The sequence below is a fragment of the Pelophylax lessonae genome, assembly GCF_965119305.1.
Source record: "Pelophylax lessonae genome assembly, chromosome: 2".
NCBI lineage: Eukaryota > Metazoa > Chordata > Amphibia > Anura > Ranidae > Pelophylax > Pelophylax lessonae.
The window spans coordinates 354,183,515-354,255,603 of record NC_138769.1 but is presented as its reverse complement, the minus strand read 5'-3'; the positions used below and the strand labels follow the sequence as shown (position 1 = coordinate 354,255,603).

Sequence of the window (72,089 nt, the reverse complement as noted above, 5' to 3'; positions counted from 1 at the left end):
TCCCTCCTGATTGGCTGAGACACAGCCACGGTGTCATTGGCTCCCGCGGCTGTCAATCAAAGTCAGTTAGCCAGTCAGTAGAGAGAGGGGCAGGGCCAAGCAGCAGCTCCGTGTCTGAATGGACACACTGAGCTGCACCTCGGCTCCGGAGCCTCGATAGCAAGCTGCTTGCTGTGGGGGCACTCAATAGGAGGGAGGGAACAGGAACAAGGGACCCGAGAAGAGGAGGATCCGGGCTGCTCTGTGCAAAACCAACTGCACAGAGGAGGTAAGTATAACATGTTTGTTATTTTTTTTTTTTTTAAGAATGAGACTTTACAATCTTTTAATAGGTGTCTCTCATTCCTATCTCAGAAAGTTGGGAGGTATGCATGGTGTCATGTATTTTAAAAATGTGTGACTGTCACTGAGAACCATCTCTGCGTATGATGGGCCCCCAAGGTCTAAATCTGGCCCTAGGTTGCGATGAGTCATGGCACTTTTCCACTGCAAGTACTGGCTCGGCTCTACTCGGCCCTGCTTGGCCCTGTTTGCTTTTCCACTGCTGGTACCGCATGGTACGGTGTTGGAACGGTTCGGTACGGTATGGTTTGCTTTTCCACTGCTGGTACCGCATGGTATGGTGTTGGAACGGTTCGGTACGGTACGGTATGGTTTGCTTTTCCACTAAAGTAGTACTAAAGTTAAGTGGGCGGGATAACAACGGGGTGGGTGGGATTCTCTGACCAATCAGTGGCTAGTAGTGACTGCATGCAAAGGATTGTGGGATATGGTACCGGTTATGGTACCTCTTGGAACCACAATCGAGTAGGTACTGTTTTTGAGAGTCGTACCGTTCGGTTCCATGCAGTGGAAAAGCGCCGCTGTACTGTACCGTACCGAACTGTTCCTACACTATACCATGCGGTACCAGCAGTGGAAAAGAACAAAAGCGAGCCGAACCGTTCGGTTCCATGCAGTGGAAAAGCGCCACTAGTGTCCTTTCACACAGGCTTTTTGCCTGATGGACTCCTTGATCTCGCTGAGCAGGCAGATGACAGATCTGTCTCCGCTTACTGTGCTGAGATGGACCTGTCAGAACCTCACTCTCCTCTGTTGGAGATCAGATGAAAACGGACCGCCTGTCCATTTTCATCCGATCCTATCCAATTCGATCCTCCAGATAGATGTAAAAATAGGGTTGACATCTGTCTGAATTTCATAGACAGGATTGGATCGGATAGCAGCGGGTGTCAGCGGACATGTCACTGCTGACATCCATGGCTCCATAGGAGTGCATGGAGGTCCGCCTGAAAAACAGACAGGCGGACCTGATCGCAAGTGAAAAGGAAAAAAAAAACAAACATGAAGAAAACATGTGCAGAAAGGCCGTGTGAAAGGACCCTATAGATTGATGTTGATTCAGCGGAGCGTTGTTACATGCTATTTGACCGCTAGTATTTGGTAAGCGGCCATTACTTACTAATCAGCACTGAGGTGGTTCACAGAGCACTTGGAGGAGTTTTTTCAACAGCACACTTGCAGTTCTTCACATGTTTGGGACTGTTTTTTCTGTTCACTATTTACACATGGGACTCTTCCTTAAGTGCCGGTTCACACTAGTACGACTTGTCAGGCGACTTGGTCAGCCTGACAAGTCGTGCACCGTAGTGGTCCATAGTGTAGTACAGGAATGGTTCTAATAGGAGCGACACAAGTCGCTCCGACTTAGAAAAAGATTCCTGTACTACTTCGTGGGCGACCTCGGAGCGACTTGCATAGACATTAATTTTATGAAGTCCGTGCAAGTTGCGCCGAAGTCGCAATGCACGCGACTTCACAGGTCGCCCCCTAAGTCGGATCGCCATAGTGTGAACCGACACTAAGGTTTTTATCATGGTTATATGAAATTGTTTAATTTTTTTGGTTACACAGTATCACTTTGTTTTATTGTTCCAATTTATTAATGTTTTTTTTTTCACAAAATACATTAATTACAGATATTTATCTGACTTTTTTAATTTCAAGATAGCGCACTAGTATTTTTTCAACACATATTTTTTCCCGTCATTCAGGAAGTTCTAAGTGCAGCAATCTATCTAATTGGCTAGCGCATCCTATCACCTTTTTTTTTTTTTTTTTTTTTAAAGGACCTGATCGCAAAGCCTTTACCACATCTAAATATTCTGATTTCTGTCTATTTCTCAATTTTCACGAAAAAAAAAAGGGTCTCTCTGTGTCAGGGTTGTTGCAGTTTTGATCACAAAATGCATGATATGACTGACTTTTCCACAAATAATCAACACCTGTACGTAATCAATGTGCAGGTTTCTAAACTTGCTCAACAAGTATCCATATATCAGGTTCAAAAATAGGGGTTCCTTCAGAAACGACAAGGCATCTTTGTGTGTATATATATATATATATATATATATATATATATATCTTCAAATAATAAACGCACACCCATTCATGAAAGCCTACAGAGCATTGCAACTGCAATCAGTGCATTGCAGGTACATTGCACAAGCTCCTGCAGACTATTTCCCCAGCTCCATGTCACATAGTTATATAGTAGTTGAGGTTGAATAAAGACAACAGTCCATCCAGTTCAACCTGTGTAGGTGTGTGTGTGTGTGTGTGTCAGTGGCCTGATCATTTCCCATAACCCTGAATGTTGTGATCTGTGAGAGGCAAGAGTCTTTTAAATGTAGCCATACTCCCGCAGCTACCATCGATTGTGGAAGAGAGTTCCACATTCTCACCGCCCTTACAGTGAAGAACACCTTAGGTCCTTATAGCAGCACTGCAAAAAGGGTCTATCTTTTGCCCCCCCCAGCCCAAAAAAAAAAAGGTTTTGCTTAGGGCTGGTTCACACCAGGAATGCTGTGTGTGTTTCTTTGTGATTTCTGTGTGTTCCCCTGCAGTGTGATTTTTTCAGCCTATTTCTTTAACCACATCTGGACCAGAGGGTTTTATCCCCTTAATGACCAAAAATCTAAATAAGCGTATATTTATTGGTTTGCGCAAAAGTTATAGCATCTACAAACTATGGTGTATATACTGGAATTTACACAGCTTTTACTTTCTGACTCTGAAAATACAAAGCAAAAGAAGGGCGCACCAGCCTAGCGCATTATCCTCAGCAAGTTTATTTGGATAAAATTGTTTAAAATCAAATACTCACAAACAAACAAGAAGTTTCAGGCACATCAATTCCATACACCTGCCTCCTACCAGAGGATCAACGTCTTTACTGGAAGCAGAGGGCTAACGCGTTTCGAGGCTGTGAGCCTCTTGAGGCTCTGAGGAAGAGGCACAGCCTCGAAACGCGTTAGCCCTCTGCTTCCAGTAAAGACGTTGATCCTCTGGTAGGAGGCAGGTGTATGGAATTGATGTGCCTGAAACTTCTTGTTTGTTTGTGAGTATTTGATTTTAAACAATTTTATCCAAATAAACTTGCTGAGAATAATGCGCTAGGCTGGTGCGCCCTTCTTTTGCTTTGTATTTTCAGTGTCTGGTCGACCACCCTGGTCGTAAGGGGCAGCAAAGCCTAGCCATCATGGATGCCTAATACCAGTACGAGTTCCAGGATTGAAACAGCCTGAGGACCAGGTTCCGAGCGCAGGAAAGGGGGTGCTGTCCAGCACCTATCTTTTTTGGAATATTTACTTTCTGACTGCCTATCTCATTTCTTGAAGTGCTAAAATTGCAGGGCAGTACAAAACCGTCCAAATTACCCCTTTTTGTAAAGTAGACACCCCAAGGAAGTTGAGCCCATTGAATATTTAATTTTATATGTCATAGGTGTTTGAAAAATGACAAAAAAAAAAAAAGTTACACAAAGTTGTAATTGAAATGATATATTGCTCACGCATGCCATGGGTCTATGTGGACACCCCAAAATACATTCTGCTGCTACTCCTGAGAATGGGGGATACCCCATATGTGAGACTTTTTGGCAGTCTACAGGTCTGCGTACAGGACCCTGAAAACCAATCACCGCCTTCAAGCTTTCTAAGAGCGTAAATTGTTGATTTCACTCCTCACTACCCATCACAGTTTCAGAGGCCATGAAATACCAAGACCGCACGAAACCCCCCCCCCCCCCATATTACCCCTTTTCGGAAAGTAAACACCCTAAGCTATTTGCTGTGAGGTACTTTGCAGATCTCGCTTTTTGTCACAAAGTTTTGAAAATTAAAAAAAAAAAATACATTTTCCTTTTCTTTCTTCCTTTTCCAAAACAAATGAGAGCTGCAAAATACTCACCATGCCTCTTAGCAAATACATTGGGGTGTCTACTTTCTGAAAAGGGGTCATTTGGGGGGTTTTGTGCTATCGGAATTTCATGGCCTCCGAAACTGTGATAGGTAGTGAGGAGTGAAATCAACAATTTACGCCCTTAGAAAGCCTAAAGGCAGTGATTGGTTTTCGGGGTCCTGTACGTGGCTAAGCTCCCAAAAAGTCTCACACACGTGGTATCCCCATACTCAGGAGAAGCAGCAGAATGTATTTTGGGGTGTCATTCCACATAGACCCATGGCATGTGTGAGCAATATAGCATGTAATTGACAACTTTGTGTAAAAAAAAAAAAAAATTAATTTTCCCAAAACTTGTGGCAAAACCTAAAATATTCCATGGACTCAATATGCCTCTCAGCAAATAGCTTTGGGTGTCTGCTTCTCAAAAAGAAATAATTTGGAGGGTGTTTGAACTGTCCTGACATTGTATGCCCAATATTAGAAGCTTATGCCACACATCATCCACTCTTCTAACCACTTAAATACCAAGCCTTTTCTGACACTTTTTGTTAACATGAAATTTTTTTTTATTTTTTTACTAGAAAATTACTTTGAACCCCCAAACATTATATATTTTGTTAAAGCAGAGGCCCTACAGAACAAAATGGTGGGTGTTGCAAATTTTTTTTTTGTCATAGGGTATTTGCGCAGAGATTTTCCAAACTCAATTTTATGGGAAAAAAACACTTTTTTTAAAATTAATGCCCAAATACACTATATATAGCCCAATTTTTTGGTAACATATAAAAGATGATCTTATGCCGAGTACATAGATACTAAACATGACATTCTTTAAAATTGCTCACGTCCATGCAGCGGCAACAAACTATGAACATTTATAAAAGCCTTTACAGGTTACCATTTTAGATGTACAGAGGAGGTCAATTGCAAGAATTAGTGCCCTCAATCTGAAAAAGAAAAAGAGAAGGTGAATAGGGTAGAAGGACCGGATGAAAAATAAAAAATATAAAATATTATAAAAATGAAGTGCTAGAAAAGATGAACAAGTGAGGTAAAGTGAAATGAATCCACAGGGTGGGCAAAGAGAAGAAAGGATAAAAATAGCACAGTTAAAACAAATAAGTAATGGTGCAAGGGGAAGTGATAAGGTGTATACTGACCACATAATGTTGTGGAGAGGAAAATGCATCTGTGTTGTCCGTGTGAATAGAGTGATGTTGGGTGAAGAGATCCGGAGGAATGTCCGCCCAAATGAACCCCATATGGGGCGCAGTCAAACCAACACCTGCACTCCATGTCCAGTGGCTGAAGGGCAGACAAACACCTGTCGGCGTCTGAAGCCTCGTGGTGGATACCAGCGCTGATAGCGCCGACACCCACTGGCCACTCAAGCTGGACGTGCTGCATGAATGACACCGCATCCGTCCGCTTGCGCAGACGTCACGTGTCAAATGCAGAGGCATGGCGCCGATATACAGGTGGCCCCGCCCTGGGAAGGGGAGGGGGCAGCAGAGGAGGAGGATCCTCCCCTAATAGCATATCGCAGCTCCCGGAGTATACAAGTAATCACCACCAGAGGGAGCATCAGATGGAACACCAAGGCTACAATAATTGAATAAATTAAACAATATATAGAAAATTGCCAAACATGATGTATAGAAAAAATACATACAAAGTCATTCTAAATGGGAATAACCAATCAGGCCAGGGCAGTATCGGACCATGGAGGGGATATGGGTGTCTTCCACCCTGGTTCAAGATACAAAAAACGTAGATAAAAAGGTCCGGTACTGCCGGTGTCACACCTCCATCCCTAATCACAATGTGCAAAAAACATCCAAAAGGAAAAGAAGGCTGCCCTGGGACTTTAAATGAAGTGGACACACAGGGGCCAAGCAGATGTATAATGTAAAACAGTTTATTAAAGGTAGAACAAATCGTCAAGTGTGGCCATATGTACATCAAGAAGTAACACATGAATACATATATATATATATATATATATATATATATATATATATATGCATGTAGGTACAATCGAAAAACGGTGCATGAGAAAACAGGCATCTTAAGCTCAACGCGTTTCGTGAGAATTTTTCACTTCTTCAGGAATGGATGCTATGGACGGGTCTAGAGATTACATAAATTAAAAAATTTGAGCGGCACTAGTACCGACGCTGCATACAAGAACCCTGCGATTGTTGCACCTCAGTAACAGAAGAACGGGGTCAGGTACGCCTGACCTTAGCAGGGACCACTACTCTGTCGTCAGAGCTATCTGTCAGGGTGTCGCTGCTCTCTACAGGTTCGAATACTGAGCCTGATTCTGACAGTGAGGCTTCCTCATCGTTCTCATCTGTCATGCTCAGCATCGTGTAGGCCTCTTCACTAGTGTACCTCTGTTTGGACATTTTGGCCACTAAATATATAGGTACCTAGTGTGACTCACAGGTAAAAAAAAGCAACTGGTTGTCATGGACTGTTTGAATGCACAATACCTGATTGACTCTTTGTGTTGCAAAAATGTAACTGCTTGTGCTAGCAGAGACCAGGCCTGACTCTGCTAACGCTGCGGTGATTTCACCTGTGACACTATTACAGTGATCAGAAAAATTATCTGTATACTATAATAGTGACACTGTGGTAGGGCAATGAAGGGGTTAACTGCGGGTGATCAGGGGGTTAAATTTGGTCTTTATTAGGGGATATATGGTGGCGGGTACCATTTTTGGGACTCCCTCTAACTACCACTAACTGTCTCTCGCACTATCTGAAATCACAAGTGACACCAATACAGTGATCAGTAAATTATCTGTATACTGTATATAGTGTACACTGTGATAGGGAGTGAAAGGTTTAACTGGTAACTGAGAGGTGATCAGGGGTTAAATGTGTGCCTATGTGTACTGGTGTCAGTGTAGTGCTTGTGTACTCACGGTTGATGTTCTCTCTTCTCACGCTGGAACCGAAAAGGGTTCCAGGAGAGAAGATTGCATCATTTCCTGTGCCTGTGTTTACATTACACAGGAACAGGATGTTCTGCAATTGGCCAGAACCGATCACCAGATCCAGGCCAAAAATCATTGGTCTGGACCTGATGGCTGATTGGTTCTGAACCAAAATCAGAACATTGCGCGCCCCCTAGCCCCGCGTGTGTCCGACGTACAGTTACGTCGGTTCGCACAGCCGAGCCACCTTGTCGCAGGCGGTTGGCAACAGGTTAAATGAGATGGCGCAAAAAGTAGCGCATGCACTTCTTTGGAAAAACATGCTGCACCAAATCATATGTGATCTGGTGCTTGCAAACGCTTTGCCATCTGTGTTTGGATTGTCATTAACACTGTATTGACACCCACAGCAAATCTCAAAGGCAGTGTGTTTTGAATGTGGTGCAGGAAATGCACACAGAATGCGCCTTTCCCGCACCACTTTCCATTTTAGGTTCTTTTCACATTACTGCATTGCCAAAGGGTGTTACTTGCATTGGTGTAATGCCATGCCATTACCTTTGAATAGTACCTCAATGCACCTTGCCAACAGTTGTGCGTTGCAGCAATGCACTGATAATATTTAGCATGGTACATTTTTTTCTGAGTGAACTGAAAGCAGTACTGTGGGGTTCACAGAGCTATTGGACATCAGCTTATGAAACTGTAATATTTAAAGCAGCTCTGTTATCATTAATACATCACGTAATATGTATTGTTATACTGTGTACAGAACAGCTCCAGGTAGCCATATTGCATTGAATTTTCAGAAAATTACAACAGCTGTAGATTGAAAAGGAAAGGTCATTTTTATTAACATTCAATTACAATATAACTTGTGTTGCAACTGTAGACGTTATATTATTATTTTTTTTTATTTGCTATTTTTTCCCCACGAAAGTGAAGATACCCTTTAAGATTAAAGAATTTGCTCAGGTGAGGACATCGCTGACTCACTGGACAGGTAAGTGTCCTTATGTTAGAATCAGCAGCTACAATAGTTGTAGCTGCTGACTTTTATTTTTCTGGGGGAGACTTGAGGGCAAAACCTTTTTTTTGTTTTGAATGGAGTGGAGAGGGATTTAGAACCCCTGTCCGTTTTTATTGCTGTCTGTGCCTCCTATAAGGAGATTCCCCTCTCTATTTTTCTTGTTTACTATTACCATTGAAAGGGGAAGGAAAATAAAATCTCACATTTTGGGTTGTCCCCAGTAAAGTAATATAGGGGGAAATCTTCCAGTGGAGACACTGGTTCTGGTGACCTGGGGGTCCCCAAGGAATTTCCTTAATTTGCAGAGATTTCCTCTCACTTCCTGTTTGGCAATGGGACAGGAAGTGAAGGGAAATCTCCGCAATGGGACACAGATGGTGAAAAAAAATAAATAAAATTCTGACAGGGTTTATAACCTTCTCTTTCTCTAAATAAAAAATTATATTTTAAGTATCTGATTCTGACTTGTTATCAGACTCTTTCAATCCCTGTAAAGTAGAGCTTGAAGTATAAAAATTAAAAATGCAGCACAAGGAGTCAATCAGGTATTGTGCTAACAAGGAGTATGCTGATAGTAGGAGAGAGCAGAGAAATAGAGAGATGAGCTCATTACTGTGTTGCTTCTGCTTCACTGTCCAGTAACAGACTGGGTCGGGTCCATGATGACCTAGGCTCAGAGGCAGTGATGCTGGCTGTCAGACTGAGGACATTTAGTAATGGAAAAGATTAAATAGTCTATTCATTTTTATCTTGTAACTTTTAACTGCAGTCCTGTGTAAATTCTCATTCTGTGGAATGTTTTATGCAAAGCACCATGACCAAATGTCACAATCTTAGTAAATAATCAGTAACCAAATTCAACCATTTGCTGACTGCCCTATAAGAGTTTTACTGCTACAGGGCAGCAGCTGGGCATCGGATCACGTATATATATATATATATATATATATTGTGACAGGAAGTCAGGTAAATCTGTGGGTGTTGTCACAGACGGGAGATTACTATCAGGTGTCGGCTGCGGAGGTAGCCAGAAAGGTTTAAGGACGTTGGAAACCTTCAGCTATTCAGAATGAGGCAATTAAGGCCTCTATAAGTTATCCAGAGGATGACTACTGATTGCTGCATCCTGAGGCTTTGTGCGTTAAGGAGAGCAGTGAGCTGAGAGACGTCTGAAGGTGAGGTGGTTTTGACTTTTTCTGTGTGAAAAGAAAACAAATAGACTATTGGTTTTCTGCTGTATGACCAGCAGTGTCTGCCCAGCAGTAGGTTGGGACAGACACCATAGGTAGGTTCCTGTGCTGTGAAGGTAGACGCCCCAAGTGGCCAGGGTTTATTTTATGTTTGTTTGATTTATATTGTTTGGATGCTTGCACTTGTTTCCAGCAAATTGGAAGAATAAACCATAGACCGTTGTTTTCAACCACTCCTTGGCTGTCTCTCTGTGTAACGAACCCACCCAAGGGGTCACCCACACCCGCTACCGAGCCAACCCCTTACAATATATATAGTTACTATATATATGTGTGTGTGTGATCAGGCTCTTCTGGGTAGCAGGTGCAAATAATGCTGGCTCGCTCCCACTGTGATTATACACAGTGGGTACCGCGGACTTGATGACCGCCGGAACCCACCGATCATCAGAGCTGTATAGTAACTAAGTAGAACTACTTCACTACTGTACTTAAGTACCGAAAGGCGGTATCTGTACTTTCCTGGAGTAGAATTTTTTTCTCCTACTTCCACTTTTACTTCACTACATTTTTTCAATGATTTCAATACTTCTACTCCAATATTTTTTTTTTGTGCTGCATAGTTACTCGTTACAATTATAAAAATGACCAATGCCAGAACAGTAGATGGCAGGTTTCATGAAGCTCAAAACATGTGTATTATCAGCGCATACGAAAATAAAAGCTATTGTATGTATAAATAAAAGCTGCATTTGAAATAATAAAAAACAATATGATGTTCAAACTTTTGACTTCTTTCTTTAATAACTACATAACACAGTACTTGTACTTTTACTTTCAGTACTTGAGTAGCAATTTAAAAAAAAAAACTACTTGCAATACTTAAGTACAAAAAATGTTGATTACTTTAGTACTTCTACTCAAGTCACTTTTTGATCGAGCACTTCCACTTCTACTCAAGTCACTTTTTGATCGAGCACTTGTACTTTTACTCACGAATGGGTTTCGAGTACTTTATACAACTCTGCCGATCATCCTGCGGAGACAGAGAATGTCCCTTTGCCTATGTAAACACGATAGAGTGCTGTCCTGACAGGAAAGAAGACATAGATCCTGTGTCTCTGCAAAACAGGGGCATGGATCCATGTCTTCCCCTGGTAAAAGCACATCCCACCGCCCCTGATGTTAACCCCTTCCCAGCCAGTGCCATCTAGTACAGTGACAGTGCAAATTTTTAGCACTGATCACTGCTGTAGGGTCACTGGTCCCCAAAAAGTGTCAAAAGTGTCAGGGTCCAAATGTCCACCGCAATATCGCATTCCTGCTATAAATCGCTGATTGCTGCCATTAGAAGAAAAAAATAATATTTCATAGTTTGTAGATGCTATAACTTTTGCACAATCAATATATGCTTAGTGGAATTTTTTTTTTTTACCAAACATATCTAGCAGAATACACTTTGGCCTAAATTTATAAAGAAATATGATTTTTTTATTGGATATGTTTTGTTGCAGAACGTAGAATATATATATATATACAGGCATACCCCACTTTTAAGTACACAATGGGACCAGAGCATGTATGTAAAACGAAAATGTACTTAAAGTGAAGCAATACCTTTTTTCATTTCTCAATGCATGTAAATCCATAGGAAATCTTGGTCAGCTTGATATGGCATTGCTTCCAAACCATGTGACAAGGACACCAAGCTTGGGGAGCATGTTAAGGGGATCCAGAACTATGACATTGTAGATTACCTAGGCAAGCTGGCCGGCCACAAACAGGATATGTTGTAGTCCTGGGTCCCCTCTCGGTGCTCCCTAAGTTTGGTATCCCTGTCACTTATGGTTTGGGAGCAGTGCCATGTCAAGCTGACCAAGATTTCCTATAGACGCCAATGTTAAAAACCGGGAGTAGTGTCATGCCAAGCTATACAAGCTGTGTCCTTACTCGCGAGTGTACTTAAAGTGAGTGTACTTAACCTTCCTAGCGGTATTCCCGAGCGTGACTCGGGGTTAGATTTTAGAGCCAAAAGCGGTAAACCCGTGTCACATTTGGGGTAGTGCTAGGAAGATCGCTGGATGCTGGAAGAGGTTTTACTTACCTTTTCCCCCGGGGATCCAGCGAAGAATGCGGGCGGTGTGCGGCGGCGGAGCTTCCTCCCGATCGTCTGCGAGCCCCGGCTTCCGTCTCCGGCGACGTGACGTCCGCCGGGGGGTGGAACCGGCGGCAAATTCGAATGTAAAACACACCAAACACACTGATACCGTTCAAAATATAAAAAAAATCACATTACATTGCCCCCCAGTGCCCTTTCCTGCAGTTTTACTGTACTTTTTTATGTAAATATATGTATATATATATATATATATACACATATATATATATAATATATATATATATATACATAATTCTTGTGAATGAGCAGCCCAAACCAACTGTATACATATTATATATATATATATATATATATATATATATATATATACAGTGGGTACGGAAAGTATTCAGACCCCCTTACATTTTTCACTCTTTGTTATATTGCAGCCATTTGCTAAAATCATTTAAGTTCATTCTTCTTCCTCATGAATGTACACATAGCACCCCATACTGACAGAAAAACACAGAATTGTTGACATTGTTGCAGATTTATTAAAAAAGAAAAACTGAAATATCACATGGTCCTAAGTATTCAGACCCTTTGCTGTGACACTCATATATTTAACTCGGGTGCTTTCCATTTCTTCTGATCATCCTTGAGATGGTTCTACACATTCATTTGAGTCCAGTTGTGTTTGATTATACTGATTGGACTTGATTAGGAAAGCCACACACCTGTCTATATAAGACCTTCCAGATCACAATGCATGTCAGAGCAAATGAGAATCATGAGGTCAAAGGAACTGCCTGAAGAGCTCAGAGACAGAATTGTGGCAAGGCACAGATCTGGCCAAGGTTACAAAAAGATTTCTGCTGCACTTAAGGTTCCTAAGAGCACAGTGGACTCCATAATCCTCAAATGGAAGACATTTGGGACGACCAGAACCCTTCCTAGAGCTGGCCGTCCGGCCAAACTGAGCTATCGGGGGAGAAGAGCCTTGGTGAGAGAGGTAAAGAAGAACCCAAAGATCACTGTGGCTGAGCTCCAGAGATGCAGTCAGGAGATGGGAGAAAGTTGTAGAAAGTCAACCATCACTGCAGCCCTCCATCAGTCGGGGCTTTATGGCAGAGTGGCATGACGGAAGCCTCTCCTCAGGGTAAGACACATGAAAGCCCGCATGGAGTTTGCTAAAAAACACCTGAAGGACTCCAAGATGGTGAGAAATAAGATTCTCTGGTCTGATGAGACCAAAAGAGAACTTTTTGGCATTAATTCTAAGCGGTATGTGTGGAGAAAACCAGGCACTGCTCATCACCTGTCCAATACAGTCCCAACAGTGAAGCATGGTGGTGGCAGCATCATGCTGTTGGGGTGTTTTTCAGCTGCAGGGACAGGACGACTGGTTGCAATTGAGGGAAAGATGAATGCGGCCAAGTACAGGGATATCCTGGACAAAAACCTTCTCCAGAGTGCTCTGGACCTCAGACTGGGCCGAAGGTTTACCTTCCAACAAGACAATGACCCTAAGCACACAGCTAAAATAACGAAGGAGTGGCTTCACAACAACTCCGTGACTGTTCTTGAATGGCCCAGCCAGAGCCCTGACTTAAACCCAATTGAGCATCTCTGGAGAGACCTAAAAATGGCTGTCCACCAACGTTTACCATCCAACCTGACAGAACTGGAGAGGATCTGCAAGGAGGAATGGCAGAGGATCCCCAAATCCAGGTGTGAAAGACTTGTTGCATCTTTCCCAAAAAGACTCTTGGCTGTATTAGATCAAAAGGGGGCTTCTACTAAATACTGAGCAAAGGGTCTGAATACTTAGGACCATGTGATATTTCAGTTTTTCTTTTTTAATAAATCTGCAACAATGTCAACAATTCTGTGTTTTTCTGTCAGTATGGGGTGCTATGTGTACATTCATGAGGAAGAAGAATGAACTTAAATGATTTTAGCAAATGGCTGCAATATAACAAAGAGTGAAAAATTTAAGGGGGTCTGAATACTTTCCGTACCCACTGTATATATATATATATATATATATATATATATATACATACATAATATATGTATACATACATATATATATATATATATATATATAATATATATATATAATGTATACAGTTGGTTTGGGCTGCTCATTCACAAGAATTACATGCAAAATAATTGTACCGCTTTCAGCACCTAAAATCCAAAAGAATCATACCGCCAGGGAGGTTAAAGTGGGGTATGCCTGTATTTATTTTTTTTTTTTTAGATCATAGCGCAAAAAATAAAAAAAACACAGAGGTGATAAAAAAAGCTCTATTTGTGGGGAAAAAAAGGGCATTGATTTTATTAAGAGTACAGCGTCGCACGACCAAGCAATTGTCAGCTAAAGTAACAGCGTGCCGTATCACAAGAAATGGGCTGTCGTGAAGGGGGGGTAAAACTTCCGTAGCTGAAGTGGTTTATTTTGTTGATGACAACTATGTCATACTTATTCCTTGGATGGATATACAGTAGATGGTTGTTTGTAGCCAGTTTCCTTAAGAAATGTTATAAATAAACTCTGAAACACATTTCCTGTTCTCGCACTAGCAGGAAATTCCTCTGCTACCAAACTAAACTTCGTATGAATCGAGTTTCTGTTGCAGTGACCAAGGCAGCTAACCTATGCAAATAAAGTATGTTATATACTAAGTCCAACGTGAGTCACATTTCCCAGGTGGAGTCGCCCGTATAGAAATCAGGTTTTTCTTCTAGGGGAAGACAATTAAGTTCATATTACTTTTTTTACAGCTCTTGTGTCACAGTGAGAAGGGAGATGCCGTTCATTGGAATACAAATCCTGAAAGCTGGTAAGTTAGTTTTAAAGATTAAAATTCTATGAATTACATGGCTAATTATATAATTGTAATTGACTCACTTACTGTATAATGTCCTTCATAATCCAGACGGCTGTAAGACTAGAATGGCTGCATGGTTAATGTATATGTGAGCCAACGGGGCCACTAGAGTTGCCTACATTTGGGCAAGGGTTCAGTTACAATGATTTGTTCTCTTCTTTCTTTCATTCTAGTCCCTTCCTCCAGGCCTGGACTGGGATTTTAGTGTAGTCTTGTATATTTAACAAACCAATCCATATGTGTATGTAAGCTTTCTGGAACGGTAATTTTTATGCAATACCATTATCATTGCTGATCTGCCAAGAGGAGCTCACATCAGCCAACAATACATCAGACACCCCAGCCCTCCGGCAGATGTCATAATTGCCAGACTGACAACCTAGATTACGATCCTTCTTAGAAACAGTACAACAAACTATTATTTATGTATGTCTGTAACATTACATAAATAGTTATATAAATGCTGTGTATAATGAAAGATCATTAGTGATGGGGGAATCTGTCCAGGTTTGATTCACAAGGGATTCATTAAATTCTGTTTGAGGTTTGTGAAACCTACACACACCATTGAAATCTTCGGGGTGAATCCTGTTAGTAAATACTGGCCATTTCTTAATTTCATTTACCTACTTGAGTTTCCGAAGACTTTATCTTCTTCATAATCAGGCAATTTTTTTGCTATTCGGCACTGCGCTACTTTAACCACTTGCCGCCCTATAGCGGATTGACGGCGGCAAAGTGGTTGTATTATCCTGACCCGCTGTCATGAGATGTCCAGCAGGATAAAGCGATCTGCCCGCCAGCGACGAACGGTGCTGCGGTGTGTCACTCTGACGTAGGCTCTTTACCATGTGACCAGCTGTGTCCAATTACAGCTGGTCACATAGTAAATAGGAAGAGCCGTTGATCGGCTTTCCTCAGTTCGTGCCTGACAGGCAGGAGTAGACGAGAGCCGATCTGCGGTTCTCCTGGCGGGGGGGTCTGTGCTGGTAATCAGAACATTGATTAGCAGTGCAGACCCTTGGGGGGGGGGGGTGCCACTAAAGTAACCTGGGATGCCCACTCATGGCCACCAGGGATGCCCACCCATGACCACCAGGGATGCCTACCCATGGCCACCAGGGATGGCAATCAGGGCTCAAGGACCCTTTCAGTGCCCTTCCCATCAGAGCTGCCCATGATTGCCATCTATCAGTGCCACCCACCCAGTTTCCATCATTGCAATCTATCAGTGCCACCCACCAGTGCCCATTATTGCCCACCAATGCCGCCTATCAGTGCCCATCAGTGCTGCCTATCAGTGCCCATCAGTGCCACCTATCTGTGCCACCTATCAGTGCCCACCAATGCTGCATATCAGTGCCACATATCAGTGCCCATCAGTGCTGCATATCAGTGCCCATCAGTGCTGCATATTAGTGCCACCCCATCAGTGCCTGTCAGTGCAGCCTCATCAGTGCTCATCAGTGCAGGAAAAAAAACTTATCTATTTACAAACTTTTATAACATAAACAAACTTTTTTTTTCAAACTTTTCGTTTTTTTTTATTTGTTTGGCAAAAAAGAAAAAACCTTGCTGTGATCAAATATCACCAAAAGAAAGCTCTATTTGTGGGAAAAAATTTCATAAATTTGGTTTAGGTACAGTGTTGCATGACCGTGCATTTGTCATTCAAAATGCAACAGCGCTAAAAGCTGAAAATTGGCCTGGGCAGGAAGGGGGTGAAAGTGCCCTGTATTGAATTGGTTAACTGGCGATTATGCGGTCATGCAATGCTGTACACAAACAAAATTTATATTAATTTAACCCTTGTATGAGGTTTGTGAAACCCACGCACCCCATTGAAGTCTTTGGGGTGAATCCTGTTAGTAATTACTGGCTGTTTTTTATTTTCTTTTCGGCACTGCGCTACTTTAACTGGCCATGCAATTCTGTACTCAAACCAAATTTATATTATTTTTTTTTCACACAAATAGAGCTTTATTTTGGTGGTATTTGATCACCACGGGTTTCTTATTTTTTGCGCTATAAATGAAAAAACCCAAAATGTTGAAAAAAAAAAAAAAACCCAATACTTTATTTTCTACTTCCTGCTATAAAAACATATCCTAAACATTTTTAAAACAAAATCTAATTTCTTCATACATTTTGGCCAAAATATATTCTGCTACATGTCTTTGGTAAGCAAAATCCCAATAAGTGTATATTGATGGGTTTGCGTGAAAGTTATAGCATCTACAAACTATGGTATATATACTGGAATTTTTTGTACTACTAGTGGCAGGGTTCAGCGACTTATAGTGGGACTGCAATTGGGCAATCTGACACTAACTGACACTGGGGGGGACGACTGACTAACTTCCACTGCAGTCTCCAGTGACACTATAACAGTGTTCATTGTTAAATATATACACTTTCACTGTACTAATAACACTGGTTGGGAAGGGGTTAACATCTTTGGTGATCAAGGGGTTAAATGTGTGCCTAACAATGTTTAGTGTGTTTAATGTGATGTGTTTTACTAAGCAATAAAAACATACACAAAGAAAGGCGTGATTGTGCCTGTACGAGCTGTCCTTCTGCGCAGTAAAAGTACTGCAGCGGGTCGGCAAGAGGTTAAAGCGGAATTTCCCCCTGAAAAACATTTTTTAGCTAAAAATACTCCCGGGATAGTCAGGGCTAGTGCATTTCAGCAATATAGCCTCTGAACTGTCCCCGGATTCACTTACCTTTTAGAAGAAATACTTACTTTGAAAATGTCTTGTCCAGCGCTGCGATTTCAGGTGTGGGCAGCTGAAGCCGGAGTGTCCTCTTCGGTGACGGAGTCCCAGAATGCCCTGCACCGGCCCTGCTCGTCACTTCCGATGCAGGTGCGTCATCCCTGCACAGCTTCTGGGCATGCCCAAAAGCTGTTTAGCAGGGAATGACGCGCCCGCATTGGAACTGACGAGCGGGGCCGGTGCAGGGCATTGATTCCTGGGAGCGATGACGCTCAGCTCCCAGGAGTCAATGCAAGCAGGAAGTGATGGCGCGGGCCGCGGCCGCAGAGGGAGAAAGAGGAATGAAGGTAAGTATATTTTCTTTAAAAACAAGGTAAGTAAATCAAAAAAAAAAATTTTAAATTTTCCAATTCTTTTTTAGGTAAAAAAAAGCAAGCGGATGGTGCAAAGTTTTTTTTGAGGGTGGAACTACGCTTTAAAATGGTCTTTTGCAAAGTGGTAAACTGTTCTGTGGTCAGAATCTGCACTTTAGTTTCGTTTTAAGTGTTAATGAAAGCTTAGTGCCTGTGCACACATATGCGATGTGAGACATCGCATGTAATTCGCACCGCACTGTTATGCAAATCACATGCGATGCAAATTCAGCTATACAGATTGCACAGGACCCTTTTTTCCGGTCCGCACATGGGTGTTCACACCTATGCAATCTGATTCCTGCCTGAATTGACAGTTCCCACTGCGATATGCAAACTAATCTGGGGGTGTCATTAACATTGTATTGACAATCCCAGCAGTTTGCATATGGCAGTGTGAACTGCCTGCGAGTCGGGGGTGATGTGGGAACCCGCAGTGGATTGGCAGGGCTCCTGCATCACACCAATGTGAACTGGCACTTATACCTCAAAATATATTCAGTTGGCTACAAAAAAAGAAAAGTATTGCCTACATTTTTACTTTCCTACTACTATCTATTGGTAACCTGGTACAACTCTTCGCTGCTAAACCTCTTATCTTACACTTTTATTTATTGTTATCACATATAACACTACTGTAAGTGCCGGTTCACACTAGTACGGCTTGTCAGGCGACTTGGTCAGCCTGACAAGTCGTGCACCATTGTGTGGTACAGGAACGGTTCTAATAGGAGCGACACAAGTCGCTCCGACTTAGAAAAAGGGTCCTGTACTACTTCGGGGCGACCTGGAGCGACTTGCATAGACATTCATTTTATGAAGTCCGTGCAAGTCGCGCCGAAGTCGGATCGCCCCCTAAGTCGGATCGCCATAGTGTCAACCGACACTAAGGCCCCTTGCACACTGCAGCTTAAAAATGCTCAGTACAGCTTTTTTTTTTTATTGGCTAAAATACAGCCCATTCATTCTAATGTGCCTATGCACACAGGCGCGTAAATGAGTGCCGCTTCAGTAAGAACAAAAAAGAAAAATCTGCATTTTTGGACCGTAATTTACGCCTAATGCTCCCATTTGCACGCAAATACTCGCAAATGCGATCAAATGAACGCACACGATCATACTGTTGATTTGAAAAAAAAAATTGCATATTCAGAGGCACCAATTTACGCAAATTTGCGCGTACGCATATGCGCAAAAATGCACGCAAATTTGCGCTTTTTAATAAGACAAAAATTACGGCTGAAAAAGGAGATGCTCAAACAGGAGTATCGTGTGCAATAGGCTTAAGAATGGTAGAACAACTTAAGCTATGCTAACACACTTTTTTTACCTGTGTGTTGATACTAGGATAAACTCCTCCTTCTGCATTAGAATGATAATAGAGAGTTTAACATACAGCTCATTTTATTTCCCAGTATGAGAACAGCTTGGAGGCGTCAGGTTACCCAACCAGCTCTGCATTCTCCAAATTCAGCGTGGCCTGGAGGTGGATAACACACTGTGGGTGGAATTCTGTAGTAACACACCCGTGTTCTCCCAGTAAATCTGAGTATTCAGCATAAAGCGTGTGGACACAAGCCGGTAAGCATTTTATTTTATTTTTTGTGCTGGCAAAGACTTAACCATCAAGCGTACCAAGATCTGGTAAATGAAAAACCCCTTGATTAGCTACATTCTTCATTTTCTAGAATAGTTTGTTTTATCCAATCACTAGTGCTTAGCACCACCTCTTTGTATGGTTGTGATGCAAGTTTCCGTACTAATATTTACAATCGTTCCAGGTATGCCTTGCTTTTCCAAAAATGCTGAACTTGTAAAACAGTGGCAAGGGACTTCTATCATGTATAATGCTTTAATGTAATATTTCATTTAAAGTGTGTTTAAAGATCAAGCTTTTATTTTTCGTTTTGGATATAGTTGTGAAAGGGTTAAAATCCATGTCAGCTTTTTGTTTTTTTGCTCTGATAAAGGAGATTTGTCCTGGAAACGCGATAGCCAACAATGTACACTGTATGAGAGATGAAGCAGTGGCATGGTACTTCGGTTTGGAGTGCAATGTGATGCGATTGTGAATGTTTTTTAAAGCCGTGTTAACCACTTGCCTACTGGGCACTGTTACCCCCTTCCTGCCCAGACCAATTTTCAGATTTCATCACTGTCGCACTTTGAATGACAATTTGTCATGCAACACTGTACCCATATTATATTTTTATCTTTTTTTTCCCGCACAAATAGAGCTTTCTTTCTTTTCGTATTTAACCACTTAAGCCCCGGAAGATTTTACCCCCTTCCTGACCAGGGGGTATTTTGCGATTCGGCACTGCGTGATTTTAACGGACAATTGCGTGGTCGTGCGACGCTGTATCTAAACGAATTTGGCGTCCTTTTTTTCCCACAAACAGAGCTTTCTTTTGGTGGTATTTGATCACCTGTGCGATTTTTTGATCATGCGCTATAAACAAAAAAATTGCATAAATTTTGCAAAAATAGCAATATTTTTCACATTTTTTTTATATGAAATTCCCCCCAAAAAATCTAAATTTTTTAACATTTTCGGCCAATTTGTTTGATGCTTCCTATGTTTGGTAAAAAAAATCGCAAAAAGCGTATTTCGATTGGTTTGCGCAAAAGTTATCGCGTTTACTAACAAAGGGAAAGATTTTTGTTGTTTTTTTTTTTAACGCGTAATGGCGGCGATCTGCGATTTTTTGCGGTACTGCGACATTGCGGCGGACAGATTGGACCCTTGACTGACATTTTTGACACTTTTGGGGTTACTAGTGACATTTCTACAGTAATCAGTGTTATACATATGCACTGTTACTGTAAAAATACACCGGCAGTGAAGGGGTTAACTTTTTTGAGAGGGAGGGGGCTATGTGTGTCCCTAGGGGCGTGATTCTAACTGTGATTGGCTGTGGCTTGAGATGTATGAACAGTGATCAACGGTTCTACATAGTAGAACCGTATGATCATCATTCATACACCGGGGAGAATTACAGGTGGCTAGTTTACACTAGCCGCCTGACTTTCTCCCTCTCCCCCGACGATCGCAGAGTGACCGGCGGACATCGGGTCCGCCGGTCACACGCGCGGGGGGGTCCGTGACCACGCGGGAGCGGGAGCGCGCCTCCGGCAGCGCGCGCTCGCTCCCTAGACCCTCACAGGCTAGCGACGTAGACCTACGTCCCTTTGCCTGTGAGGGGCTGACCGCCGACGTAGATAGTCGTGCGGCGGTCGGCAAGTGGTTAATCACCACTGGGTTTTTTATTTTTTGCTGAACAAATGAAAAAAGACAAAAGAAAATTTTGAAAAACAAAACAAAACATTTTTTATAGTTTGTTATAAAATTTTGCAAACAGGTAATTTTTCTCCTTCACTGATGTGCGCTGATGAGGCTGCACTGATGGGCACTGATAGGATGCACTGATGGACACTGATGAAGTGGCAATGATGGGAACTGATAGGATGCACTGATGGGAACTGGTGAGGTGGCCCTGGTGGGCACTGATAAGGCTGCACTGATAGGCAGCACTGATAGTTGGAACTGATGGGCACTGATAGTCGGCACTGATTGGCAGCACTGACAAGCACTGATTAGCAGCACTGGTGGGCACTGTTGGGATTGCACTGATAATCAGGACATGGATAATCAGTGCCCTGATTATCGGTGTAGATGTTCCTTTTAACACAAGCCAGTTATTGGCTTTCTTGTCCTCTCCTCATGCTTTCAGCATGTGGAAAGGAAAGCGGATAACCACCTTGTGTTTACATCTTGATCAACTGCTATTGGACACATCTTATTATGCGGTAAAGGGTCCCTGTGATTGGTCTGTGATCAGTTGTGTCTGAACAATTCAGCAATTATAGAGCTCGCCGCCCGTGTGCCGAATTGGGGTGCATGGGCAGCACGATCACGGGAGGACATTCATGTAAGCCTGCTCTGTAGATGTCTTTTGGCTATAGCCTGGGTGGGAAGGGGGTTAAAGGAGAAGTATGGGCAAAGCTTTTTTGGCCATACTTCTCCTATGGATCACAGGAGTGTAGTTTGTTCTGCAGTCCTGGGACATGTCACCAAGCTGGTCCAGGCTCGGGAAAGATCTCAACCATCTAGCCTGGACCAGATCCTGGCTCAGCCTCTCAGTGATCTGCCGAGAGCCTGAGCTAGCCCCTCCCACCCCCTCCACAGCCCAGCACTTCAGTAAACGCTGGAGGAGAGAGCAGAGAGCCACTGACTGACATTTACTGTCTCTCTGCTCAGAGCAGAGGGGAGAACTGATCGCTCAGTTACCACTGCAGAGCCATCGGGGGACAGATGCTGCATCTACCTAGGTGAGTATAAATGTTTGCTCTTTTTTAAATCTCAAGCTTCTTTTTTAAACCCAAAAACAAAGATGTATTATATTGCAGCTTACCAATTCTTAGATTTGGTGGCTACATTAGATTTCATTTTTTTTAGAATTCTTTCCTTTATTTTCACCTGGTGATCCAGCCAGTAGGTCTGCTAATTTTCATCTTAGTTTACCAGATCAAACTGTCCAAAGTAGCAGTCAGAGGGTTGAGACAAACCATTTAAAACTGACAGAGGTTTTTACAATGATCAGCTTTTATTCACCTATGTAAATATATCCCAAAAGGAAAAAAATGTTGCTGTAACTGCTTAGAAAGTGTGAGCTGGAGAGTTGGAGCTCAGCTTGAATTTGTTAGTCAAGTCTATTTAATTTGCTAGAGCATCTAAACCTGGCAAAACATGGCTAGAAGCTCCCTGCTTAACTGGCTGAATTTCGATCCATGTGTGGTCACTGTGGTTGGACAGAAGTCCATCTACCGATTTATCGACTTCTGATCAACCGCCCTTTTTTGAATATTTCCACTCGATCAGGATTGCAGGCAATAGGTTACAGTGCTGATTTGTGTATTCTGATGAAAGGGAGTCTCCCTGCTGCAAGAATCATCCATTTTGTGTCACTGTATTCTGATAGCAGATGAATCAGCTGAACCTGAATACACTTATTGGCTGCGGCACTAATCGAACTAAAGTTTTCCACCAAGCTCGCTCGTGACCAGTCGCAGGGGAGGACTGGGACAGGGGGCAGGGGGCAATTGCCCCCTGGGCCACTCTGATGCCCTGTAAAAAGACTGCATAGCTTCTGCCACAGACATGTCTAAAGGATTCCTGGTGAAGAGAAGCAAAAAGTCCCTGCCACTGACCTATTGAGTGCGGGTTGAAGACAAGGACAGAGTGCAGGCCTCCCTCCCCAGCATGGATGGTGTAAACTGTCTGAGCAGAGGCCGGTCCCATGCCCCACTGGAGACTCTCCTCCCCGGCCAGCCCCAACCAAGCTTTCCCAGCTATCCCAAACCGCCCTGTGCTGGACAGGTCAGGAACCCTGATTCAGCCAATGAGTAGAGAGTACCTGAAGCAGGGCTTCAGCCTGGCATCTGGGTCAGGAGGAGGATGGAAAGAGGGAGAGTGGGAGGGGGGCTGAGGTGCTGCACCATGGGCCTCTGGTTTGTATTTGCTCCCTGGGTTGAAAGTTGCCAGTCTGCCCCTGACCAGTCGATCATTAGATTGACTGCTCTCAAACAGCATCTGCCATAGATGGTTACATTTTGGCCTGTCCCTTCTGAACCGGTTGAATTTTGATCCATGTATGGCCAGCTTTACTGAATAACATAGTACATGTTTGTAAAAGGGCTTTAGCTTTGTATCTATTCGATAGCTATTACAGGAAGGTTGTGGGAATGCATGGGTTACATCAGCATCCACCAGCTATACTTATCCTTTGGTTATGCTGGCAGATGTTTCCAAACCACTAAAATATAAATAGAGTGAAAAAGCCAAACTTTTTAACCATTCAGGATAATTTAAAGGTTCAGTATGTAGCACTCTTTCATGAATGTCCCTTAGATGTCTTATTTGGTATTGCAGTAAAAAAAAAAAAAAAAAAAACATCTTTCTTTTTACTTTATTTCAAAATCCTAAATTGTAAAATTGCTTTTCATATAAATTGTGGGTGAGGTATTCTCACGGTTAATTACTTTACATTTATATCCCCCCTCCTTAACTGTTAAATAAATGTTTTATTGTTGTCAAGCATGTTTTCATGTCAAAAGGCAGAACAGGGCAATCCTATTAAAAAAAATTATATTTCCTGACAGACTCCATGGCAGCACACGTATGGGTAGGCTCCGCCTCCTCTCCTACCCTATAGGACCCCACTCCCATAAATTTTTCCTCCAAGCCAGGAGCCGTGTTCCTTTTTTGTCCTCCTTCCGCAAGAGAAGTCTTACCTTATAGGATGCGTTTTCTTACATACCTGGTGGCGTGTGGCTTTCCTTGATGGTGCCTTTTCTACCTTAGTCCAGCAATCTCAGTACTACTGGGTGGACCCGGGCAATTTGAAATGATGCCGGAAGATGCCATAAATCCTGAATGAGAGGTGGGCTGCATCGCTTGGCCAAACGTCCTTGCTACTAGCGGGAGGCCCTTATGCCCTGACACACACGCTAGTCTCCGGTTGAGGAGCGTTCCAGGTCCTTCTGTCGGTATTGGTGGTAATGTATTGCTTACTTTATATTTTATATCGTTTTGCTTCCTGGTTAGTATGGCGGCTGGAGCGCTCCTGCGTTCCAGGCCGTCGCTCTCGGCTCCTCCATCCGCCTCCTGATTCCCAGTTGGGTGTTCATTGTGAGGCTTGGTTCCTAAGTGGTCTGCGCATGAGCGCACATTACTTCCAGTCCTCCATGACGCGGTGGCGTCGGGGGGGGCGTGGCTTTACGGCTCCCGGGAAATTTAAACAGCTGATGGAGCTGTCATTCTTGGGATGTCTGTGGGCTTTTGCGGCGGCCTCCCCACGCTGTGTCTCTGCCTGTGTTTGGTAAGTCCTGTGCTGGGTCAGTCCTGCTTGAATGGGGGAGGGGAAAGGCGGCTATGGGAAGGTAAGATTGAGTTCTTACATCCTTCCTATTGCAGGTTATCTCGCTGTGATTTGCAATGGATGCCTCACCGCCCCCCGGTGGCCAGTCCCTGCGCAACAGGTGAGCTTTAGCTTTTAACTCTCGCTTGTCTGCCAGCTGGCTTACTGTAGCCTGAGCTTTTCTTTCCTTTGTTTTCAGCCCTTTTAGGTCTGACCAACGTCCTTCATCGGGATCAAAGGATAGATCACCTTCAGGCCATCACCATGCATCATCCAAATCCAGGCACCATAGATCCAGGTCTAGGTCTAGACGCCATGATGATTGTCCAAGCCGGTCTTCCCGCCATGCTGACTGCCCCGCACACAAATCTTGCTGGGGTTGTAGGGCTGTAGTCCCTGAGAATAGATCCTTGTGTGATGCCTGCTATTCTCGGGCAATCAAGGAAAAACAAGTCCCAGATCCACCAGTGGAAACCCTGGTCAGGCGGATCGTGCAAGAATCCTTAAGGCATTGGGATCCCAGCCGGCTGTCTGGTCATACAGCTGATACTCCAGTTCTCCCTCAGAGGGAAGACGTAGAGCCAGGCACTTCCCAGCCGAGTCGCTTCTCGGATTCCTCTGAAAGTGAGGATGACCTAGAAGACCAAAGTTCAGGCTTTGATTTTGCCATGATTTCTCCGCTAGTGAGAGCGGTAAAAGAGGGGTTAAAATGGGAAGAGCCAGCAGATTCCCCGGCAAAACAGAAAAAATACTTTAAACACCTCAAGAAAGAACGGAATCATTTCCCTTTTCTGAGTGAGCTGGGGGAAATCATTACAGACGAATGGCATGGAGTTGAAAGGAAGAATTCCTTATCGTCTAAATTTTCCAGGTTATATCCTTTTAAGACCGACAAAGTGAAGCATCTTGATTCTGCACCTACAATAGACGCAGCCTTGATGAGGCTAGTCAAACACGTTACCCTACCTTTGGAAGATTCCGTCTCATTTAAAGATGGTCTGGATAGACGAATTGATACGGATCTCAAAAAGATCTATCTGTTAGCTGGTATGACCTGCAAGCCAGCCCTAGCCCTAGCAGTCACATCCAAAGCTATGGAGGCTTGGGTAGATAACGTGGAGACCACACTGCAAGGTGTCTCAGAGGAAGCAGCCAGAAGCTCGGCTGTGTATGAACTAAGGTTGGCAACGGCCTTTTTGGGAGAGGCTTCCATTGATATCATTCGCCTGGTGGCGCGGGTCATGCTCTCTTCTGTCACGGCCAAACGTGCTTTATGGTTACGTCCCTGGCTGGCCGATCCTGCTTCCAAACAGGCCTGGTGCAGGATTCCGTTTGAGGGTGCGTCCCTTTTTGGCAACAAACTGGACAGTGCCATTACCCGTGCCACTGGTGGTAAATCAGGTTTCCTCCCTCAGGATCGCCGTTTGCTTGACCGCAGAAGATTTCAGCACAAACCAAGTTCGGATCGATCCAGAGAAGCTCGCTCTTACAGGCCTGGACGTGAGTTCAGAAAGAATTGGAAAAGATCTCAACCTACAGGTCAGAAGTTCAACAAGGGAACACCTTCTAGTGGTCGGGAGACCACAAAGTCTTTTTGATATCAGGCCTGCTCAAGCGTTGCGAGTAGGCGCTCATCTATGTCAGTTTGCGCACGTTTGGGCAGCCTCGATTACGGACCAGTGGACCGTCAAGACCGTGTCTCATGGTCACGTTTGGTCTTTCGAAGAAACTCCAATTCTGCGGTTCATCCCTACGGCTCTACCTCGCGTGGAAGAAAAGAAGTCAATTCTTCTGTCATACGTAGATTCCCTGATCTCTCAAGGTGCTGTCATCCCAGTTCCGGCCGAAGAAAGGTTTCAAGGCCTTTATTCACCTCTATTCATGGTGCTAAAGAAAAACGGTTCTTGGAGGCCGGTCATAGACCTGACTCATCTGAACTCTTTCATAATGAAAGAGAGGTTCAGGATGGAGACACTCTTCACTATCCGCCAAGTGGTGCAACCAGAAGATTGGATGATCTCCATAGATCTAAAAGATGCCTTTTTCCATGTCCCAGTGGCAGCAGAACTACAAAAATTTCTTCGCTTTGCCGTGGGTCAAGTGCATCTCCAGTTTACCTGTCTCCCTTTCGGGCTTACCACCTCACCTCGAGTCTTTTCAAAGATCTTACTGGCTATTGTAGCTCTGATCAGATCTCAGGTAATCTCCACCCTTCAAGAATTCGGGTGGCTCTTGAATCTGGAGAAAAGCCATCTGGATCCGACAAAATCCTTGATCTTCCTGGGGGCACTCTTCAACACCTCCAGAGGCACCATCTCTCTTCCAGTGGAGAAGATTCCGGTGATCCGCAGCAGAATACAACCGGCAATGTCAACCCCTTATCTTCGGGCATCACAGTGTCTGAAAATAATAGGGACCATGGTCTCCACGGCCCCCATGGTCAAGTGGGCACAGTGGAGGATGAGGCCCTTTCAAATCGGTTTCCTCCGCCAATGGAGCTCCGGGAATCCAGACACTCCTGTACGGATAACATCCTCTATGAGGGCGAGTCTGTCTTGGTGGCTACAACGGGAAAATCTCCTGAATTGTCATTCGATCGTTCCCGTTCCTTGGATCGTTGTGACATCGGATGCCAGCCAGACGGGCTGGGGTGCGCACTGCCTGTCAGAGGTGGCCCAGGGCAGGTGGGACTTTCCCACCCTCGGGTTGGTCTCAAATGTCCTGGAGCTTCGGGCAGCTTTTCGTGCCATCATGGCTTTCCGTCACTTGGTGAAAGGGTCCTCGGTCCTCCTACGGCTAGACAATACGACGGCGGTCGCATATATCAAGAGGCAAGGGGGCACCCGCAGTTCCTCCCTTCTGGAAGAAGTGAAACCGATCATGGCATGGGCCCAACGGAATCTTTCCAATCTATCAGCTGCTTATCTTCCAGGAGTCCAGAACGTTCAGGCAGATTTTCTGTCAAGAACCAATCTAGACAACAACGAATGGTCTCTTCATCCAGAAACCTTCAAGTGGGTCATCTCTCTGGGGATTCTTCCGGAGGTAGACCTGTTTGCCTCTCCAAACAATGCCAAACTGACGAAATTCTACTCGAGATGGCGTTACCCCCAAGCCTACGGGGTAGATGCTCTGACGGACCACTGGAAGTTCCACAAAGCATATGCTTTTCCTCCGGTCCCAGTGATATTCAAGTTCCTGCAGAGACTCAGGAGAGAGAGGGTAGAAGTCATAGCAATTCTTCCGTTTTGGCCAAGGAGGCCCTGGTTTCCTCTGCTGCTCCAACTGAGCTTTCGGGATCCTGTTCCCCTGCCATTCAGGCCGGACCTTCTATCTCAGGGTCCAGTGCTGCATCCATGCCCAGCGCAGTTACATCTCATGGCATGGTCCTTGAGAGGGAAAGACTAAAAGCTCTTGGCTGTCCAAGTGCGGCAATGTCCACAATGATGAGTGCCAGGAGACCGGGCACCAACAAAGTCTACGAGAGGATCTGGTCTAAGTTTGAGGATTACATGTCTAATGAGTCCGATTCCATCACTAATCCTAAGATCCATCACATTCTGGGGTTCCTCCAGACAGGCTTAGACCTATCTCTGGCTGTTGGCTCTCTCAGAGTACAGATCTCAGCAATCTCTGCCTTCACGGGGACCTCATGGGCAAAACATCCTCTGGTCCGGCAGTTTTTCAGAGGTGCGTCAAGAATGAGACCTCCCAGGAAACCCAGGTTCCCCAAATGGGACCTTCCACTAGTCCTTGAGTTTCTCTCAGCAACAGTTTTGGAACATGGAGATTCCTTCTTCCTTAAGAATCTGTCTATGAAGACGGCCTTTTTAGTAGCCATCACATCGGCTAAACGTGTCTCTGAAATTAGTGACCTGGGTTGCAAAGAACCTTTTCTGACATTTTTTCCTGATCGAGTCGTCCTGGTCCCTATGCTAGGGTCCAATCCGAAGGTAAATTCAGTTTTTCATGTCAACCAAGAGATTGTTTTACCTACATTCAAGTCTCAAGATGACCAGAGTACCCATCCGTTGGATGTGGGCGAAGTCCTTCAAACATACTTGAAGTTCACAGCTTCCTTTCGCAAGTCAGACTATCTATTTGTTTTCTTTTATGGAAAGAACAGAGGCAAGAGGGCTTCTTCCATAGCAATTTCTAGCTGGATAGTTCAGACCATCCAGTGGGCATATAGAGCCAAGGGACTGGCTCCTCCGGAAGTGGTGACGGCTCATTCCACCAGAGGGATTTCTACGTCTTGGGCGGCTTCCCTTCATGTTGCACCAGATGTCATTTGCAGAGCGGCCTCATGGTCCTCAATTAACACTTTCATGTCACACTATTGTGTTGAACCTGCTTCTTTATCCTCAGTTGATTTTGGTTTAAAAATTTTGTCTGTTGACGGTGCAAATCAAACCTATTTCTGTTTGACCAGCAGTTGCCCACCCGGGTGTGTATGGCTAGTTATTTCCCATACGTGTGCTGCCATGGAGTCTGTCAGGAAAACGGAAAATTTATATCAATACTTACCGTAATTTTCCTTTCCTGATAGAACTCCATGGCAGCAGGAGTTCCCTCCCATCTGCTGGAGTAGTCTATATATGGAACACGGCTCCTGGCTTGGAGCAAAAATTTATGGGAGTGGGGTCCTATAGGGTAGGAGAGGAGGCGGAGCCTACCCATACGTGTGCTGCCATGGAGTTCTATCAGGAAAGGAAAATTACGGTAAGTATTGATATAAATTTTCCGTTTTTTTTATTAAAAAAAGTTCGACAAGGCATTCAATAAGCCCGATTGCCCATTAGTGGGGGCATTTAGATTCTCAAAACACAAGGTTTTATGCCAAAAGAAAGATTTGTCATGTGGGAATTTTGTTGCGTAATCAAATGTTTTACTAAACACTAATAGGGAGATTGATCATAAATAGTTAAAAAAAAAAAAGTATAGCGCATGTGCATTGATCGAGAAAAAATTTGACTATTTATATCTTAAACGTTCGAGAATATGTGGAAAACAATTTGATACAATAATGGCGTTAACACAGTCGTTCGACAGACCTTTATCAAAAAACAAAAGTTTTTTCGAACAATTTTCTATTCATGTATGGCCAGCTTAATATAGCAAGGAAGGCTGAAGGGCTGCTGATGAGGGAGAAAGAAGAGAATATCCAAGAGATAAAATAAGACGACATCTTAATAGGTTTACTTCTTTTGTGTCTCCCTGGCAGCAGAGTTTGTCCTGTCACCTCTCCTGCTTTTTTTTTTTCTCCCTTACTAATCTGTGTCCCTCCTCACTGTCTGGGATTGATTTACTATAATTGGAGAGTGCAAAATCCGGCACAGCTCTCTATAGAAATCAGATTTAAGTTTTTTTTTTCTTTTGTCAAAGCCTAACTGAACAAGCCAAAGTTAGAAGCTGACTGACTACCATGCACAGCTGCGCCAGATTTTACACTGTCTGGTTTTAGTAAATCAACCCCTTTGTGTCATCCCTGTTGCTTTCTTCCTCCTTTAGCAGCAGTAAATCTGTAGGCTGTCAGCTAATTAGCCCATAGTGGCTCTGATTTTAGGCACAGTGCAGAGAATAGAGAGTAACTGAACATGTCCAGAGCAGGGTCAGACAATACATTACCGTATTTTAAACAGTATAGACCTATTTTTATTGTTTTACATAGCTATACCTGCAAAAGGGGCCAGCCTGAAGTGATCTACCAGGACTTAATTTTCTGACTAAAGTTCCACTTTAAGGGAATGTTGTCATTCCTGTTTGTGTCCCCTTGGAGATTCCTCCTTACTTCCAGTCCTAGTGAAAATGTTGTCACCAGCACAAAGGGGAAGTGGGGTCACAGAAGATAACAACAGCTAATAGAGGGTTCTAACTCTTTCATATTATATCTAAGGCTAAAAAAAGGGGGTCCGTACACTAATGAGTAGTAGTGATGACTGCTAGGGCCTGCCATCTTGCTGTATGCTATAATGTAATTTTGTGCCATATGTGTAACACTTAACCCCAAAGAAGTTGAGGATGCGTTGGGTCCTCTGTTCTTGTGCCCATTGCTGTGCTAACAGTTCTGAAGTTTCTGACACACCTGGTTAGGCTGAGGATATAGTTCAAAATCTGGTGCAGCTCTGCATAGAAGCCAATCAGCTTCCAGGTTTTATTGCCAAAGCCTAATTGAACAAGTTGAAGTTACATACTGATTGGCTACCATGCACAGCTACACCAGATACTGAGTGCTCCAGTTTTAGTAAATCTCTCCCACAGTATCCACCAGAAAATTACACAGACCTGTTTAATTACTGGTCAAATATATTGTGATTGGTGTAAATAAGAAGAGATTATACTGGAATATATCAGGAAGGAAAGATTATAGTGAAATGGATCAACTACCAAAGATTATATCACTGCAGTAAACGATCAAACCTTAGCGAATGGTAATATCTTAGTAATGAACTGAGACAATTTGGAAGCTGCAAACAATGAACACATAAAAATTCACCTCTTTCCTTGACCTATACAGGGCGGTCTAGCTAAGGGGGGTGGAGTGGACCTATAGGTGGTTACCACAGCAACAGTCAGCAGTTAGTAGTCCACATGTCCTAAACCTTCTTCTTGCCAGCTTGTTGGGCCCCAAAATCTTGCATTGGAGCACACTGGGTAGTGTCCCTTTTAGGAGTTGGTGTGGGCAAAAATAAAGTGTTTCTAGCCAGCAAGTCTGTCCCTGTGTTAGGTTGCAGTGTATGGTTGGCCTGCAGCCACTCACCAGTCCTGTATAAACAGAGGCTTTGTATCCCAGAGTCAGATACAAAGGGCTTCTCTCTTTCTGTCTGTCAGTCTTTCCTGTAAACTATACTTCCCACAAACTTCCATGATTTTCCTCAGAGTCTCTCTTGTAATTCATGTTCCCTGGGCCCTCTCGTGGATGGAGGTAGAAATAAAACTAGCTACAATGGATATAAAACGTCTACACACCCATGTTAAAATGTCAGGTTTCTCTGATGAAAATAAATGAGACAAAGATATGTTTACTAAGGCCCCTGTTCCAGCTGAAGAAAAACAAAGCATGATGCTACCACCACCATGCTTCACTCTGGGTATGGTGATCTTTTAGTGATGTGCAGTGTTGTTTTTGTGCCAAACATATCTTTTGGAATTATAGCCACAAAGTTCAACCTTGGTTTCATCAGACCATAACGCATTTTCCCACATGCTTTTGGGAGACTTCAGATGTGTTTTTACTCTTCATAAGAAAAGGCTTCTTTCTTGCCACTCTACCCCATAGCCCAGACATATGAAGAACACAGGAGATTGTTGTCACATGTCCAACACATCCAGTACTTGCCAGATATTCCTGCAGCTCCTTTAATGTTGCTGTAGGCCTCTTGGCAGCCTCCCTGACTGGTTTTCATAAATTTTGGAGGGGCGTCCAGTTCTTGGTAATGTCACTCACTGTTGTGCCATATTTTCTCCACTTGATGATGACTGTCTTCATTGTTTTCCATGGTATATCTAATGCTTTGGAAATTCTTTTGAACCCTTCTCCTGACTGATACCTTTAAACAATGAGATGCCTTTGATGCTTTGGAAGCTTTCTGCAGACCATGGCATTTGCTGTAGGATGTGGTTGGAAAAGGCCTACTAGAACAGCTGAACTTTATTTGGGGTTAATCAGAGGCACTTTAAATGATGTCAGGTATGTACTGACTCCTATTTATCATGAGTTTGAATGTGATTGCTTAATTCTGAATACAGCTAAACCCCCAGTTATGAGAGGGTGTACACACTTATGCAACCACATTTTCAATTTTAATTTTTACACCCCCCCCCCCCCCTAAAAGATTTCAGTTTATTTTTCAATTGAGTTGTACAGTTTTTAGGTCATAATTAAAAGTGGAAAAAGTTCTGAAATGTATTTATCTTTGTCTCACTTTTTTACATCACAGAAACCTGACATTTTATCAGTGGTGTGTAGACTTTTTATATCCACTGTATATCTGCATACAAGTTTTTTGCGGAAACACGCACAGGCAGCAACAGCACAGTGAGAATACAGCTGCCCCTCTCCTGCCAGTTTAATACCAGGCTACATATGTGAAAGAATACATTCTAAAGATGATTGTACAAATAAGTGATGTTTGGATCAGGCATAAAAAAAATATATATATATATTTTGAAGATTGTTTTCTCTGATTTGTCTAGACTAGCACCATCACCATTAACATGACTAGTGCAGAGCTTGAGAGGATGGGAGGCTGGGAAGAGGAGAATGAGGAACCAGCTGAACATACTCCACCTAAACCTAAACCTAAAACTTGCTGGGATAAATTCCACACAACTGTTTCCAACTGGATGCTGCCGTCAGGCCTCAGGGACAAGTATCTAGAAAGGACAAACTGTTTACCTCCTCCAATTTTTATCATCTCTATCAGTATTGCTGAGGTATGTTGTAAACTTACACAAACTGTAAACTTTGCAGAAGTTAATCAGAACTGAAGACACTAGAGCTAAAGCTGTTATCTTGGAGGATGGTGTCTGATAATGGGCGACTATTTCCAAATGCCATCCTTTGAAAGTAAAGTTAGACTACGCATTGGCTTCATACAATAAGGAATAAATGAAGAAATATTAAAATAGCATTGCTCTTAAGGCATAACTTCTATTCTTCTATTCATTACAATTACCATTTCTGACATTTGTATTTCATTTTTAAGTATGTTTTGTACGTTAGGACAGAATAACTGATGACCGTGGATTTGTGTAGGATTTACTTTTAGTATTTTGTTGTAAAGCATCCTTGTAACATGTGGCTTTCCTTTTTTTTTCTATTACCTTTACCCAGCTGGCAGTATTCATATATTATGCAGTCTGGAAGCCACAGAAACAATGGATCACGCTGGATACTGGAATTACTAGAAGCCCCTTTACCTACGTACCAGATAAAAGGGAGGAAGCCTGGAGATTTATATCTTATATGTTGGTTCATGCTGGGTGAGTATGGAAGAGTAAGTACCTCTTTTCCTCCTATTGTTATTAACAATATGGATCCCTAAGGCAGGCCATAGATGGTGCGATTTTCTTTCCTGCAACCATTTGAATCCCCCATCAACACAGACTGAATGCCTCCCGCAGAGCAATTGGGTTCTGCTGGGAGGGGGCAGGGAGCCATTCTTGCCAAGAGAACAGTGATTATTTCTAGCTGCTATAACGGTTGGCAATATTTGAATGTTGAAAATACGATATGCTAGTTGTACCCAAACTGATCGATGGATCGACTTGGGTACATTCAGCCTGTCCATAGATAGTTTGAATCTTGGCTGGTCTCTGCCTAACTGGACGAAATTTGAACCATCTATGGCTGGCTTAATACAAAATAATACAGTGAAGCTGTTAGTAGTTAAATGGATGTTTGGTATATGGTTAATGTCAACCATTGACATCTACGCTATTTTAACACGTACATAGACATCCATGATTTTATCTGACAGGGTTTCTTGTCCATGCACTCAGCAGACCAAATGGCATAATCCTTTCTGAAATGACCAACTGTTATTGGGCAGAAAGTTTTCCACAATGACAATGTAAACAACACAGAAGTGTTTCATTTGTTGTCTTTCTTTTCCTAAAATCAATATTTTCAGGCTTCTTTAGTTTCATTGTTATGACATTACTGTTTTTTTATCCACAGCGTACAGCACATCATTGGTAACCTGTTTCTTCAGCTTCTTCTTGGCATCCCATTGGAGCTAGTTCATAAAGGTCATCGTATTGCATTGGTGTACCTTGCAGGAGTCCTTGGAGGTCAGTACCACTGAAAGTAGAACTTTGTTAATATTTAAGCTACCTAAAGTGGAAGTAGTCTTTTTTTTTAACTTGTACCTACAGGTAAGCCAATAATAAGGCTTACCTGCAGGTACAGTGAATATCTCCTAAACTTTCACTGTTTAGGAGATATTCCCACTGCATGCAGCCGGTGACGTCACTGGCACATGCGCTCTGAAATAACGGCATACCCATGCCATCCTTTCAGAGCTCTGTGCCGGGGCCGTGACTCCCACATGCACGCACGGGAGTGACGTCATAGTGGCTCAGCCACTCAAATGGCCGGAGCACGTGAACCTGAAAGGAAGACCGGGTGAAGATGAAGGCCCTGTCAATGGTGACAGCGCACCACTGGAGGGCTTCATTCTAAGGTAAGCATTTCATAATGTGTAGGATGCGATGCATCCTAGCACATTACACACACAATATAACCTGCGCCCCCTATGAGACACCAGCTGCTAGCTCAAACACTGGAAATTTTTGAAAAGATGATACACACACGAGCAGTGTTAGTACATGAATAATAATGAAAAAGTAAAGTCCATCAAGAGTTCCAGAGTATGGTGGTTGTGCAAATAAATGTTGAATTATGTACTCTTCACCCAAGTGCTTGACACGGCAGAGAAGTGACGCAGAACATCCACCACACACTGACTCTTACCGACAGGTGAAGATGTAATCAGCAGTAAGTGGTTATGGGACCACTAAACCCTGCTCTCATGGGATAAAAGACTGGGGATATCCACAATTTGGATCACCACACACCACCAATCCTTAGATAACAGTATTCCACATGGGATAATACACAGGAAAAGGGTCTGTCTTAAATGTCCAGGTTAGCAGCCAACCTCATGCATGGGGAAACTACCAAGAAGAATGCGCCCATAGTGTAGTATGTTAAAACCTTTTATTTATTAAAATCAAAGGCCTGCACTCACCATATACAAAGGCACAATATGCGGAAAAACGTATAAAACCATGAAATAGGCAACGCTCCTCGGTTTCCACCAAAAAAGATGGCAGACCTCCAACTTCCGGGTGTGACGTGGTGACGCTGGTAAGCTCCATATTACGCTTATGAGTTTGTAGATAATGAAACTGGAGGTAATTAGCCAACTCCCCTCCCCACTTTTCACTGGTTGTTAAGGATGATGTCAGATTCACAGCCCTCAGTCCCTTAGCAACCAGTGACACGGACAGTGGGTGGAGCCTGATGGTAATTCAGAGTCACTAGCTCTCCATCAGGTCTGCTCTCTCCTTGTGATTGACAGCAGGTGGTAGGTAGATTCTATAGCCAATTGCAGGCTGTTTATTCGCTATGGATCCCTTCACTGCCTGCTGTCAATTACAGAGGGAGCGGGTCTGATGGAGAACTATAAATCCCCATCAGGCTCCGCCCACCCAGCTTCAAAACTCTTCAGCTACTGTTGCATCTCTGTGACTGCTGCAGTGGCAGGATGGTGCTCAGCTACATGGAGGACAGAGTGTCTTTAGGGACACTCCAACCCCAGTGAGCAACCGCAAACCGCCGCATGCCCGGCACAACTGATTCATAAATCTGTCACCCACACCAGCATTTGTCATGCACAGGCACATCCAGATTCTAAAGAGTTTTGTAAACCCTCTTTATGAATTCCCCTGTATGTATCTACTGTGTTTAATGGAAATCCCTCACAATATTTTCCAAAAACACAGGAAAACAGTGTGTGTAAGAAACATGCTTATTAAAGCCACAGTTGATACATCTACAATGCTTCCATAATATGGCTCTGCAAAGCAGGTATGCAGGTGATTTATTATCATAATCGATGACCTTTATACACTGAACAGTGCAAGAAAAATGTAAACAAATTAAATCTACTGTTCCACCCAACCCATTTTGTCCAGAGTACATTGATATAAATACGTTGTTTTCTTGTCATTTTCAGGATCATTAGCCAGCTCTATCTTTGATCCATACCTAGCTCTGGTTGGTGCCTCTGGAGGAGTCTATGCCTTAATTGGTGGCTATTTCATGAATGTCATAGTTGTGAGTGTCTTGACATGTTTCATTTAATGGTACTTTAGTATGAAGTTCACCTAATTTCATTAAGGGTGTTGCTATTTAGAGTTAAAATGTGCAGCAAAGTGAATGGTGTCTCGTTTTTTTAAAAAAATGAGATATACAGTATGATTAGTTATCTACCAAAGTAGATCATAATAGCCAATAGTGTAGCTACCATTAATGCTAGCAATGGTAGAGCTGATAATAGTACTAAAGCGGAACTAAAACCATCAATTTAAGTTTCAAAAAAACAGTTACAATTAAAGCAGAGCTCCACCCAAAAGGGGAAGCTCTACCTGATTGCTTCCTCCCCCCCCCCCCCCACATTGCCACATTTGACAGGTACCCGCTCCAACTTCCAGGTGACTTCCTAGCAGCGAAGTCACTTGGAAGTTCGGCCCCCCTCCTCCTTCCCCCATCGCCAGGCCTTAAACAAAGTGCAGCGTGTTTCACGCATGTGCAGTAGGGAACCGGCTTTGAAGGTTTCATTGCCGGCTTCCTTTACAAGAGATGGCGGCATCACCTGAGAGCCAATTGAAAATTGGCTTTGGTGCTGACATCGCTTGACAGGTAAGTGTCCTAATATTAAAAGTCAGCAGCTACGGTATTTATTTTAGCTGCTGACTTTAAATTTTTTGGTGTGGGGGTTGGAGCTCCGCTTTAAGGTATGCTGTGAATGCTAACTGTCACTTTCGTTTCTTAACCAAAGTGTCAAACCTTTAACTGGTTGGTGTCATGACTGATCACATGTACATCACCATAGCAGTTGAAGATCAAACAGAGGCTAAGATGGCTGAAAAGGATAGGAGGGTTTAGTTCTTGTTTACATAGTCTATGTCTTGTCTACATAGCCTGTGTCTACATAGTAACACAAATTTTGTATCTTCTTAGTTTTATTCATCTGTAGATCAAAGGGGTAAAGCTTATGCATGTGATATCAGTTAAAGCAATCCTAATAGGAAATAAAAGTATTTTTCCTAAATAACATTTGTCCCTTTTTAACTCCAATAACTCTTAGTTTACCCTAATCTGTCCTAATTAACGTCTTCCACTTCTTCCATAAAATATTATTTTCCTGATGATTTTTATTTTATAACCATTAACATTTCAACTTTTTTTTGTTTTTATGCATACATTTGTTTAGTGCTTATTTAGAGTAAAATAAAAAAGAGAGTTGAAAGTTGCTGTGTTAAAGGAGATGTAGAGCAAAACCTCTTTTGGCCCTACTTTTCCTGTGGGTCACAGGAGTTCACTTAGTTCTGCACTCCTGTGACCCATATTCAGCCAAAAGCGGGCTAAAGTGCTGTCGGCTGATTTCACTCAGCCAATCCAGACTCTGGAGGGATCCTGATTTTAATGTTGAGTTCCACCCAGATACCAGGACTTTTTTTGTTTTTATGCATACATTTGTTTAGTGCTTGTTTAGAGTAAAATAAAAAAAAAGTATTTGCAGTGCTTTGTACCAGAATCATAATTTTACTGTCATTTTAAACAGGGCAAAACTATTTTTACTTTTCATCTGCTATAACATTATTACTAACACTAATCAAATCAGAAAATAATGGGTTTTTTTGGTTTTATTTTTTGTTTTTTTCAGCTTTCTTTTATATTTTTTCTATTGATAGCATTTAAAAAAAAAAACATTTTTTTCAAGACAGTATCACCAAAAGAAAGCCTTGTTTGTCCTAAAAACATATAGGCATCACCTTGCTGTCTTAAGATATGAAATAGTTAGTGCTGAATAAAGAGGTCCATAGCAAAAAGGTACAAATTGCTTCAGTGCAGTGGAAGTGTATAGGTGTGAGAGCTGAACTGGTTTAAGAAATGTAAACATATGCAATATGACAGTTCAAACAGCAACAAGCCTGTGTAGTAATCAATCAGATTTTAGTTTAGCAATATTTGTTAAATTCTAAATTTGCATCTATAGGTTGATTGTACTTTGCTGTTTGTCCTTGCTTCATTGAATAAATCTGGTGTGAGAACGATCTGGCATGATCACAGCTCTGGTTTGGGAAAGGGCTGGGAGGCATTCTGCAGCTATTCCTACATCTCATGTGATTTGTGTATCTGGGTTTCCCCTGTCTCTATCCTCAATATGTATAAATGAAGATTTAATAGATGGAAAGATGAAAAAATGACTGAAGGCCTGCTTTAAAATCATGTTACACTCTAAATATGGATGTATTGTGCTCCTAAAAATGAAGTTATCCTTTTTAAGTTAAGCGTTAAAGCTGAATTCCAAGCAAAGAGCTAAATACACTGAAATACTTACTGTATATGCAAGCTGTTTAATCTGCCAAAAGATTCATATTTCTGTTCATCTAGTCCTGAGATTTACAAAGTTCCACCCTACTGCACTTAAAAGTCTGCTCCCTACTCCCTACCTGTGACTGGACAATGAAAAGAGAAGCAGCACACTAATGACTAATGAGCTAATTTCTCCACTCTCCTACTATCATCCTATCAGCATGTTTCTTGCACTGCAGAACACCTGGTTAACTCCTTTTGCTGCTTCCCCTTCCCCCTTTCTGAGCTTTTCTGTTCAGGCTACACAGTAGATAGACTAATACCAAGGCAAATTCAGATACTTACACTGCTTGAATTTAAAAATACATTTAATGATGTATTAATGATTGCAGAAAATTGTGCTGTTTATTTATACCTTTAGTTCAGTTTTAAGATGCAGTTTGAGTTTAAGCACTAAGCAAACCTAATAGTGAGAAAGTTATGGAGAGTGCTATTACTAACCTGACATTTCTGAAAATGCTAGTTACCTGGCTGTTTTGCTGATCCAATGGCTCTAATACACTCTGCGTGACTGACAAGTATGCAGATCAGAGGTTGTAATGGCAGTTTTACTTTCTAATCTGCTGGCTTATTTCAGGTCAGCGTCTCAGGAAATATTGAGGCCAGAGACAGCCAGACTACTAGAATTTTAGATAGAGGTCAGTGTGTTAGGGTGAATGTAACTGGAGGATTAAGGGCTCGTTCACACTAGCTTTGCTTTCTAAAGAGCGATGCGCATTCAGATTACTCTCAGAGAGCATTTGAAAGGCAATAAGGAGACGTTACATTGCCTCCTCACTGCCCGCTTTAACCCCTTAAACCACATGAGTGCAATGCCTGCGGTTGTGGCACACTTGAAGAGTAGGCGGTAAAATTATTGCCATGGCTACACAGCAAAGCATTGAGGGCACTGCATTTGTACTCCCCCAGCCGATGTCTCTGCAACTAAAAGGAGTAGCAGTTTGGGACAGTAGAAGTGCAGCTCAACTATGGTATTATACTGACCCCCCCCCCCCCCCAACCACTAGTGTGAGCAAGCCTTTTGTTTTAAGGGAAGTTTTTTTTCTCTTCGTAGGGGAGAAGGTTGCATAAATACCAGTTTATGAGTTTAATTTAAAAATTAACTTTTAATGCATGCATTATTAGGGTTGTGAGCAGTGTGTACATTTGCTATAATCCACTTTACCTCTCTCTGCAGAATTTCAAAGACATGGTACCGTTGTTTGGAATTTTTAGAATTCTCATTATTGTAGTAATAGGTAAGAATTACAATCTTATAACATTTTTTAAATCTTTTCTATCTTCAGCATTTTAATTTGCGTCCTTTTTGCCCAATAATCATATGTTGTCTAAGCATGTGGCATATGATATTACTATTTACTATTATTAGTGTTGTCTCATGTACATTAAAATTCACAGGTTGATGGCTACTTAAAAATATTAAACGATAAAATAATGAAACCTGATTATGGAAATTGCCATTGGATGCAGATCCATACATACTGTGTGTGTATGTGTATGTGTATGTGTATGTGTAGATAGATAGATAGATAGATAGATAGATAGATAGATAGATAGATAGATAGATAGATAGATAGATAGATAGATAGATAGATAGATAGATAGATAGATAGATAGATAGATAGATAGATAGATAGATAGATAGATAGATAGATAGATAGATAGATAGATAGATAGATAGATAGATAGATAGATAGATAGATAGATAGATAGATAGATAGATAGATAGATAGATAGATAGATAGATAGATAGATAGATAGATAGATAGATAGATAGATAGATAGAATAGCTTTAAAAAAAAAATCTTCTTACTTGGACTTTTAATGAGCAAGTGTTTTTGTAAACATTTCAGGTACCGTATGTTTGCACTTTTCTTTTCTGTTATTATCCTCATTAAATAAATAAAATTATATGTATTAACATTTTAACATTAAATAAGGAATCTGCGATTCCTATAGATGTAGGGGCTTGCTAGGCAGGCTTATGGTTGGCTGGCAGGGCTCAGTAAGAGATCATACATACCTAAATTACTGCCAGGGTAAGTTTTCTGTCATATACAAGTAGAAAATCATGTGGTCTTGGGGGCCCTTTCACATGGGCTTTGCCTGCTCCATTTTGCAGGGGATTCATGAGCATCCCCTGCTGAATTGGAGCTGAACATGACAGATTTTTACATCTGTACCCGTTCAATTTGTGTCTGCATTTTGACAGTGGATAGGGGTGGACCCATGATGACTCTATGGGTGTCTGGATGTAAATAGACTTATGTCCATTTACTTCAGATTACATCTGATGCATCACATTTAGGTCCATAAAAACAAAAAAAATGCAGCCTTTTCCATCTTTTTTCCCGGACCTGGACGAACTCGGCCTGTTTTATATCCGCCTGCCCATAAACCAGCTTTCGATCAAAATTTGCTGAAATTTTGTTGAATCCATTTTTCTTTCTACTCGTGAGATGTTCCCTGTGCCACTGGCTGGAATACAACCCCAAAGCATGATTGATTCACCCCCATGCTTAACAGTTGGACAGAGGTTCTTTTCATTAAATTCTGTGCCCCTTCCTCTCCAAACGTACCTTTGCTCATTCCGGCCAAAAAGTTCAATTTTAACCTCATCGGTCCACAGAACTTGTTTCCAAAATGCATCAGGCTTGTCTATATGTTCATTTGCAAAGTCCAAACGCTGATTTTTGTGGTGAGGAAGTAGAAGAGGTTTTCTTCTGATGACTCTTCCATGAAGACCATATTTGTACAAGTATCTCTTTATAGTGGAATAGTGTACCACAACTCCAGTGTCTGCCAGATCTTTCTGGAGGGATCGTGCAGTCAAACGTGGGTTTTTAATTGTTTTTCTCACAATCCTGCAAGCTGTTCTGTCTGATATTTTTCTTGGTCTTCCAGATCTTGCTTTAACTTCCACTGTTCCTGATAACTGCCATTTCTTAATTACATTTCGAACAGAGGATATTGACATCTGAAAACGCTTTGCTATCTTCTTATAGCCTTCTCCAGCTTTGTGAGCGTCAACTATTTTCAGTTTCAGTTTTCTAGACAACTGCTTAGAAGATCCCATGGTGCTGATTGTTGGGGCAAGGTCAGATGAGTCTGGGCATTTAAAACCTTTGAGATTGACATCACCTGGTCTTCCCAGACAATGATTGAGAACAATCCATGACACTGGCAGGTCTCAGCCTTGCAAAGGGGGCAGTGAATGCTATAAATTCTGCAGGGTGCCCAAACTTTTGCAGATGCCATTTTTTTGTTTTCTGTAATTTTGAAAGTGTCAATGATGGAAATAAAATCTAACTTTTGTTGGCATATTATAAGAATGTCTAATCTGTAATTTGATGCCTTTTGGAGATTTTTCCATCTTTCCCTGGCTTCTTTATGCACATTAATACAAATTTTTACCTGGGGTGCCCAAACTCTATGCAGTATAGAGGTTGTGATTTTTATATTTTTTATCTGCTAGAAATAAAAAAAAATCTATCATTATAATCTTTTTTTACAATTCTGTCCCTCATGGGACAAAGTATATGTAGTATTTTGTACCATGGCTCTAAGTGCTTTTTTAATCTACCTGAACGTCCTTCAGAAGGAGGATGATCGCATAGCTGCGTGCCAATGCAGCTGTGCGATCCCGGTGTGCCTGTGTCCCCCGGACACAGCGCAACACCGCTTGGCAGGAGGGCTCTGTGATTGGCCCTCCTGATCACATGACGGCTGTGTCCAATCACAGCCATCATGTAATGTCAACACAACTGTTGTAATGGTGATAGGCTCTGCTTCTCCTCACACAGAGCCTGTCAGTAAGGAGAAGGAGAGCAGGTGTGTGTTACTAGCCAGGGATCAGTGAGTTTTGAGCTGTTTTACTGCTTTTTGCACACTGATTACCAAGCTAGTGTCCCCAAAACAGTGTCCTTAACACAGTGTCCCACGGCAGATGTTCCTTTCTCTTTCTGACCCTATCTGGTGGATGTTGATTTGAGTATTCTCATGGAAGCTGTTCTGGAGATGCAGTGACTTTCTTACAGCAATGATCATAACATGAGGCCATTTGGACCATCCATTATAGGTGGTCTTAATATCTGGTAAGGTAAACTTTTACTCACAAGTCGCGTTCAGGTGTGGGTTGACTCTTTCATTGTTAACCCCTTTCTGCACTTTAACCACTTAAGCCCCAGCCCTATTTCGGACACTTTTTGTTTACAAGTTAAAACCAGTATTTTTTCCTAGAAAACTACTTAGAACCCCCAAACATTATATATATTATTTTAGCAAAGACTCTGGAGAATAAAATGTCGGTCATTGCAAAATTTTTTGTCACGCGGTATTTGTGCAGCGGTCTTTAAAACGCCATTTTTTTGGAAAAAATTTGAAAAATCACATTTCACTGCATTTAAAAAATACTAAACAGTAAAGTTAGCCCATTTTTTTTTTTATATTGTGAAAGATGATGTCACGCCGAGTAAATAGATACCCAACATGTTACGATTTAAAATTGCGCCCCCCCGTGGGATGGCGACAAACTACGGTCAATAGAGATCTCAATCTGCGACGCTTTAAATTTATTTAACGGTTACCAGTTTAGAGTTAGAGTGTAGCTATTTTTTTTAAATTATTGCCCACACTCTGGCGATCGCGGCGATACCTCACATGTGTGGTTTAAACAGCGATTTCATTCGTGGCTCGACTTACGTATACGTTTTTTTGTGCGGTTTTTTTTTGTGCGCGAGCTAACGGTGACGGGGGCGACTACATTTTTTTTTTTTTCCTATTTATTTTTTCTTTTTTTTTAACTTTATTACAGGTTTTTAAAAAAAAAAAAAATAAAAATCTGATCACTTTTATTGCTGTCACAAGCAATGTAAACATCCCTTGTGACACCAATATGTAGTGACAGGTACTCTTTTTTTTTTTTTTTTTTAAACAACTTTTTTATTGTAGTTCGGATAGCAATACAGAGTGTAATACTATTGTACGGAACAGAGGCTATAACAATAAGCAATATTCAGTACATGGTAACTTCCTGAGATACACGAAGAAAAGTACATCCAAGCTACATTACGTTTCAAAAAGGCATAAAAGAAACAAATTTATTAACCTTTAGGACAATAGGGGATGGGAAGAGGTTACTGGGGGGGAGGGAGAGGGAATAAAAGGGAGGGTGAGAGGAGAATAAAGGGGTAGTAAGTTGGTTAGAGAAGGGTCCCGGATGCTTGAAGGAAGGGTAAGGAGAGCAGGGCCCTGTCATAGCAGTGGTCTCGGATAGGAAAAGCAGAAATCGATCAGTCCAGAAGGGGGGGGGGACAGGTACTCTTTATGGAGGGATCGAGGGTCTAAAAGACCCTAGACCCCTCCACTACACTTCCCTGTATGCAAAACGCCGAAAACGGCATTTTTGCATACAGCCGTTTTTCAAATCTGCCGCCTTTTGCAGCACAGTAACCCAGAATTGACGTCATGGACGCTGCCTCCGGGTTACGTCATCGGAGACCCGATCGATGCTGTTTCCAGAACTGCAATTCATTTAGTGATTTGGTTTATAAGCAGTATGCTGACCTAAAAGGCATATACTACATGTAATATGTGTATTGCACTGTGATGACACCTTTAGTTGAAGTGATTCAGTCATATCTTTGTGGTGCAATTTTTGCAACTGTGGCATGCCGACCAACAGACCCATGACAGAGCAGCATCCATAGATTCCGAATAGGAACGTATGCAGCCTGTGTGTCATTCTGTTGGTCAGATCTTCCGGTGTGAATGTGTGGCCGGCCTCGTGTGTGTGAGTCATTGTTTCATGTTGATTGTTGTGTTTGTCGTTTATCTTTCACAATTGAATCCTTTATATATTTTGTACACTGTTCCCCCTATTGGGGGTTTTTAGACATTGTGTCTCTTTGCTCTTCAATAAAGATTTTTTTCAAAATTTACACAGTTGGTGTGAGCATCCCTCAATGCAGCCGTTCTAGGGAGCTGTTCTATAGCTCCCATCTTCCTTGATTCTGTTATTGCTATTTGGCTGCGGTGGCTCCCCACGATTTAGTAGAGGCGATCTGGAGTACATTGATCAGCCCCCAGACGGAGTGTGTCTAGTCAACAGAGACACCACAGACTCAAGGCTTGGTGTATATATTTTTTATTCATTCTATATTTTATTATTTGTCTCAAAAGTGAATGAATCGAGGAATGAAAGTGTTAAAGAATACGTGCAAATTAACTAAATCTCTACAGCAGCCCTCCCTCCATGCTCCCTCCTGCACCAATAAGTGTAATAAGACTCTTATACATTAGATAGTTTGGAATTTCAACTTCCTACTTTGTGGACTAAATGTTTGTGTTCTTTTTTGTTTTTTTTTTTGTTTTTTTAATTTTGTTAATCTGTAGCATACACAAAGAAAAGTTTCAATATTTCTTTATTTTACAGTTGGAACAGATGTAGGATTTGCTTTATTTAGAAGATACATTTCTAATGTTGCTGGGCCAAGGGTAAGTTTGTCTTCTTGTAATTTATAAAGTGACAAGCAAAAGGAAAGAAAAGGTTTTGCCCTTGGTAGCCAATCATATGTTTTGATATTCTAAATTAAATGTGTTGCTCTTGGAAAAGCCTTGTAAATGCTGTTAAGCTGTACTACACTTAAACTTGATCACCAAGATCAAGCCTTTCAGAATGGTATCCATATGTAAAAGATTTTGGGCACAATGCTGGATGAAAGATAAGGATGAGACATATGACACTTAAGGAAAGTTAGATGTGCATGCATGATTTGACCACTCTGGTTCAGAATGCATAAATAAAAATGCTTGCCTGATCATCACGTTTGTTGCTATTGAGAGGAGGGAAATAAAGCACTGCTTATCATGGGGTCAAGGAAGGGGAATTTCTAACCTCCCCTACTGATTTTCTTCCCAAGTGTAGTATGCAATATTTCAGTAGACATCACCCCAACTAGCTAAAAACACACACTGTCCACTCTTTTCCATGGATAATTGTAGATCATCAGTCCTCTTATGACAGGGATGTCAAACTGGCCGCCAGTTTGACACCTGACATCTCACACACATGTGTAAAGTATAAAGTAGATTACATTTAAGGGATGCTGATATTAGGCAGTAAACATTTACCTTTCATAGGGCAATGGCAAACATAGACCTTTTCCTCCTGAGGTCATTGGTATCGGGGATTATTATGAGAGCTTATCTGGGACACCTACAAGATATAAATAAAATTATTAAAAGCCAAAGCAGATTTTCAATTTTCAACTATTTTAAACCTTCCAAAAGCATTTTAAAGCCTAAGTTTAGTCAAATAAAAAAAAAAAAATAATATAAAAAAGAATACCAGCACAAAGGACTGTGCTTACATTTAAGGCGGAATGTGTCCCCTGTGCTGATTGCTGTTTTTAGTTGAAATCAAAGACCTCTGCCCCCTCCTCCACCCCCCATACCTCCACAGCTGTGATCTTCTGGTGTTGCAGAGGTTATTAGAGCTGAGGGACCTGTCATTTCTGCCCCCTTCCTACATTCATAGAAGCTGCACTATAGCTTCCATCAATGAAAAGTAATCTATGATTTGAGGATGGGAATAAAAGGTCCACTCCTCCATTCATAGATCACTTTTTGTTGATGGAGGCTATAGTAAAGCTTTTTGTATTTTTTTTAAGAATCATAGATGCATCTTTTTTTTTTTTTTTTTTTTCATCAGCCGGCTTATCAGAAAAAAAAAAAAAACAACGCATTCCCCTATCCACATAGTCTACAGCCTAGTACACACCACTAGTTTTTTTTTTTTTTTTATTCAACCCAGTGCGTTGAACAAAAAAAAAATAAAAAACTGACAGCTCCGGTCAGAGCCACTGTACTAATGATCTGATGTTGGTTCAGTGATCTCCTCTGCTGTTTTATTGTGTTATGACAGGGAGACGACTTCCCCGATAGAACACTCAGGTCATCGCTCTCAGCCATTGGCTAAGAGCGCTGATCAGGAGCCTGTCTGCTGCTGGTTTTCCAGCATACTCGTCTGACGTTCGGCACGTGTCTACTAGACCAGTGTTTCTCAACTCCGGTCCTCAGGGCACACTAACAGGCCAGATTTTAAGTATTACCATTGGGAGATGCAGACTAGAATACTGCAATCACTGAGCAGCAAATGATATCACCTATGATGTATTTCAGTTTTCTTGCAAACCTGGCCTGTTAGTGTGCCCTGAGGACCGGAGTTGAGAAACACTGTACTAGACTTAACTGGATAGAGGAACCCTACTCACTGTGCTATTGTTTTTGGACTCCTCCGCTGTCAGAATACACTGATCGGTGATGCAGCCTTTTCGCTGCCTTTACTAATTAATGGAACATTTTCTAACATTCTCGTTCAAGAGTACCTGATAAAAATTCTGTCTGTCCCTCCTGAACTAGCTGAATTTCGATCCATCTATGGCCAGCTTTAGCCTTCAAAGAATTGTATGACTTCCTTTGCACTTTTTTCCTGTGACATTTTTTCATGTAAGACGGGGGGGGGGGGGTTTACTAAAACTGGTGCACATAATCTGGTGCAGCTGTGTATGTTAGCCAATCAGCTTCTACCTTCAGCTTGTCCAATTAAGCTTTGACAAAAAAAAAAAAAACATGGAAGCTAATTGGTTTCTATGCAGCCATGCAGCAGATTTTGCACTCTCCATTGTTAGTAAATAACCCCCACAGTATGCTATACAATCAATTGTTTAAATATATGTACGTCTTTACATTTTGACTGTTAAATAGAAAAACCTTTTGTTTTGACTTTATTTCAACATTATTCTAGAGCAAGGTTTCTCAACTAGGGTTCCTCCAGAGTTTAAAAGGGGTTCCTTGAAAAGTTCCCACTGATACCATTGATCTTTTTAGCTATCTGTAAGGGGGGGGGGGGGATTTTTTCCCAATGACCACAAGTGTAAGGAACATTCAATCTTCCCACTGACCATCACACTAATGTATCATGAGTTGCAGATATAGTCATTTTTTTACAGGGGTTCCCTGAGACCGGAAAGTTATTTCAAGGGTTCCTCTGTGTTGAAAAGGTTGAGAAAGGCTGTTTTAGAGTACTTCAACATCCCAGCTAATGATTACAGGCCATCCAAACTTTGGGTGACTGATTTGGCTGATGAACTATAGGGCAATTACAACAGCAATTTGACACCTATGTGTTTGTTTATATATGTTTTTACTTTTCTATAATATTATCTATATACCTATTAGATTTTGTTTTCTTGTGCCTTACCACCTATTTCATATCTACCTGTCTTCCAATCCTAGGTGTCATTTGTGGCTCACTTTGCTGGAGGTCTGGCTGGAATGTCCATTGGTTATACAGTATTTAGCTCCTTTGATAAAGGCCTGATAACAGACCCCAGGTTCTGGATCTGCATTGCTGCCTACTTCGCTTTTGTGGCTTTTGCAGTACTGTTCAATATATTCTTGTCTCCTGTGCCTTAAACTGGATAGCTGTTGAACAAGTATTCTAAGTTATCTGCAAAATCAACATACCATGTTTGTTGACCGGATGCTTAGAAGCAGAGTTGACGATCCTGATAAACCGGGAACATGCATGCAACCGCCAGTGAGAAGCTTTAATCGTACTTAATTTGTCTTGGTTAAACCTTGCAGACTGGACAATATTACAACAGTAAAATTCTAAAATATTTATCCCGCCTTTACAAGGATTTACTTTCTGTGGATAACTGTTTACATAGCATTTGCAAACTGGACAAGTAAACTATATGATTTTGAAAGCACTACGGTACATATTGATCCTAGATACTTTTATAGACATGGATGAAAAAGTTGTTGCGCTAAAAATGATAAATACACATATTTGATATTGCAAGGAAAATAAATATAGTGAACAGAAATAAACTATGAAAGTCCCATGTAGGAGTTCTAAGTTGGTAAAATTTGAACTTGAAGGTGCTAGATCGTGAGTGGTTCACTGTCCAAAGTAACACGCATCACCTTCGCCACCAAGTGTAGCTGACCACCGAAGACACCACCACCATAGATATAATGCAAATGCCTGCTCACCAGCAGTACTGGACCTCTTATGACAGGAGGCCAGTAGCGCTTTTTGGCTGATTACCCCGCCAGGGCCTTGTAGCGGTATTCCTGTGGATTTTTTTTTCCTTTCCAGCATAGTCCTCTCCTCAGTGATTATCTTTTTGAAAACTTTTATAGACATACTCGGATATCAATACATTTCTAATGGACCTTTAAGATTTACCTTGAGGAGCTTTTATTTCTTTACAATGCGGATTCGAAAAAGTATATATTAACAACATGGGAAAAGTACTGAAATGGACATGACATATGTAAAGATTGAAAATCTTCAATGCTAATATACATATACTTTGAATTTGAATATATTTGAATTTTATTATAAAAACTAGTTGATGTTCTGTGCTTGGTGGTTGAATCATTTTTACCTATGGCTAGTTTATTCTCTAATCCCTTTGTCCGAATGGTTATTTAAAGTGGAACTTGAGTATAAAAAACATGATCCTGTGCTATGCCCATGCAGGAGAAAACAACAGGTTCACTTTCATTTTCCCACCCTCTCCTTCCCAGCAGTACATACTTAACTTTCCCCCACTCCAATGCCACTCCATTCTGTTGCCAGGAGCAAGAGAACCACCCTGCATAATGGGCTATTGTTCAAGTCATAGCTTACACAGGGCTACAGATCCTCCCCACGTGTGTTTAGTGATTGGCTTAGCACTGTCACATGGAGTAAGTCCTGTGCTCCTCCATACCTACCCAGAGCAGCAGGAAGCAAATGAATGCTTATTAGGTGTGTTGCTTGGTTTTGAGAGATGAAAGTGTTACTAAACCCACAACTGTAAAATCAGTGTGTATATGCAGTAAAGCATGCTTTTTATACTCACTGTGAAATATAAGGGGATAATCTTCCGCATTGTGTAAAAAGGCTGTTTGAGCCTGTCTTCTCTGATCCTCCCCTTCTTCCACAGTCTCCAAACCATTCCCTGATAAGCTAGAGCCTTTGGATTCACTCTGTACATGCTTAGTTTGGTGTGCTAGGGAGCTATTTTTTTTTTTTCTTGTGAGAGTGCATGTGATCAGCACAGAGCCAATCAGCACTGTCCAGAGAGAGGGTCAGGGGTCATTCTACTCCTCAGTCAGAGTAGAATGAAAACTCCATCTACGAGCTTTAACCAGTGTTCGGGTGAACCCTGATAGAAGTCACATGACTGCTATATTATGCTGATGAGAAAAGGTTTTAGCAGTTTATATTTAATAAAATAATTTTATTTCCATGTTCTGTGTCCTGTGGGAGATCAGATATAGTGAATGCAGGCTTCTGGGTTTAATAACACTTTAATTCAAACTCATTGCTTTGCCCTGCATAAACAAGTGCAGGTTTACTTTAACAGTTTGTGCACAACAAAATCACCTATATTTCTTTCAGATGTTCCTTTGCACCTTTGCCAACCAGCACAGCTTGGTTCTTTCCCTCCAAAGTAGAAGTGCAACCTAATTAGGGGCACTGCTGTTTTCTCCTGGCAGTTGTTCCCATGTGTGCTGTAGCAGAGCCTGTTTGGCCCCTAGTATTAGTCCTTCCTCTCCCAGTCTGAATGCTACTGTAGAGGAAATCACAAATGGCATACCTGAATAATATAAATTCATATCTTCCTTTTTTTCGCTTAAATCAAAAAGTTAATGGGGTTTTATGTGAACATATTTGGGAAGATTTACTAAAACTGGTGCAGCTGTGCGTAGTAATCAATCAGCTTCTAAGTTTTATTGCTACAGCTTAATTGAGCAAGCTGAAGTTAGAAGCTAATAGGTTACTATGCACAGATTCTGTGTGCACAAATTTTAGTAAATCTCCCCCATGTCTTTTATCAAAACTGCTCAGTGTCCCAGTGCTGTATTTTGGCCTAGGCCAACAAGGCCCAGGCCTAGGGCGGCACTTTGCAGGGGGGCAGCAAAAAAGCCACCCCCCCCCTCCACCTGAGACTCTATTGGCCACTGGTTGCTAGAGGCGTCGCTCTCACCCCTCTCTCTCTCACACCCCCTCTCTCTCTTTCACTCACCCCCCTCTCACCTTCCCTCTCTCTCACCCCCTCTCTCTTTCACCCCCTTCTCCCTCTCACCCCCTCCTCTCCCTCCCTCTCACTCACCCCCTCTTTATCTCTCTCTCACCCCTCTCTCTCTCTCATCCCCCCTCTCTCTCATACCCCTCTCTCTCACCCCCCTCTCTCTCATCCCCCTCTCTCTCTCACCCCCTCTCTCTTATCCCCCTCTCTCTCTCATCCACCCTCTCTCTCTCTCACCCCCCCTCTCTCATCCCCCACTCTCTCTCTCTTTCTCTGTCTCTCTTATCCCCCTCTCTCTCCCCCCTCTCTCTCATCCCCCCTCTCTCTCTCACCCCTCACTCTTATCCCCCTCTCTCTCTCTCTCCCTCTCTCTCTTCCTCTCTCTCTCATCCTCTCTCTCTCTCTCCCTCTCTCTCTCTCTCGCTCACCCCCCTTCTCTCCTCCCCCCCCTCTCTCTCTCATCCCCCCCTCTCTCTCTCATCCCCCCCTCTCTCTCTCATCCCCCCTCTCTCTCTCTCTCCCTCCCTCACCCACCCCCTCTCTCCCTCCCTCACCCCCTATCTCTCCCTCCCCCTCTCACCCCCCCTCTCATGAGATCTCAGGGGCTCATGCTGGGACTTGTAGTCCTTCAATTGTGGAGGGGGGTCACATCCATTAAAAAGGAAGGATTGGAGTCCAATTTTAGTCTTGCTAGGGCAGCACAAAACCAAAATACACCACTGCAGTGTCCATATACTCTATATGACTTTTAGGCAGTGCTTTTTGGCTGATTGCAATATGTGAGTCAGGGTTCCAGCAATTGTCAGGCATTAGCTACTTCCCTGTCTTTCACACGGTCACTTCTCTTTTCAGCTCTGCGGGAGGCTCTGTTATTTTTGTGGCTGTGCGCTTAATTGTCTAGTGTGCCCTGTTCCCCACATTAGATGCAGTGAACATAGCTTTTCCCATTTCTGTTTACTTCACCTATCCGTTTAATACAACCTAGCAGACTGCAAAGCACTATACCACATGCTTATGTATCTTATGCATTGATGTTAGGGAAGAATATTTTGGGTAGTGTTCACTCACTTATCTGCAATTGTTAAGCTGACCATAGATTTTTGAATGATAATTCGTACGAAAATTCTCATCAGTACATTCAATGACTTGATAAATGTTGAATGAATGGACTTTCCCAAAATAAAACCACATTCATTTCCCCTTGTTTCTGCAGTCTTCCAGGATGGACCAGCGCATTTTTGATTGGTGAGAGCCTGGCACTCACCAATCACAATTGCTCTTGTCTCTCCCGGAAGCCCTACAGAAAGAAGAGAAGCAGGGATTTCAATCCTCCCGGCTGCTACACACGCTGCGGGCACTGACAGCTCATCACCCTTAGAGGCAAGTACAGTGGAGATTAGGACTAGGAGTAGGGTGCTAGTTCACCTTTTTGTTTTGTTTTTCTGAAAAGGTGAACTTACACTTTAAATGTAAAGCAAAGTGCATCAGTCAAACAAGGCAGAAGCATTTGTCTAAGCTAGAAACTGCAAAGTACACCATTGCCCTTGTCATTAGATCGCTCATCCTTTTTGTTCATCAATACCAATACATGTGGGTAGACACAGAGCTAAATGTTCTTAAGCAGAGGAGGTCACATCTAAATAAAGGAACCTGCTTTACAGTCTGCTGAGTGCGTACTAGCTTTCCTCCTGCTGTGTTTTGGAACAGTACTTTTTAGGTCAAAGCCAGTGCTATTGACGACAATGCTATTGAGCGCACTGAATTAAATGCTTTTGATTTTATTATACGCTCTCAGCATTGCAGCAGTGCTTTAGGAAATCTGCACATTTTGTGACACTATTATTTTAAAAGGAACTTGCAATGAAAGAAAAAGGGAGCTGCTGTTGCAGACTTATTTTTAGAGCTCCATGCTCTAGGGTAGCCTTTTTCAACCACAGTCCACAGGCAGCCCGCGGTGCTTCGAGGCTTCTTCAGGTAAATGGCTATTTTGGCCTGATTCACTGGTTGCTAATTAACTTGTGAAGCATGTCACCATGGAGGAGTATATAATGTACAGGCCAGCATACACAGTAGAACTAAAAAACTGCCGCCTTCTCACAGCAATAATCCCTCATAGTAAAGATGCCCCCAATTTCCCACCTCATTACAGACCCCCCCCCCCTTCCTCAATTCAGACCTCTCTCCAACAGTACAGGCTTTTCCCCCCAGGTACAATCACCTCCCCCTCCACAGATCTCTCTCCCCTCCCAGTACAGACCCCCTAGTGCAGAGCACAGACCGCTCCCTCCTTCCGAAAGTCCAATAGCCAGACCCCAGATATAGTCATAGGGCACAGTGCTGCTGTGTCTGGGGTCTGAACAACCCGGCTGTTTGCCACAGTGTACATTGCACAGCAGTGGTAAAAGTAAAAAAAAAAGTCAGGCAGTTATGGTGCCATGAAAGACGATATATATGCTCCTGCGCTTGAGTTGCTAGCAGCTAGCTAGGTACGTGGAAGAGTGACCCCCCACTCAGTGTTGCCAACCTCCCGGAGTAAAATTTACTGGCAGAATGCCCAAAATTTACGGACGGCACCAATTTTTTACTGACATTGCAAAAATGTACATAAAATAGCCGTTTTCTGTGCTAAACTGTGCAAATATGAATAATTAAACTATAAACATGTAGATACTGCTATTAGCAATGTGTTTAAGTTAAACAAAAGTTTAATGAAATTGTCTTGGTTTAGTCAGCAATAGAAGAGACTGGTGGGGGGCCCAAAAGGTGAATCTCCTCAGCCAGTCTGCTCTGCTGAGATGAGCTCTCTCCTCACAGGAGCTTTTAGGCTTCGTTTCCACTATTGCGACTTGCTGTGCGACTTGACACATGTCAAGTCGCACAGCAAGTCAAAAGCCATTGATTTCAATTTGGCCCGTTTTCACTGCCGCGACGACTTCAAAAGTAGTTTGTGCACTACTTTTGGGCCGACTTCAGTGCGACTTCCCTCTATAATGAGGGACAAGTGGCACTGAAAGCAGCAAACAACTTACACTACGAAGTCGCGCTAGAAGTAGCACGACTTCGTAGCCGCAGTAGTGGAAACGGAGGCTTAAGCTACAATGTAAAACAATTTTTCAGCAAGCATTAGGCTTTTAAATTAAAGTTCTTCTCTGGGCACTCTTAAACCACTCTCCCAATTTAAAAGCCTAATGATTGCTGAAAATGGTTTTACATTGTAGCTTAAAAGCTCCTTTCTAATACAATAAATTGCTTCAGCTCTGACATTTGTCTTTGCCAGAGGCAGAGCAAACATTCTTTTTAGTAAAATGACTGAAACATACATTAACCCAGGTCCATCTACACAAAATAAATCTATCTGCTGCATTAACTTAACAGTAAGCTCTGAACAGCAAAGACTGCCTTTATGCCTTTATCTGACCGACCTGTGCCTTCCTGAGCTGGTGTCTGTGACTCCCTCTGTGACTGTGGATGGAAGGATGCTGGCCGTGTCCGACTCCGTCCTGCAGCACAGTCACACTGTCTCCTCTCCAGACTCCACCACGGCTCCATATTCCGCCGCCGCGGCCGGCTGCTCAACTTTAAGCTCAGCTTTGCTCCACATTTTCAAATTCTGGCGCCTGGCGGTGGTGTGGCGGGAAATGCGCCATGACATCCAATCAGCAGCACTCAGCGGCGCCTTGTCACAAGTAGGCGTGCCGCACTCACATCTTCTGAGTCCTGACAGCAGCCAGACCCACCCCCCCTGGCCAGGGCTCCACCCGCCTGCCCGAAAACAGGAAATGATCGGGTCATCTCGGGCATTTCCGGAACTGCACATGCGCAGTTCCGAACCGAGCCGATCGTTGCCGTTTTTCACGGGCACTTTTCTCCTGCTACGGGCATTTATGGGCAGGAGAAAAGTGCCCTGATTTTACGGACTGTCCGTAAATATACGGACGGTTGGCAACACTGCCCCCACTGTCTAGCCTCTGTTTCCGCTGTGCTGCCACTCCCAACAGGTCAGGGAAACCCAGATAGACTCTAAAAATGATAAAAACAAAGAGGGCGCACCGGCCTAGCGCATTAACTTTGCAACAATTTATTAACAAAAGAGAAATCTGTGTAAATAATACTCACAAACGAATGATGTGTGTGTGTGTGTATATAATATATAACAGTCCACCAAATGTCCATGCAGCATATTCTACTGAATAGAGACAGTAGTGGGATGCAGTTCTCCAAATCAAGCTGAAGCCTTTCGAGGGTGACCTCTCTTCTTCAGAGCTCTGAAGAAGAGGGGTTACCCTTGAAAAACACCTCAACTGCATTTGGAGAAATATATATATATATATATATATATATATATATATGTATATATATATATATATATATATATATTTATTTTTTTTTTATTTATCACGCTTGAACAAGTCATTCGTTTGTGAGTATGATGTACACCGATTTCTCTTTTTTTAATAAATTGTTGCAAAGGTAATGCGCTAGACCGGTGTGCCCCATCGTTTTTGGAGTTATGGTGCCATACCTGATGCTAGTGATGCCCGTGTACTGCACTGCACTGCAGGGCAGCCAGGGTAAACTCCAGGGAACACATGTGGAAGGTGGGATAGTCTCTTGCAATGAGGGAGATGTTGTCGGCACTGCTTCAGCAGCGATCCGTCTCTTATAGCAACAGGAGCAGATCTGCACCGCCAGGGCTCTAATCCTGTACACAGGTACAGAAGAGGAAGAGTTAAGTGAAGTGCATGCATTAAGTTTGTGCTAGCTACATGGCAGGATGCCATACCAGTACTGGGAGTGAGGTAGCGGTGACACGCTGGACAGGTGGAGAGAGTAAATGCTCTGAATGTCCCTTCTAATTGCACAAGTGACCATGGTGATGTACAGTAACACCAAGAAAGTTTATTAGGGATCAGCTGTTTAAGTAAAGGTACAGGGTTTCCAACCATCATGAAATTCAAAGTCAGTTTGTAAAAATCCATGATTTTTACATCTTTTCATGAATGTCAATTATGGACATGCAGTCTGCATGTCCGTAATGGACATTCACGGACAGATGTATAATTCACAGATTTTACAAACTGTCTGTGAATTTACTGACAGTTGGCGACACTCCTGTGTAAGGCAGTGACCCTAAACAAAGTGCCTAGCTTAGCCCAGGAGAACCCTCCCCAGGGTGAATCTCGCTTGGTTCCCAACCAGGAGGGAAACATGGAGGACGTAAGGACCACCACCCTTACACACTTATAACTTATTTCTCTTTGCCTACTGTCAACCATGTCACTGATGCAAAAAGCTATGAGCCACAGGAATCACTGGATTAATGCGATCAAAAATATATATATACACTATATTACCAAAAGTATTGGGACGCCTGCCTTTACACGAACATGAACTTTAATGGCATGCCAGTCTTAGTCCGATTCACTATCAAGTTGGCCCACCCTTTGCAGCTATAACAGCTTCAACTCTTCTGGGAAGGCTGTCCACAAGGTTTAAGAGTGTGTCTATGGGAATGTTTGACCATTCTTCCAAAAGCACATTTGTCAGGCAGTGATGAGGATGAGACGGCCTGGTTCGCAGTCTCTGCTCTAATTCATCCCAAAGGTGTTTTATTGTGTTGAGAACGGGATTCTGTGCAGGCCAATCAAGTTCCTCCACCCCAAACTCGCTCATCCATGTTTTTTTGGACCTTGCTTTGTGCACTGGAGCAGGGCCGTCTTTAATATTGATTGGGCCCTGGGCAAAAATTTTCTTGGGACATACATAAAAATAGCAGGTAGACTCAAAATCAGTTTACTGCAGCAGATCATGCAGTGATTACAGTTGGTTGCCAGAGGTTACAGTCTATCCTTACTGCTCACAGACTGGTTGCTGGAGGTTACAATACATAATTTTTGCTTGCCAATTGGTTGCTAAAGGTTACTGCACATTATTGCTGCTCACTGATTGGTTGCTACTGTCCACTGATTATTGATTGCTACAGCTAATTGCACAATATTACCACTGACTGAGCAGTGGAGCCATCCCAAATAATTGCGCAAGTAAAGCGGCACATTAATACATCTACTACAGGAGAGGGTCAGAGATTGCAAACGTACTACAGGAGAGCCTCAGAGACTGCAGACATACTACAGAAGATGGTCAGAGACTGCAGACATACTACAAGAGACAGTCAGGGACTGCAGATATGGTACAAGCGACGGTCAGAGACTGCGGACATGGTACAGGAGAGGGTCAGAGGCTGCGGACATGGTACAGGAGAGGGTCATAGGCTGCGGACATGGTACAGAAGAGGGTCAGAGGCTGCAGACATGGTACAGGAGAGAGTCAGAGGCTGCGGACATGGTACAGGAGAGGGTCAGAGGCTGCGGACATGGTACAGGAGAGGGTCAGAGGCTGCGGACATGGTACAGGAGGGGGGTCAGAGGCTGCAGACATGGTACAGGAGGGGGTCAGGGGCTGCGGACATGGTACAGGAAGGGGGTCAGAGGCTGCGGACATGGTACAGGAGGGGGGTCAGAGGCTGCGGACCTGGTACAGGAGAGGGTCAGAGGCTGTGCACATGGTACAGGAGGGGGGTCAGAGGCTGCGCACATGGTACAGGAGGGGGGTCAGAGGCTGCGCACATGGTACAGGAGGGGGGTCAGAGGCTGCGGACATGGTACAGGAGGGGGGTCAGAGGCTGCGGACATGGTACAGGAGGGGGGTCAGAGGCTGCGGACATGGTACAGGAGGGGGGTCAGAGGCTGCGGACATGGTACAGGAGAGGGTCAGAGGCTGCGCACATGGTACAGGAGAGGGGTCAGAGGCTGCGCACATGGCACAGGAGGGGGGGTCAGAGGCTGCGGACATGGTACAGGAGGGGGGTCAGAGGCTGTGGACATGGTACAGGAGGGGGGTCAGAGGCTGCAGACATGGTACAGGAGATGGTCAGAGGCTGCAGACATGGTACAGGAGATGGTCAGAGACTGCAGACATGATACATAAGATGGTCAGAGACTGCAGACATGGTACAGGAGGGGGGTCAGAGGCTGCAGACATGGTACAGGAGATGGTCAGAGACTGCAGACATGGTACAGGAGGGGGGTCAGAGGTTGCTGACATGGTACAGGAGATGGTCAGAGACTGCAGACATGGTACAGGAGGGGGGTCAGAGGCTGCGGACATGGTACAGGAGGGGGGTCAGAGGCTGTGGACATGGTACAGGAGATGGTCAGAGACTGCAGACATGATACAGAAGATGGTCAGAGAAGATGGTCAGAGACTGCAGACATAGTACAGGAGATGGCCAGAGACTGCAGACATGGTAGAGGAGATGGTCAGAGATTGCAGACATGGTTGATTCAAGAGATGGTCAGGGACTGAGTTTACAGCTGAACCCGGTGTAAAAGTGTATAGTATCGCAGGGCTGCTCCACTCTTTTTAAACTAGCTGTGCAGGATCAAGTCAGTAAAAGTGACAGAAGACAGCAGCACATCCAATTTCCAAAATAAAAATTGTCTTACAAACAGTTAACTGCTGAAGATTAGTGGAGTTCAGTAAACAGGTAATGGGTTTGTGAAGCTTCTAACCTGAACCAACAGTAAATGCTGCAAAAGTACAGCTCAGGGAGATAAAACATAAGCAGTGAGGGGAGAGGAGGCTGATCGATAACCTGCACAATGCCTGAATACACAGCTATCTGGAACACACTGCAGCCCACCAGCATTACATGTGACATTGCAGCCCACCAGCATTACATGTGACATTGCTCTAACTGTAGCCATACCTTCTTGTTCTTGCATCTATCTCCCTGGTGCTCCCAGTCAAATGTGGCGGGCTGGAGAGGGGCGGGGGAGGAGTGTGATACTGCCTGCTGACTGGCTGTGGATGGAAGGGAGGAGGAGCTCCACATCTAGCCCGCCCATCCCCGACATCAGAGCTCCGATCTGACAGCTCTGCTCTCTCACTCTCACTGACACTGTGCTGGACAGTCACACTGAATGTAGAGCCAGACTGTCAGTACACTGCCCCTGAATCCGGGGACATGCAGGGAGGTTCTGAAGGAGCAGCGCCCTGTCACTTGTGCTTCTGTGCTACAAGTGACAGAAAATAGCGGTGATAGTGGACCTGCTTTGGGCCCCTCAATAAAGATTGGGCCCTGGGCAGTTGCCCCGGTTTGCCCCTTGGTAAAGACGGCCCTGCACTGGAGTGAAGTCATGTTGGAACAGGAAAGGGCCATCTCCAAACTGTTCCCACAAAGTTGGGAGCATGAAATGGTCCAAAATGTCTTGTTATGCTGATGCCTTAAGAGTTCTCTTCACTGGAACTAAGGGGCCAAGCACAACCCCTGAAAAACAACCTCACACCATAATCCCCCCTCCACCAAATGATTTGGACCAATGTTGTCATGTAGCCAAGGAAACCTGCATGTGTAGGAACATTTGCAAGAAACAAAGTCCTCAGGAAAGATTGCTAAATTACATCAACCATAAGGAATATGATTCCATGGTGTGGGTTTAGGGGGAGCATTGGTCCTCACTTTGATAAATAATAAATTGTTAGATATCAGTGTCTTCCTCTGCTTAAAGTGTTGCTAAACCCAAGACCCTGCATTCACTATATCTGTTTTTTTACTGTACGCAAAACATGGAAATGCAATTATTTTAGTAAATATAAACTGCTAAATACCTTTTCTCATCTGCGGTATACAGCAGTCTTGTGACTTCTATCAGTGCCTGGGTAAAGTTTGTAGGAGGGATTTTCATTCTACTCTGACTGTCCTATGAGGTTGCAGGACCCCTGACCTCTGCCTGGAGAGTGCTGATTGTGCCGGTCACATGCATTCTCCCAAAAACAAAAAACAAAGAAAAACCTCTTGCAATAAACACCAAACTGAGCATGTGCAGAGTGACTCCAAAGGCTCGTTACTATCAGGTGATGGACTGGGGACAGTGGAAGGGGAGGATCAGAGAAGACAGAATCCAATACCGTATTTATCCGTGTACAACATGCACTTCCTCCTAAAAATGGAGGAAAAAGTAACAGTGCGTGTTATACGCCGATATAAAAAAAATAGAAAGTCCAGGAAGCAGCTCCGAGAGGTAGAAGGGGGCGGGCGGCGCCGAGGAGAAGGAAGGACGCGCTGTCATCGGAAGTCCCGCCTCCTATGCCAACGTCTATCATAAGCGCCGGGACTTCCGATGACAGCGCGTCCTTCCTTCTCCTCGGCGCCGCCCACCCATTTCTACCTCTCGGCACTGCTTCCTGGACATTTTTAAAAGTGATTCAGATAGTGTCACTGGCGCTGGCGAGGCTGCAATTATGGGCACTGGTGCTGGCGAGGCTGCAATTATGGGCACTGGCGCTGGCGAGGCTGCAATTATGGGCACTGGTGAGGCTGCAATTATGGGCACTGGCGAGGCTGCAATTATGGGCACTGCACTGGCGAGGCTGCATGTATGGGCACTGCGCTGGCGAGGCTGCATTTAAGGACACTGTGCTGGCGCGGAGGCATTTAAGAACACTGCACTGGCGAGGCTGCATTCATGGGCACTGGGCTGATGAGGCTGCATTCGTTGGCACTGCGCTGATGAGGCTGCATTCATGGGGACTGCGCTGATGAGGCTGCATCTGCATTCGTGGGCACTGGTGAGACTACATTTGATTAAAAAAAAAATGTTCTGAGTTCAAAGCTGTTTATTTTAAATTTCAGCTTTTTTCCTGAAATTTCTGCCCTAAAATTTAGGTGCGTGTTATACGCCGGCGCGTGTTATACACCGCTGCGTGTTATACGCCGATAAATACGGTAGTCTTTTTACACAATGCAGAGGGTTGACCCCTTAGGTTCCACAGTGAGTATAACAAGCATGCTTTACTGCATAAAGGATTGTAAGAGGTGAATGAAAGTCAGCCAGCCCCCAGTCTGATGTACTCACCCTCCAGTCTGTCACCAACCAAATAAAACCTGTCTCTTGGTACAAAGAACAGGGGTTTAGTTGACACACATTTGCACCATGGTTATAAACCTAATTAATTGAGTCTTTGAGACAACAGCCAGTCGTGGATGAGGATGGGTTGGGGGAGGTTGGGCTGTCTCCCTCTCACCTGTTCCCCCATCCACCCATTAGCGGCCATGTGCCTCCAGTGTGAGGACACTAAATTAAGAATGTAGGACTGCAGATTTAAACAGGGTGCCGTGAAGTGGCTCTGCAGCTTTCACATGCGTTTGCAAATGTGTGTCAACTAAACCCCTGTTCTTTATACCAAGAGACAGGTTTTATTTGGTTGGTGACAGACTGGAGGGTGAGTACATCAGACTGGGGGCTGGCTGACTTTCATGCACCTCTTACAATCCTTCAACCTCATTTTGTGTTTTGTTATAGGGATGGAGACGCCGGGCAACACCAGCTTGGGTCTCATATAAAGTCCCACCTAGTCCAATATGCTTTACTGCATATACACACTGATTATACTGTTGTGGGTTTAGTAACACTTTAATGTCAACCATAGATGGCAATCAAATGCAATGGGTTGTGAGGAAGATTTTTTGTGGTGATCTGCCTGTCTCAGGTGACTGGTTTGTGGCACTTTCATTCCCTTTTTCGTTTGCAAAGACAAGGCCATGTATGAGAACTCGAAATCAGTACAAAGGTGTGAACTTTATAGGTTCCTAATCTTGCTTTCATAAATGCAAATATTTACATATGGCAGGGAAAGAACGGTCTTTTTCTGGTCTTTACCCAACAAAGTATTTGAGCAAGTAAAGTTTCCACTGTATTCTTATACCAAAAAAAACTCAAAAAGCTATTTGTTTTAAGTTATAAGGTTTAATGTTGCCTGCTGCTTGCCTGAAATAATTGGGCCAGGGTTTTCATTTAACTATGAAATCGGACATGACCGATTGATTATCTTTCTGTAGCTGACTGCCAGACTATGAGGCTATTGATTGTACTGTAGTCCTGTGCAGAGTAAATACTTTATCACTACTGAGTTTAGCAAGAATGGCCATGTTGTACTATGTTGACCATGCATTTTATGATAATTTACCTATTATTGGTAGAGATCAGATCTGTTAAAAAAACCAAGATGTATCAGTAAAATTATTTGAATAACATTCAATGAATTTAGCGCACTGGCAGCAAAACAGAAGTCATGCTTTCCAGAAAATCCAAAGAGGATGCAGAGATTGAAGCCACAATCTGTACCATAGTCTGCACAGGCAAACTATAAATGGGTATGTGCCTGCTGTTCTGTGCTTGAGCACTAGTCCATTTTATTAAAGTGAAATTGTGAAGATTTTAAGTATCATTTTATTTTAATTGGTTTGGAAAGTTTATTACACATTGTTTAATTTTATTCAAATGTAATCATTATTTCAGAAATAAACATTACTTACAGCATATGTTTCATGCCTTAACCACTTAAGCCCCGGAAGATTTTACCCCCTTCCTGACCAGGGGGTATTTTGCGATTCGGCACTGCATGACTTTAACGGACAATTGCACGGTCGTGCGATGCTGTACCTAAACGAATTTGACGTCCTTTTTTTTCCCACAAACAGAGCTTTCTTTTGGTGGTATTTGATCACCTGTGCAATTTTTTGATCATGCGCTATAAACAAAAAAAGAGCGACAATTTTGCAAAAATAACAATATTTTTCACATTTTTTTATATGAAATTCCCCCCAAAAAATGTAAAAATCAAAATTTTTTAACATTTTCGGCCAATGCTACATATGTTTGGTAAAAAAAAAAAAAATCGCAAAAAGCGTATTTTGATTGGTTTGCGCAAAAGTTATCGCGTTTACTAACAAAGGGAAAGATTTTTGTCATTTTTGTTGTTTTTTTTTTAACGCGTAATGGAAGCGATCTGCAATTTTTTTTGCGGGACTGCGACATTGGGGCGGACAGATCGGACCCTTGACTGACATTTTTGACACTTTTGGGGTTACCAGTGACATTTCTACAGTAATCAGTGCTATACATATGCACTGTTACTGTAAAATGACACTGGTAGTGAAGGGGTAACTTTTTTTGAGAGGAAGGGGTGGTGTGTGTCCCTAGGGGCGTGATTCTAACTGTGATTGGCTGTGGCTTGAGCCATAGTAGAACCGTATGATCACTGTTTCTACACAGGGGAGAATGACAGGCGGCTTGTTTACATCAGCCTGCCTTTCTCCCTCTCCACCCGACGATCTCGAGTGACCGGCGGACCCGATGTCACACGCGCGGGGGAGTCCGTGACCATGGGAGCGCGCCTCCGGCGGCGCGTGCTAGCTCCCCAGAGCCTCACAGGCTAGTGACGTACCCATACGTCACTTTGCCTGTGAGGGGCTGACCGCCGCAGTATATGTACTTGCGGCGGTCGGCAAGTGGTTAAAAGGTGCATGTTGGGTTGTCTAATAAGAAAGCCCAAAACTAGCTCTACATTGGTGGGCTGCAAACTGAAGCTCTAGAATGTGCAGTCTGTTCTTGGAGAGAATGAACAGGTGTGTCCTTCTGTCATATATCTGACTCATTCTGTTGTGTGTATACCTTGAGTTCCAGACATCTGGGGTTGATTTACTAAAAGCGGAGAGTACAAAATCTGGTGAAGCTATGCATAGAAACCAATCTGCTTCCAGTTTTTTTTTTTTTTTTTTGTCAATGCTTAACTGAACAAGCTGAACTTAGATTGGCTACCACGCACAGCTGCACCAGATTTTTCACTCTATAGGTTTAGTAAATCAACCCCAACTGCGTCTAGGAAGATGAATCTGGGAGAATGATGTCAACATTCTGCTTCAGACAGGTGGAAGATTCTACACATACTCCTCCCCACCTCACAGGGATCACTCAATTACCTTTGTAGAAAGTCAGAACGTGAGCAACAGCAGCATGGAGCCTAATCTATGTGATACAGCTTGTGTACACAGCCAAGAATTAGTAAAGTTAGTGCATATGGTCCAAAATTTACCTGATTGTCTCTTCTATGCCCGAATCTTAGCCCAGGAAGCTGATGTTGACCCTGGGTAATGCCAGAACACAAATGGCTCCCTCTTCCTTGGAAAAAACGGAAAATTTATATCAAATACTTACCGTAATTTTCCTTTCCTGATGGACTCCATGGCAGCATACGTATCGGGTTTGGCCCCGCCTCCAAACCTACCCATAGGACCTCACTCCCATAAATCTTTGCTCCTGTTCAGCACACGTGTTCTGTAACTATCCTCCACAGAAAATCCGGGAGGGAACTCCTGCTGCCATGGAGTCCATCAGGAAAGGAAAATTACGGTAAGTATTTGATATAAATTTTCCGTTTTCCTGACAGACTCCATGGCAGCATACGTATCGGGAAATAACTCGCCGTACACACAGGGTGGGCAGGTGCTGAACAGAAAAAATTTAATGCATTTTGTCAAACAGACAGGACTTGCAAACCAAAATTCACAGAAGAAAGAGCCGCTGGCTCAACACAGTAATGGGATAAAAAAGTGTTAATAGAGGACCACGACGCTGCTCTGCAGATGACTTCAGGAGCCACATGTCTGGATACTGCCCAGGAGGTAGAGATGCTCCGCGTCGAATGAGCTGTAACTACTGCTGGAGGGGTCAAGCCCTTAGCCCTATATGCCCACTGGATGGTCTGGATGATCCAAGAGGAAATGGATCTCGTCGAGGCTCTTGAACCTTTGTTTTTTCCATAGAAGGTAACAAAAAGATGTTCTGATTTCCTGAAAGAGGAAGTGGCATCTAAATATTTCTTAATACACTTTCCAACATCCAGCGGATGAACCGAAGATTCTTCCTCTTCCTGTCTAAAGGTTGGTAATACTGTTTCTATGTTTTCATGGAAGACAGAAGTCCTTTTTGGTCTCGCATCCAGCATGGGAATGAGCACCACTCTGTCAGGAAAAAAAGTTAAGAAAGGCTCTTGTGTCCCAAAGGACCCAATTTCCGACACTCTTTTTGCTGAGGTTACAGCTACCAGAAATACTGTTATCAGGGTAAGCTCTCTTACGGTCAAAGAATCAGACATGTCTTGCATCTGACCCGCCAGGAAATCCAGAACTAGCGGCAGATCCCACTTAGGAAACCTGGGTTTTCTCTGAGGTCTGATTCTCACTGCTCCTTGGAAGAATTGACGAATTAAGGCATGAGTGGCCCAAGAGATCCCTGTAAAAGCGGAAATAGCCGAGACCTGGACTCTGAGCAAACTCACTGATAGAGGCAAATCCAATCCTGATTGGAGAAAGCTCAATACGTCCTGGATCTTAATGGAAGATTGAGGATCAGGCCTTGTAGTCAACTGTGCAGAAAATTTCTCCCAGATTCTCTGATAAACTCTGTTCGTTGAGTTTCTTCTAGCACTAAGCAATGTAGAAATTGCCGTTTCTGGACAGCCTAAAGCCTGCAATCTCCTCCTCTCAACATCCAGACCCTAAGATGTAGACGGTCTGGGCACGGATGGAGTACAGACCCCTGGGACAACAGATCCGGTCTGAAGGGTAGCGGGATTGGGTCTCGGACACTGAGTAGCGTCAGAAGGGGAAACCATGGCCTGTTCGGCCAGAAGGGAATCACCGCCACTACCTCCACTGGCTCCGACCTGAGTCTCCGAAGAAACTGTAACACAATCGGAATTGGTGGGAAGGCATATGCCCTGTGGAATCTCCACTGATCCGAGAGTGCATCCATCCCTGATGCTTGTGGATCTCTGAATCTTGAATAGTACATCGGCAGTTTGTGATTGCAGGGGGAGGCAAAGAGGTCTACCTCTGGAGAGAACCCCAATGTTAGGATCCAGTCGAATGTTTCCTTGTGAAGGGACCATTCGTTGTTGTCCAGGTCCACTCTGGACAGGAAGTCTGCTTTGACATTCTGGACCCCTGGAACATAAACCGCTGAAAGATTCAAGAGATTTCTCTGTGCCCAGGACATAATCGGCTCCACTTCCCTCAATAGGGACCAGCTGCGTGTTCCCCCTTGCCTCCTGATGTATGCCACTGCTGAGGTGTTGTCCAGACGCAGCATGACAGGTTGGTCTTTTGTCAGGTGAGAAAAAGCCCGAAGAGCTTGGAATGCTGCTCGGAGTTCCAGTATGTTGGATACTACTCCTCGAGTGGAAAACTCCCACCTGCCCTGTGCCACCTCCGACAGACAGTGGGCACCCCAGCCTATGTTGCTGGCGTCCGAGGTGACCACTACCCACGGAGCCGGCTTCAGAGAGTGGCAGTTCAGCAGGTGGTCTCTGCATAACCACCAGGGGAGACTCGCTCTCATTGAAGGGGTCAAGAAGATGCGTTGATCCAGATGCCACGTATCCCATTGCTGAAGGAATCCCTTCTGAAAGGGTCTCATCCTCCACAGGGCCCATTTCACCATGGGGACTACTGCGACCATAGTCCCGATCACCTTCAGGCATTGACGTGCCTGAAGATGAGAGGATGAGAGGGCAAAGCGAATCCTGTCTCGAAGTGTCCCTATTTTTTCCTCTGGAAGAGAGATAGTCGCCTTCTCTGTGACAGAGCGCCCAAGTAGATCAGGGACTGAGTTGGAATCAGGTGACTCTTCTCCTTGTTGAGTAACCAACCAAACTTCTGGAGAGTGGACACGACCTGCTCCAGATGAACTAATAGTTGGTCTTTGTCTTGGGACAACAGGAGGAGATCGTCCAAATAGTGGTGAAGACGGATACCTTTCAATCTCAGTAGGGCTACCACGGCCAATAAGATTTTTGAAAAGGTCCGTGGAGATGTTGAGAGCCCGAATGGGAGACATATAAATTGAAGATGTAATCCTCCCACTTCGAACCGGAGAAACCTTTGAAAACCTTCGTCCACAGGGACATGAAAGTAGGCGTCTTTCAAGTCGATGGACACCATCCAATCTGCCGGCTGGACTGACAGCTGTATGGACAACAGGGTCTCCATTTTGAACCTTTCTTTTTTTATGAATTTGTTCAAGAAGGTCAAATCTATTACTGGTCTCCATGATCCGTTCTTCTTTTGGACCAGAAAGAGCGGAGAATATATTCCTTGGCCTCGCTCGGACTCTGGAACGGAGATGACCGCCCCTTGAGCAATGAGAGCTTCGACGTAAGAAAACAAAATCTGACGCCTTTCTTCTAGGAATGGTATGGCGGTAGGTAGGAACCTTGAGCCTGGCGTCTCCTTGAAGACCCACTTGTGGCCTGAGGACACCGTCCTGACAGCCCAGGGGTCCTGAATCGAAGCCGCCCAGACATGCCGGAAGGAGCGTAGACGCGCACCCACCCGACATGTCTGAGCGGGCCCACCTTCAAAAGGACTTAGTGGGCTCACGGTCCCCCGAGGAGACATTCTTTGTCGTCTTCCTGGAAGACTGTCTGGATCTCCAGTTCCGGTTGAACTCCCGACCAGGTCTATAAGAACGAGCCTCCCTGGCCCGGTCAGGAACAAATTTTCTGGCAGGCTGTCCTTTCTTGACGTTGAACTGGCGCCGATCCTGGGGAAGAAACCCAGACTTACCGCCCGTAGCCCGGGTTATGGCCTCGTCAAGTTTATTCCCGAAAAGGGAGGACCCCTCAAAGGGAATACGGCACCAAACTTGCTTTGATGCCGGATCCGCAACCCAAGGGCGGAGCCAAAGAGCTCTTTTAGCTGTAACCGAGGACAGCATAACCCTTGCCAATAGACGGATCAGGTCTATGGAAGCCTCCCCAAGGAACGACGAGCCCAGTCTAAGCTCCTGGATTGGAGCGCTTCTGGCCACCTCCTCCGACACCGATCTGACCGATTCGTCTACCACATCAGCCCAAGACTCCATGGCCTTGGACAGAGCGGCTAAAGCCAGGACTGGCTTGCAGGCCATACCTGCTGTGAGATAGATTCTCTTCAAATCGGAGTCCATCCTTCGGTCCAACGGGTCTTTAAATGAGACCGTATCTTCTAAAGGAAGGGTCATATGCTTGACCAGTCTCATGACTGCTGCGTCAACTAGCGGAGGAGACTCAAGATGTTTCACATCATCCTCTTTGAAGGGGTAGAGTTTTGCCATCTTAGATACCAAGGAATTCTTACGTTCCACCTTTCTCCACTCCTCCGAAATAATTTCTCCCAACTCTCCCAGAAAGGGAAAATTAACCCGCTCCTTGTTGAGCTGTCTAAAGTATTTCTTTTGCTTAGGAGGAGGAACAGCTGACTCTTCCCAGTTTAAAGTCTCCCTGACCTCTTTAACTAGGGAAGGCACCAAAGCGTATTCGAAACCCAGGCAGGGATCCTCATCTTCAGAGTCGCTACCTGACAAAAGCACCGATTGATGGCTTGTCTGGGCCGACTCGAAATCTTCCTGTACATGAAGTGCTACAGGAGAAGGGCTTGGGGAAGCCGTTGCAATGTCTTGAGAACGACTGACCCCCATTTCAGCCAAAGAGTCTTTTACCACTCTCTTAACCAAAGCCTCAATGCGTTGATCAGGGGTATCCCTCTCTCCCGCAGCCTGGGAGAAACATCTGTCACAGAAAAACTTCCTCTCTGGGACACTAGCGCCACAGCCTTTGCAACCTGCTTTGTCAGGTCTCCGTGCGTGGCTGGCTGAAGTGGACGCTTTACGATGATGGGAACCCGAACGGGATTTTCTTGTAGATTGCCGGTGGCGAGAACTCGACCTTCTTTCACTTCTTTGAGAAGAGTGTCTAGTCTCTGACCGAGGAGGGCTGTAAACAAAGGAAACAAGAAAAAACAAACAGGAAGCTAGGAACACTTGAGTTCCTACCCCCACCCCCTATAACCCACACCCCCACCAAGAAGCCCCCAATACCTGTTAGGGGCGGGCTGACCACCGGAGGGCAAAGTAGCTTCCATTCTGATGCTGACCTACAAGAATGAGCCGGACAGCAATGTCAGAAAACCAGCAAAAGAGGGGGGGGAGGAGGGGCGCTCCCAAACTGGGGCCAGTACTCACCAAGACCAGAGGTTAGCAGGCAGAGCGGCAGCGAACAGCAGGCGTCCAAAAACCGATCGGATGCGGAGTATATAACACCCAGTATCAGCAGTGTGCATAAACACAACACTGCTGACAGCTCTGGGGTTTAAATATGGCGCCTGGTGACGTCATCAGCGATCGCCACCGACGCCGACTCACTGCGCATGCGCCGAGCTCCTACTGCGCACGCGCGAGAGCCAAGCCTCGTTCTCGAGGCGCCGCACATGCGCAGTAGCGTACCGCACCGGCGGCCGGTCAGGAAGTGAACCGCTGACCGGCCCCGAACCACTAGCCACCAGGGAAGGCAGGAAAGACCAGGTAAGAGACAAATATGCAAAAATGACAAAATATATTCATACAAAACAGCTGCCATGGAGTGTTACTCACGAACCGCAGACCACCAGGGATGGATGCACACCGGACTTATCTCTTCAAGGGTACCGGCCACCCGCAGCAGCTGGGCTTATTGGCCAAGGCTCCTACATCTTCGCCCCTACTCCATACCCCGCAGCAGCTGGGGCTTATTGGAGAGCTCCATACCCGACTGGTAGAGCCATCCATCACCCGGAATCCATCTTCAGGTAGGATATCAGGTAATCCCTTTTTGGAGGACAAAAAAAGAACACGTGTGCTGAACAGGAGCAAAGATTTATGGGAGTGAGGTCCTATGGGTAGGTTTGGAGGCGGGGCCAAACCCGATACGTATGCTGCCATGGAGTCTGTCAGGAAAGGGAAAATTTACATATTGTCAGTTGAGTTGGAGTGCTGCATCTCTTTGAGAGGTAATACCTAAAAAAAAGTTTATGAGGATTACATTTACCCTGTACATGTTACATAGTATGCTTATGCATAACATAAAAAAATATATCTGATACTAGGATTGAACTTCAATAGAAAGAAGCTTTGCTGCTCTCCTGGTATGCTACATATTTAGACTGAAAATGTGGGACTTAGTGCTAGGAATTGATCCATGAAATGCTCTGTATTTAGCAGTTTTGGGGTATTTGGGATTTGCCTTAAGAGGTTTGCTAAGACCCCTCACTGTCCTCAGAACCCATGACTCTGGGGGTTATTTAGTAAAACCGGAGCGCGCAAAATCTTGTGCAGCTCTGCACAGAAACCAATCAGCTTCCATTTTTTTTTGCCAAAGCTTAATTGATCAAGTTGAAAATAGAAGCTGATTGGCTACCATGCACAGCTGCACCAGGTTTCGAGTGCTCCAGTTTTAGTAAATCAACCCCTATGCTTCTAAGACTAAGGCTTCAATGCAGAAATTTGATCCATATGATGTAACTAGAGATATGACAAAATGTATTAAAGGTAAACCCTTGACATATCTATCTATTCTAGTCAAATGTATCCAACTGATAGTTCTAGCATGCATAAAAAGTACCTTCATTTTCAAGACTTCCTTAATAAAAAGTGTTACAGTACTTTTAAAATACGCTGTGGAATTTCTAATTAGTACTCTAAAATATCTTATGTTAAAACAAATGTGTTTTGCATTGGAAGAATATCAATAGTTGCAGCATGCATAGAACGTCTCTATATAATTAGCTGGCTCGGTTATTGTATTTAGGTGGCGGTAGCTGTCAATATTTCAGGATTCTTGGTGTACAGTAATGATGGGAAAATGATTTGAAACTATTTATATCCCAGACATATGGTATATAGCTACAAAACAGACACAATGATTTGGGGATTCAGGAAGTTCATATATGTAGATCAATACATATTGATTAGAATGCATGAATTGTGTAATAGACATTTTAGTGCCACCAATCAGCAACCTGTTTTGCAGCCACTGCCACATTTAACAGTTAGTATGAGGTGTAGCTGGGTAATTCTTTGCCATATTAAAATTGCTTCAAAGGGCTACCTAACTTTGAGGGACTGGTGGAAAGATGTGAACCTCTGTGTCCCAGTTCTGCCCTCTTCTTCCTCTGACTCCATCAAATATTGAACCCATAAAAGTCAACAGCAAAGTCCAACATCCGGGTAGTGGAAAGAAACTCAAATACCAGATATTTTCAGGTAGGAAATTTAAATCTGCAGATTAGAAATTAACAGCAATGAGGTGCTAGACATTTGTGGTCAGTATTCTGCATGTATCATTGTCCAATTTTGAGATACCAATGTCCACAATTGGAGTACTACTCTTTGGGACTGATTTACGAAAGGTTGATAGGCTGATTACTTTGCAAGGAAATTTTTACTTTACAAGGAAATTCACACTTAGCTTAGTGAATGAGGGAAGCTTTTCTGACTTCCATCATTGAATCATGTGCAAGCAAAAGTACAGTTTTCTTGATTTTTTCTAGCATGTGATTAGGTATTCCATGCAAAGTGAATTTCCACCACATTCACTAAACCAAAAGGAAAATAGTGATTAGACTATTTGCCTTTAGTTACTTAACCCCTTTATGTCACACACTGCATTACACAACAAAAGCAAACATGTGTATATTGTTTTTTACAAAGTAAGTTTACAACTCTCTTTTTTTAATCTGAAAAATATTAATTAATCCTTTTAAAAAAATATGCAAATACATTTGGAATGTGGTACCTGCTCTTCAAACTCTACAGAGTTTAAATTAAAAAAAATTACTATACCAAAAAAAGGCAAGAATGTAATAAAGATGTCAATATTTTAATAGTCATACATAATTCTCCATTTGAAACTTCGAAAAAGAGTATTTTTTTTTTTTTACAACAAGTAAACCAGTTCCCTAACCTTTTTTTCCAGAACAATACTGTGGTTAGCCTATGGAACAGAGTGGGTTAGCTAAACCATTTACATGTAGCTGGAAGCGATGTCAGGCTGCACACACACATTGATTTTTATATGCCGAGTATAAGTTCAACAGAGAACACTCAGTCTTCCTTTCCTTAACACAATACTAGCTACACATCACAGCAGAAGACCTTCTACATGGAGTCCTACCTGTGTCACAGTGAAACAAAAAGGTATGTCTACAAATCCTAGCTAAAGTGTTCTTTTTTATATATATTTGTATGTTTTATCGCTTAAAAAATTATATGGATGCAACTCTAGTTGCACATTACATAAAAGAGCTATAACTATTTGCAGAACAGTAGACATTTTTTTGATGTAAAAACTTTTTTTGTTAAAATTATATCCAAAGTGAAACAGCGCCAGACCGATTGTCTCCAACAAAAATGATAAATAGAGTGAATTTAATAGGGTTTAAAGGACAAAGAACAGATATAAAAAAATCTATATAGTCTGAAGCTGCTCTACATGCATTTCTTTTTTAGTATTTGGCCAGTTTTAAGTCTTGAGATCAGGGACTGGTGGTGCTAAATTATAATATTTGACTTTATCTTGTCACTGTTTTATGCCCCAAAAATGAAAGATATGTCTAGGTATATTCAATGCTGTTTAATAACCTAGGCCATTAAAAACATGAAGATGTGGCAC

General features: G+C 43.3%; 1 protein-coding gene across 1 annotated transcript; it reads left to right on the top strand.

Annotated features, from left to right (window-relative positions):
- The first annotated feature begins 14,238 nt into the window (after window positions 1-14,238).
- Window positions 14,239-48,439, top strand: RHBDL2 (rhomboid like 2). Its single transcript, XM_082246806.1, has 9 exons — window positions 14,239-14,360; window positions 18,957-19,122; window positions 32,658-32,897; window positions 33,298-33,446; window positions 34,144-34,256; window positions 36,206-36,306; window positions 39,809-39,869; window positions 45,065-45,126; window positions 47,929-48,439. The coding sequence occupies exons 3-9, from the start codon at window positions 32,679-32,681 to the stop codon at window positions 48,106-48,108; spliced, it is 885 nt and encodes a 294-aa protein (XP_082102932.1). The 5' UTR covers window positions 14,239-14,360; window positions 18,957-19,122; window positions 32,658-32,678; the 3' UTR covers window positions 48,109-48,439.
- The last annotated feature ends 23,650 nt before the right edge of the window (window positions 48,440-72,089 follow it).

Excerpts from the sequence above, each read along its gene's own strand:
- RHBDL2 (XM_082246806.1), top strand. The coding sequence starts at position 32,679 with ATGACTAGTGCAGAGCTTGAGAGGATGGGAGGCTGGGAAGAGGAGAAT. Across the intron at positions 34,257-36,205 it reads CCTTGCAGGAGTCCTTGGAG|GATCATTAGCCAGCTCTATC; the intron begins GTCAGTACCACT and ends TGTCATTTTCAG. Across the intron at positions 45,127-47,928 it reads CTAATGTTGCTGGGCCAAGG|GTGTCATTTGTGGCTCACTT; the intron begins GTAAGTTTGTCT and ends TTCCAATCCTAG.